This window comes from Myodes glareolus, chromosome 5 (genome assembly GCF_982192425.1).
Source record: "Myodes glareolus chromosome 5, mMyoGla1.1, whole genome shotgun sequence".
Classification (NCBI taxonomy): domain Eukaryota; kingdom Metazoa; phylum Chordata; class Mammalia; order Rodentia; family Cricetidae; genus Myodes; species Myodes glareolus.
Genome location: NC_142030.1, coordinates 25,280,115 through 25,352,203, shown reverse-complemented (window position 1 = coordinate 25,352,203; position 72,089 = coordinate 25,280,115). Strand labels below are relative to the sequence as shown.

At 42.7% G+C, this 72,089-nt stretch overlaps 1 protein-coding gene across 1 annotated transcript; it reads left to right on the top strand.

Moving 5' to 3' along the window:
* The first annotated feature begins 25,000 nt into the window (after nt 1–25,000).
* LOC125412279 (regulator of G protein signaling 5) lies at nt 25,001–65,928 on the top strand. Its single transcript, XM_048452949.3, has 5 exons — nt 25,001–25,159; nt 47,026–47,136; nt 52,299–52,360; nt 60,364–60,530; nt 62,283–65,928. The coding sequence occupies exons 1-5, from the start codon at nt 25,116–25,118 to the stop codon at nt 62,442–62,444; spliced, it is 546 nt and encodes a 181-aa protein (XP_048308906.1). The 5' UTR covers nt 25,001–25,115; the 3' UTR covers nt 62,445–65,928.
* Nucleotides 65,929–72,089: the final 6,161 nt, after the last annotated feature.

The following is a 72,089-nucleotide window of genomic DNA, read 5'->3' as shown; positions in this document are numbered from 1 at the left end:
ATTGGATGCTGAAAAAGCATTTGACAAAATTCAACACCCATTTATGATAAAGGTGTTGGAGAGACTGGGGATACAAGGATCATACCTAAATATAATAAAAGCAATATACAGCAAGCCGACAGCTAACATCAAATTGAATGGAGAGAAACTCAAAGCCTTTCCACTAAAATCAGGAACACGACAAGGCTGTCCACTCTCTCCATACCTCTTCAATATAGTGCTTGAACTTCTAGCAATAGCAATAAAACAACATAAGGGTATCAAGGGGATTCGAATTGGAAAGGAAGAAGTTAAACTCTCGTTATTTGCAGACGATATGATAGTGTACATAAGCGACCCCGAAAACTCTACCAAAGAACTCCTACAGCTGATAAACACCTTTAGTAATGTGGCAGGATACAAGATCAACTCCAAAAAATCAGTTGCCCTCCTATACACAAAGGATAAATAAGCAGAGAGGGAATCAGAGAAACATCACCTTTCACGATAGCCACAAATAGCATAAAATATCTTGGGGTAACTCTAACCAAGGAAGTGAAAGACCTATTTGACAAAAGCTTTAAGTCTTTGAAGAAAGAAATTGAGGAGGATACCAGAAAATGCAAAGACCTTCCCTGCTCTTGGATTGGGAGAATCAACATAGTAAAAATGACAATTCTACCAAAAGCAATCTATAGATTCAATGCAATCCCCATTAAAATCCCATCAAACTTCTTCACAGACCTTGAGAGAACAATAATCAAGTTTATACGGCAAAACAAAAAACCCAGGATAGCCAAAACAATCTTATACAATAAAGGAACTTCTGGAGGCATTACCATCCCTGACTTCAAACTCTATTACAGAACTACAGTATTGAAAACAGCTTGGTATGGGCATAAGAACAGAGAAATCGACCTATGGAATGGAATAGAAGACCCGGATATTAACCCACAAACCTATGAATACCTAATTTTCGACAAGGGAGCTAAAGGTATACAATGGAAGAAGGAAAGCATCTTTAACAAATGGTGCTGGCATAACTGGATGTCAACCTGTAGAAGAATGAAAGTAGACCCATATCTATCACCATGCACAAAACTCAAGTCCAAATGGATCAAAGACATCAACATTAATCTGTCCACTTTGAACCTGATAGAAGAGAAAGTGGGAAGTAGTCTACAAGATATAGGCACAGGAGACTACTTCCTAGGTAGAACCCCAGTAGCACAGACAATAAGAGAATCAATGAATAAATGGGACCTCCTGAAACTGAGAAGCTTCTGTAAAGCAAAGGACACCGTCAGTAAGACAAAAAGGCTACCTTCGGACTGGGAGAAGATCTTCACCAATCCCTCATCAGACAAAGGTCTGATCTCCAAAATATACAAAGAACTCAAGAAACTAGACACTAAAACTCTAATTAACCCAATTAAAAAATGGGGTACTGAACTGAACAGAGAATTCACAACAGATGAACTTCTCATGGCCAAAAGACACTTAAGGTCATGCTCAATCTCCTTAGCGATCAGGGAAATGCAAATCAAAACAACTTTGAGATATCATCTTACACCGGTCAGAATAGCTAAACTCAAAAACACCAATGATAGCCTATGCTGGAGAGGATGTGGAGTGAGGGGAACACTCATCCATTGTTGGTGGGAATGCAAACTTGTGCAGCCACTGTGGAAATCAGTGTGGTGGTTTCTCAGGAAACTGGGAGTCAACCTCCCTCAGGACCCAGCAATTCCACTCTTGGGAATATACCCAAGAGAAGCCCTATCATACTACAAAAGTATTTGTTCAGCTATGTTCATAGCTGCACTATTTGTAATAGCCAGAACATGGAAACAACCTAGGTGCCCCTCAATAGAAGAATGGCTAAAAGAAGGTGTGGAACATATACACATTAGAGTTCTACTCAGCGGTAAAAAACAATGACATCTTGAATTTTGCATGCAAATGGATGGAAATAGAAAACGCTTTACTGAGTGAGGTAACCCAGACCCAAAAAGAGGAATATGGTATGTACTCACTCATAAGTGGATTCTTGCCATAGTTAAAGGTCTTTGAGTCTATAATTCGTGATCCTAGAGAAGCTAAATAAGAAGGTGAACATGAAGAAAATCATATAGTTATCATCCTGGATATTGGAAGTAGACAAGATTGCCAGGCAAACTTGGGTGCAGCGGGGGGGGGGGGGTGGAAGTAAGGGGAGTTTGTTAGGGAGAGGGGAGAGGGGGAGGATTGGGGATGGTTTGGGGGAATGGGATGGGGGGAGGGAGGAAGGATGGTTATGGGAGCAGGGAAGTTTATATCTCAACTAAGGGAGCCATTTTAGGGTTTGCAAGAGACTTGATTCTGGAGGGGTTCCCAGTCCCAAGGAGAGGTCCCCAGATTGTTCCCTGGGCAGCAGAGGAGAGGGTGCCTGAACTAGCCTTGGCCCATAACCATACTGATGACTATTTTGCATGTCACCACAGAACCTTCATATGGCGAAGGATGGAAATAGAGACAGAGACACATATTGGAACACTGGACTTAACTCCCTAGGTCCAAATGAGAAGCAGAGGGAGGGAGAACGTGAGCAAGTAAGGCCGAACCAGAGGGAACCTTCATCGGACGATGGATGGAGATAGAGACGGAGACCCACATTGGAGCACTGGACTGAGCCCCTAAGGTCCAAATGAAGAACAGAAGGAAGGAGAACATGAAGAAGGAAGTCAGGACCGCGAAGGGTGTGTTCACCCACTGATACAAGGGGACTGATCGAATGAGAGCTCACCAAGGCCAGCTGGACTGGGACTGAACAAGATGTGATCAAACTGGACTCTGAATGTGGCTGACGTGGGGTCTGACTGAGAAGCCATTGACAATGGCACTGGGTCTTGTTTCATCTGCATGAACTGGCTTTTTGGGATCCTGGTCTGTTTGGATACTCACCTTCCTGGACCTGGAGGGAGGGGGGAGGAACTTGGATTTCCCACAGGGCAGGAAACCCTGACTGCTCTTGGGAATGGTGAGGGAGGAAGAGAGGGAGTGGGGGGAGCGGGAGGGTATTGGGAGGAGGAGAGGAAGTGGAAATTCTTTAAATAAATAAATAAGGAAAAAAGTATTAATAAAAAACAAAAAACAAAACAAAACAAAACAACAACAACAAAAAAGAAATGAAAAAGTCCTGGTTCTATAAAACTTAAATGTAAGGAGGAGGTAAGAGATACTCAAACAAGAAGTCAGAAGGAAAGCATGTCCATGTATATATTGAAATCTTAATTAGAATAAGAGAAAGGTATTGCTGAACAGAGTGAGAAAAACATAAACGAGAAAGTCGTGAAGCTGTGTGTGCTAGGGATAGCATTCCAGATAGAGAGGGCCCACAAAGGGAAATCCCCTAAGGTCTAAGTCTGTGTTCTTGTTTGGAGATATAGCAAGAAAGCCAGTGTGTTATAGGACACAGTGAGTTGGGGAGAAGAGGAGGAGATGAGTCAGAAGGGAATCAGTCACTGGGCCCAGGAAGCCGAGAACAAATGTAACGTGTCTGAGACATCGAATGAGGAAGCAATTAAATTGCTTTGAGTAGAAAAGTGACAAAATTTAGCTTTTAAAATGATAACTCTGTGGATATTTAAGAATAGGCCAGAAAAGATAAACTTGTATGGATATAGAATATGTAGGTGGCTTAATCACCAGCTTTGTGAGAGAGGATGGTGGTTTGGACCAGGCAACCCACATAGGAGGGAGAGAGCTTTCTTCTGGCTGTCACACAGGACCAGTATTCCAGTTCTCTCCCAAGATCACTGTCATGAGCTATAAATGGCCAATGGTTAGAGTGTTGGCAGAGACTTGGAAGCTGTTTTTCTGTTTTGTCTTTGTTGCTAGGCTGACCTTAACCTTACAGTCTTACTGTTTCTTTCTCTAAGTATTGGCATCGCAAGAGGACATCAATGCCATGCCTATCCAATAGTAGTTTTTAAACTCTGAAAGGGCTGAGAAAGGCAAAACAACCTATGGTAGCTTGAGTGAGAGTGGCTCCCAGAGGCTCATCTATTTGAATGCTTGGTCACCAGGGAGTGGAACTGTTTGAAATGATTAGAAAGACTAGGAGGTGTGGAGTAGGTGTGGTCTTGTTGGAAGAAGTGTATCACTGTGGGTGGGTGCTGAGGTTTCAAAAGCCCATGAAATACCCAGTCCTCCCTCTTACTCTTGCTCTCTGCCTTCATATCAGAATTATGTGGAACCTTGTTAGCCAATCATCTTTAAGAGGTAGGTCTTAGTTAAGGCATGGCTTCGCTGGTACCCAGTGTAAAATGTGTACACCTTCAGCTGCTCTCTCTCTCTCTCTCTCTCTCTCTCTCTCTCTCTCTCTCTGCCCATGGATCAGGATATATCTCTTAAATACCGCTCCAGCAGCTGTCTGCATGTTGCCACGCTCCCCACCACGGTGACAATGGGCTAAACCTCTGAAACCGTAAGCCAACCTGCACATCAATGCTTTTTGTAATAGTAGCTGTGGTCATGGTGTCTTTTCGCAGCAGCATAACAGTGACTAAGACACCCTTCCTGGAGTGTGAGGCAAGGTTTTAAACCTAGGAGACAGTTACTGCGTTATGTGAGGAAATACACTTACTAAAAGCAATCTAGAAGAACTGTAGAGAAGGACTTAGAACCTATTTGAAGTTACTGGACACCAGCTTCATGTAAAACCTGTTCTCAGCGTGAAAAATCTGAGAGAGGTTCTTCAAAAACACTCACTCTGTTGGGGAAATTAGACAGTGGTGTCTAAAGAATAAGTGGGAGGGAGCAGGAGGGGGTGACTGGTGTTCACAAAAGAGCCAACATTCATCTCATGTCATCCAACTGCTAAACAGGGAGGTGTGGATGGACTTTTAGGCCAAGAAGAAGGTCAGAGTTCATTGTATTCATGCCTGATGACGTCAACGGATCATCTTAGTGAGATTACTAGATCAAGTAATTTTGAGAAATAAGAGGTGGTTTCAGAAAAATGAACAATTTAGATTTAAGGTTTGAAGCTGGGTCGGCTTCTGGAAATGGTGCATTCATGGTATGTCCTTGGTGAAATGAAGCAGTGTTGATGACGAATGAACTTTCAAAATGATTCAGTCTGAGTAACTGTTCCCAGTGTTGGAACAAAGCACCCCAACAGAACATCTTAGGGAAAGAAGAGTTTACTACAATTTAAGGGAACAGCCTATCAGTGGGAAATCAGACGGGCAGGAACCTGAAGAATCTGGACGCACGGTCCTGAGTGCTGACGCCTGCTGCCCCTCAGATGTCTTTCTCCTGTTTATTCAGCCTAGGGAGTGGCGCTGTCCACTGTTAGGACGGGTTTTCCTGTATCAGTTAACCTAGTCAAGACCGTCCCTCAATGGCACGGCAGAAGTTGACATAAAGTAATTCTTCATATGTGTGCGTAGAGGCTTTTCTCTTAGGTGATCCCTGAGCCTGTCAAATTGATCATCAGTATTAAACAGCACTGGTCCATACATATTGATTGTGGCTTCCTTTTGGATACCAGTGTCATAACGAATGAAAGGTTGAGACCTGCAGTTGAAGCGTTTGCAAAATCCAAAGTCAGGAGTGAGAAGCTAGCTTTGGCTCATTAGTTTGCGCTAGAAAAACAGCGCCTTTCGATTTCCTTATGTGATGAGACTTCTGGCTGCAGCCTTTCCATGCAGCTGCCAGACTTCTTCAGGTCTTTTGTATAAACAAAACTGCATTTCACATGTGGCTTTTGAGATCATAGTTGCTGTCCCATGGGTACTAAGACCAGGCATCGTGTTAGCACTGCATTCAGGGACGGAGAAGAGGTAAAGTGGAGGAGGCTGAGTTTTCCTCTCACCTCACCCCTTTCAAATGAGCTCCGCCAAATTCTATCCAGGACTTTCTGCCTATCTCTTATTAGCTATTTCTGTCTAGTACACTTTAGCTAGAAACATTTGACTTGGCCAATCTCAGTAACAATAAATGTTTATTTTTGTGTAGGGTTATCCATGTTACTATATGGAAAATTAGTTTTGTCTTTTGAGGAGAAAAACAGAAGAGGCGACGCCCAGGTATTTGATAGGACTTGTCTACCTAATACCTACAGGATGTGACCTGAGGATGAACTGATTGAACTGAGTCTGAGAAAGCAAGGAAGCTTACAAAGCCGAGTGTAACGGCTTAGAGGGAGGGGAGAGCCCTTTGATCCTGTGATCTACAGCATACGTGCTACAGGACAAACAACAGAAGAGGCAAGAACTGAGGCACAGTTCAACTTCTGTTTTGTCCAGGAAGTGGGAGGAATGATAAGAGAGGACCAGAAGAAGAGGAAAGGAGGAGACGGCAAGGGCAGGCACAGAAGAGCTGGTGGGAGGATGGGGGCGGGGCTTGTGAAGAGCTGCTGGAGAGTCCAGCTCTCTAATCTGCCCTCCATTGCTGTCATAAACTACCTGAGACTGGGAGCCGTATAAATATAAGAGGAGTTGATCTGGGCTTTCAGAGACTGGGAAGTCCGAGTTTAGAAAGCAGCATCTGGTGAGGTCTTGCTCACCTTCAACTCTGCTAAAAAACAGAAGAGCAAGCAAGGATGTGTGGAGAGTACATTATAAGGTGCAGCTCCCCTGAGAACTCAGATGAGAAAGATGCTGTTCTGTTCGTGAGGGCTCCACTGACAGGAGCCCAACACCCTGAACTGGACCACATCCTCCCTGTTCTGTCTGTCACTTTGGTCTTCACTGCAGTTTCATTGGTGACAAGCCATTAGAAACCGTAACAAAAGCACAATGCATAACACTATTAACCATTAATGATATCATGGTTAGTGACCCCCAGGACAGCTGTTCCTTCCTGCTACATGGAGGCTAATCAGGGATCTAGAACACAGCCTGTACTTCACGTGTCTCCGGAGGTAAGATGTGATATGCTCAGCCCATCTCTGGAAGATGTAGTCTACATAGGAACTCAAGACCACAATCGGAACTAGGAAAAAAAATAAAGCTGGTATTCCACGGATCGATTGATGTCCACAAAGCTAAAATCTATCCACTAACAACAAATTCACAAGGTACTGTGGTAACAACTCACAGAATAGTCCCACTCTCCTTTATAGCCAGCCATGGCACATAGAGGTTCTTTATTCCAATAGTAATTACTAATATTAACTTGCAGCTCACACATTATGCACCATGGAGTAATCATCCATCTCTATCTATCTATCTATCTATCTATCTATCTATCTATCTATCTAATATATATCATCTAGGTTATAGGCTACCTAGGGATAAAGAGATCACAGAAGAGTCCAGAGAGTTTCAAGAAGGATTTAGAAGCAGATAGAAAAGCAAAAATAATCTCAATGTGATGGGAGTGGAGGGTGGGAGGGGGGTCAGATGAAGAACCCCATTGGAGATCTGCTGAAGATGCAGTTGTACAGTTGGGCTGCTGTGAAGTCCTAGGTTGGACTTGAGCCTGGGTAGGGAGGTGTGAGAGTCCAGAGGCTTCAGAACAGAATGGCAGGACCAGGTATAAGCTCACCAACAGAGCGGCAGATGCATAATGAACCCACGTAGATAAAGTTTCTGAGGGTCGGGTGGGCTGATTTCAGCAGACACTATCGTCAGGTGGGGAATGACCGGAGTTCATAGGACGGTTGCAAGTTCTCTTCCCCCCACCCTTGATCTTAGCTTCCACACTGAGTAGTCAGATGATAGGATGAGTGGAGTCATTTCCATTGCAATAGATGTCTTCTTTATGAGGTCCCAGTGGGGAAATACTCCATTTCCTCAGTCTGGTGTGTCCAATAAATTCTCAGGTCTGGTTTTCCTGATATGATTTTCATACACTCCTGTGCTCCTATGGTCCCAGTTTACTTGGGTTGTTTAAAGGGTAGTGCTCTCGCTCCTCTTTGGAATAAGTTACTTATCTATTTGTGTCTGGGAGATGTGTGGGGGCAGATCACGCTGTTTGTGTGTCCATTGAGGTGCAGAATCGTCTTTCATTCTTAAATTGGAGTTGATTGCTACATGAAGGTGCCTCTCCGGACAAGGCACAGCCTGAGAAAGCACTGTTTACATGACTAATAGCTCAGGACACACTTGCATTTCCAGTAACAGCGTCTGGGTGATAAAGGCATCGAGAAGTAAACCCAGTCCTGTACCAACTCAAGCAGAAACTAAGAAATAAGGAGACCGATCTCTGTGGTGACCCATATTCAAAGGAGTCTATGATGTTGGAAATGGAAGGGAACTTGGAGGCCATGTATCCAAAGCCCTCATTCTCACAGCAGAATAAAACCCTTACAAAAAATATCAAGAATGTGGAGACTAAAGGTGGAAACACTAGCCTGAGATGCAAAGATCCTTATTACTTTGTGGGAATTGAGTCCCAGCCATTTTGGCGTAGAAAAATCAAGAAGGGTTTGTTTTGACAAATGTCCCCCAGTGCTAAGTTGGATAATACTGTGTGGCGAGAACACGGACTGACAGAATGTTCCTGCTGCAAGAATTGTTTGTCAGGGAACAATGTTGTTCTCCAGGGACAGGCTTTTTGACAGCCACGGCTGACCTCGAAGATAAATACTGCATTAGGGTAATCATGCCGGCAGAATGGCTCTCACAAAATTCTGACGTCCGTCTCTTCGCTTTAGAGATGAAGTGAGAGGCCTTGTTTTGGTATCTCCTGGAGGCAGGAGAGGGCCAGCAGCATCCGACTTCTGACTTAGTGTATGTAGAGAACAAGTCCTGGAATTCCGACCACAGTCATCTTGGGCAGCTGACTGGTGTATAGACACAGCGAGTCCGTTCCCAGAAGAGGATTCTAGTCATCAAAAGGCTAAAGCAGAGTCAAGTCTGCAGCTCTGGCTCAGTTAATAGAGTGCTTGTGTAGTATGCACCAAGTGCTGGGTTCTATCCTTGCCCCCCCACCCACCCAGCATCACTCAGGAGGTGGAGACAGGGGCATCTTTCATTTGCATTTTGATCCTTTAGTCCTTGTTTTTAAATCCTTTTCATTTTCTTCATTTGAGATAGGATCTCACTGTGAGATTGTCCATGCTGAGCAGGGACATACTATTCTCCTGCCTGATTTTCTCATGAGCTTGGATTACAGGCATGTACCATTGTGCCAGGCTCTGCTATCAACATTTTAAACAATGTATTATATCTTAAGGAAAATTAATCACTTGCCTGTAAATTTTCTAGAAATCTTTCACTTCTCGTTTTGATTTTGTGTAGACTTTAGTCTTTACCTATTAATAATGTAGTCAAATTTGGCAATACCTTCCCTTTTGTCTTTAAATTTTGAGTCTTAGCTAGGAGGTCTAGTAGGGCTCCTGTCTACACATTTTGAAGCTCAACTCATTTGAAATACATTTTTTGATATAAAAACTTTTCTTTACAAATTTTAATCTAATGAGCATAACTGCTTTCTTTGAAACAAGGACATTTACAACCAACAGATTCTGTTTCTTTAAAAACTTCTGCAAGCAAGGCATGGTCACTAAATTTAAAATAATATAATGGCAAAGAGTGAATATTTGATGAAAGAGTCTTCTGTCTACAGACAGCTCTGATCTATTGCTAATTCATTTTTTAAATAACTTTATTTTTTTAAAATTTTATATACATGAGTGCACGAATGTGCCTCATTGCACTTAACCACTGAGTGATCTCTCAGACTTTAATTCATTTTTGCAGTTATACTAAATATTTCTTTTAATTGAAGACTCGGTAACTCCCATTACATACCCCTCTACAGTCTGTGGAAGCCTGGGGAGGGTGTTCAATGCCCCTGAACTGTAGTTACATGGTTGTGAACCAGCTGACTGTGGGTACTGGAAACTGAATGTGGAGTCCTCTACAGGAGTAACAAGTGCTCTTAGCCACTGCCCCATCTCTCCAATCCCATCCTTTGTCAGCGTAACTGTATCTTTTCTATACATTTACTATGTTAAGGGATTCTTAGAAAGCAAAAGTAGACAAAAATAGTTCACTTTAATTTTAAAATGCTTCAAATTAATTTACAATGAGTAAGCTCTCTTTTTCTAGTGTGATTAAGACACATAGGATCTCTCACTAAATCATTCAGTGTGCTGTACAGTAGAGTTGGCAGCTGTAAGCACAATGCTTCCAGCAGGTCTCTAGAGGGTTTCCATCTTCCAGAACTGAAACTCTACATCTGTTGAGTAGCACATCCTCAGTTCCCCTTTCCTGCCCCTGACCACACCTTCCTACTGATACAATAACACATGCTAGTTTTTAGGATTAAAGGGTTCCCTATTTCTTCTCTAAAATTAATGTACAGTGTCTTGAATTTCATATTTTGTGTTCTAATCTGTCTTTTAGTAAATTTGATTTTGGGACTTTGGAAAAACAGTTAGGAACCTATTTTTTTATCCCTCACAGAGAGAGTATCCTCCATTCTCTGCACTCCCTCCCTCCCTCCTTGTACACATTCTCACACCTCAAGGTACTTTGCCCATCAATAAGCAAGCCAAACATTTGACAAAGAGTGGCCTCTGCATGTCTCCTATTCAGTGTTAAACTCAGTGGTCAACAGTGGTCTCACATTGCTGCAAAACAAGCAAAGTAGGGACCAATTGATTTGCTACTGTTTATTCAATGGTGAGTCGAAGAACTTGGAAAGTCCGTTTCATTCAAGCAGTATTTATAAACATCGATGAGCCTGCGAGTGTCCCTGTGTGCTCTGAAATAGAGGAATGAAAGTGACTATGTAAAGCTCCTTTCTGAGATGTATAATTGTGTGCATATACTGGAGTGGACAGAAAGAGAGAGAGAGAGAGAGAGAGAGAGAGAGAGAGAGAGAGAGAGAGAGAACTAGTTGTTAAAAAGCCACTCTGATTACGACCCACAGAAAGAAGGTGCACCTGTTAACAAGCATTCCCAGGGAGAATCTGTACCTTCAAGCTGAAGTCCTGGACAGGGCTGTCAAATTGATTGTGAAGAGGCTGGAATGTTGCAGGGCCAGGGGCGACTTAGAACTTAGCATGGGCTATCTTTAGGCTCCTAATTAGCCGTTCTTTACACACCTTTGTTTTAGAGTTGGCATCCTGTGACTGGATGCTGACAAACATCATTTAAAGGCTTATGACAGTGTTCTACTCATTTTTTTCTATTTTCTGCCTACCCAATGCACCCGCTCATGTATTTAAAAAGGTGTCTTCATTTATGGCTTTCTGTTGTTGTTGTTCTGTTACTATATAAAAACTTCATGAAATTGCTATCTTATTTTCACATGGTATCTATGGATATCCAAGTCTATGTTTTCAGGACACTCATATTTGTCTCCTGAATAAGTCATCTCCCACTTGAGGTGAGAACTGTGTTTTGGGTTGAGTGCACCTGGCAACCCTGTGCTCACATATATGACGATAATTTATACACATTTATTTGAGAAAAGAATGTATGACTATGCACTTGAGCATTTGCTTTCTTCATTTCTTCTTCTTCTTCTTCTTCTTCTTCTTCTTCTTCTTCTTCTTCTTCTTCTTCTTCTTCTCTCTCTCTCTCTCTCTCTCTCTCTCTCTCTCTCTCTCTCTCTCTCCCTCTCTCTCTCTCTGTTCTGCCCCACTTCTTTTTCTGTATTTTCTGTACCCTCTATCCCCTCTCTCTCACAGACAGCCCTCGTCAGGTTCTGTCCGCTGGCCGTATCCAGTCTACTTCTTTTTCTCCCTGCTCTGGACTCTTCTGGATTCCTTTAGCTGTTCTCTCTCCCAAATCTACAATAAAAACCTTCTCAACCATGGAGCGGTCATGTGGTCAGTTTATAGACAGAGGTTTGAAAAAAAACTGCACGAGAAAGACATGATTTAATAGAAATAATTTCAGGGGAAAAATGGAGTCATGAGAATGAAACTTAATACCAGATTCAGAGTTTTTCTTGGGGATTATGAAATGGCACTCATTCGTGGCTTGCATTCAAGTCTACTTTAGGCATCTGCATTTATAGATATTTACATATTAATTCCTCTGCATATTGACCCTCAAGAATACAAAGGACAACTAAAGTAAATTTTGGTCTAAATACTCCTAGAGTGACAAAGACAGGGAAAGGTTGGAGAGGGAGGAAGAAAGACCTAGTAAAGAGGAACTATATTTGGTCGGTCCCAAGGAAGAACCTACCTACTCACCAAGGTAACAGTAACACTGATTTAGAAGCATTGGGGGAAATATCTGGTGGATAGAAAAGTCCATTCTCTCCCGCTTGTGTCTCACTCCAACCCTGTTGAGATTTTGTTATGTCGCCGTCCACCCATTTCAAAATGTTTTTAAGTTCATATGAATTCATAAATAGCAGCGATATATGATTTGATTTATATAGATGATCATTTTGTTTCCTCTGCCACTGAGCTCCAGAAAGATCTTCCCTGATGTGATAATGGACCTATCTGTCAGGAACCAAGATGTTCTAAGGAGACACCTTTGTTCCCTTCTTTTGCAGTCAGACAGTTGAAATGAACTCCAATAAATTAAAATCTTTCCAGGTGTCTGCTGCTGGGACAGGAAATGGCTGAAGCCCTGGGGGCGTCCAGAGCAGGATCTTGTCTCCAGGAGACTAACATCTTATCAGATGATCTTGCAGTAGACAATTGGGCAGGAAAGACTTACAGCTGAGACAGTCATAGACAGGGAACCACACGTTGCCTGAGTGTCTAGTGACGTGCATCTCCTGCTTTCGTTTAAGATCTCACATCGGGACCCCAGAAGACAGTGTTGGGGTAGTCACCATGTCACTTCATGCCTTTTCTCTGGGACACATTGAATAAATCTCTCTTGTTTGCTATTCACTATTAATTCGGCTCCCATAGTTGACTTATTGAGGATTGGTAACTGAAACTGTCTTGTGAAGGGCACAGGCTGGGACCCCTAAGTCCAGTGACAATAAGGGGAAAATGAAGGAACAGAAGACACAGTTGGGATTCTGCTGCCCATAGCTAGTTGATCCCAGATGGAGAGGAGAGATGGGTGCTCCCAGCAGCTACAAAAATCCTTTTAGTCCAGAGACGTTTTCTTGTCTTTCTGCTTCAGTAGGCACCAGCAGGAAAATGAGTGTCTGGACTTTGGTTTGAATTCTCAGAAAGGCAAACCCTTGTGAAATTTCTCCTCAATTGATGTACCTCAGACTTTGCCTTTCTATTTATTTGGAGGATCTTTTGAGCAATTTTGGGTTCTTTCTAACTATTTTGGCAGCTATTCGATGATTGGGTTTGTCTTTTGAGGTTCTTGTGTTGAACGCTTTGGGATATTATTTAGTAGAGAAATGCAGTGGCTACAGTGGTGAAGGAGAGAGAAAGTGTTCTCAGAGGCCCAGGGGGCTGCAGAGATGGGGAGCACTCCTCTACCACCCGTGCGACCAGTGGCTAAAGGAGAGGCAAGGCTAAGTCTCCTTTACCTTGAGTTTGCTTTTTGCGCTGCCAAGACCTGTGTTTTAACAGCTGGAAACCTTAACTATTAGCTGTTTTCTGAAGAAGAAGAAGAAGAAGAAGAAGAAGAAGAAGAAGAAGAAGAAGAAGAAGAAGAAGAAGAAGAAGAAGAAGAAGAAGAAAACTTTTTATCTCTCCCACCCTCCTTGCAAGACTTATATAAAAATGTGTTGCTACCCACTCCCACCAGTCAAACTTTTATTTACCCAAAGATCTCCCTGCCCTCTCAGAACTTTAGTGAGTTAAGTGGACAACCCTTTCCTAGGTTTTCTTCCGTCCCCTTGTGTCATTTTTTATTCTTTTATAACTAGCCAGTCAAGAAAGGCTGTGAAGTTGGAGAAAAGGAGACAAAGGCACAGTCATGACCTGAGTTAGAAGAGAAGTCAAGTAGACTTCCTGTGAAAGACCCCAACCTTAGTCTCCATCTTAAGATGTTTTGATCAAACAGACCAGGGCAAAATGGCAGAAGCAGTCCTAAGAAAAACACCCAGTCCTTTGTGTATAGAAAACCAAGGGGGCAGAAACTGGCTGAAACTAGCTTAATTTAGACTTGTTTTTGTGGACTTGTTTTTGTCCTGATGTTGATCCACCCCATATGTTAATTTAAGTTGAGTTGACCAATGATGTTGCAGTTGCTATGCTTCCCCGTTATGTAACCCTGAGACCCTATAAATACTAGGTGGAAAAATACAAGGGGGCTCAGTCTCACTTGGAGTACTGAGTCTCCTGTTGGCACCTTTGACAATAAAGAATCCTCTTGCTGTTTGCATCCATTGGCGTGGCTTATTGAGTCTGAGGGATTCTTCCATGGACCCTAGAAATTAGGGTCTTTCACCTGCTCCTGTGCACATGCCCCTCTGCTTTGGGGAGGAGCACATCTTTGTGGTGAAGTAGTTTTGCTATTTGACCCACGTTAGTTGGCGTGGTGTCCTCTTTCTTTGTCACCCGAGCTTATTTCTAACAAAATGATCACAGTAGAGGCAGGCCAAAAGGAAAGATGACTTGCTTCTTGGAATATGAAGTCTGACTTTCTTGGGTGAAAAAAATGTCTAAAGGAATCAGCCAGTAATCAAATAATAGTGTGCTTTGGAGGTCAGGCCTTGTCCATTCAGAAACTCATTTCAACAAATTTTGAGTTCTTCTGAACTTACCGATTGGGGCATCTGGCACATGACAGGAAAGGTTTCAGGTTCTGTTGACCATTTGAGACAGAGAAATAAGGATATTAAGATTTGTCTGACCAGGAAAATAGTAAAACTTAATATCCTGGTACCCCTTAGGATAGAGATTGTAACTGACTGGTCTTGTATAAATCTCGGAGGTTTTGTAAATCAACATTGGAGCTAAACTTATAATCTTTGCCCCTACAGTAAGAAACCTGTTATTCCTTTGCGGTCACTTTAAGGACTAGCCCCGCCCACCCCCAGCCACTTCTGACCTCCCTCGTCGCCATCTTTTCTCTCTCTTGTGTTTGTCTCTTGTCGTGTGTACATGTGTCTTTATTTTTCTCTATGTTTCTCTTATGTCTCTCTGTTTTCCTCTTCTTTAAGCAATAAATGTCTCCCTCTTCTTTAAATAATACTATGTCCTATGAGCCTTTTATCCGCCATGACCGCCTGCCTGACTCCCCCGGCCGCATGGCGCTGCCACCCTGGAGATCTTGCAGGGACCCACAGCCATCCTTGTTGGACTAGCAGCTGCTCTGCGAGCCGCCCGGGGCACCCATCATCATATTCTTTTTAAAGAACAATAAAACCTGTGCCTACCTTTCTTGTATCCCTTTCTTTAAAAACAAACAAAAACTTACTGTGTACTAAAAATTACAGCTGGCATATGTATTTTTTTAAAGTGTATGTGAATGTGTTTGTGATTTAGAAATTATTAAGAACAATTGGTTCCTTTTTTTTCCCTTTGAGGATAACTAAATGCTTGGTATCCAACCCAGGACAAATGGCCCACGGAGGTTCCTATTAGCATACCAAAGCTGGTCACCAGTTCTCCCAGCATTCCTCAGTCCCCACATGTCGCAAGATCCTCCCCTGAACTCCCCAGTCTAAGGAAGGACTGGGCTGCCCTTCCCAAGCTTCTTCTCCATATATAGCACAGCCATGTTGGTTACACCGCTCTGCTCTCTTGGTCTCTTTGCCACAGATGCTTCTCTTGGTTGGTGGTTCCTCTCTTGCTCTCCCTTCCCCTCTCTCTTCTCATGGTCTGGTTTAGTCTGCCAACCATCCCTCTGCCAGCCTTCTCCCTTACATCTATGATAAAAATCTTCTCCATATTTTAGGAGTAGCCATGTTCTCTCCCCACATCCCATTCACTAAAATGTAAAGATTTAGATAAACACTGAATTTAAGGTTTAAAAAAAAAAAGCAGAAGGAGGGAGAACAGGAACAAGAAAGGCAGGACCGTGAGGAGTGCGTTCACCCACTGATACAAGGGGACTGATCTAATGAGAGTTCACCAAGGCCAGTTGGACTGGGACTGAACGAGGACGTGATCCAACCAGATTCTCTGAATGTGGCTGGCCCGGAGCCTTTCTGAAAAGCCATTGACAATGACACTGGGACTTGTTTTCTCTGTATATACTGGATTTTTGGGATCCAGTCTGTTTGGATGCTCACCTTCCTGGACCTGGAGGGAGGGGTGAGGAACTTGAACTTTCCACAGGGCAGGAAACCCTGAATGCTGTTAGGGATGGAGAGGGAGGAGGAGAAGGAGTGTGGGGATTGGGAGGGTGTTGGGAGGAGGGGCGGAAATGGAAACTTTTATAAATTAATAAACTTTTATAAATAATAAAAAAGCTAAGGACTCGCTTTTGCTGAACATTCCCTCTGGCAGGCTTATCTAAAAAACCAGTTAAAAGGTTAATTTTAAGCTTACTTCTATTTTCTTTCTTGTTTGTTTGTTTGCTTGCTTTTTTTAAAGACAATGTTTCTCTGTGTGTAATCCTGGATGTTCTGGAATTCACTCTGTAGACCAGGCTGATCTTGAGCTCACAGAGGTCCATCTGCCTTTGCCTCCAGAGTGCTGGGATTAAACCACTGCCCAGTTTAAGCTTGCTTCTTAGTGGGTTCAGCACATTTAAATGTTAATTTTGGAAAGTGAGGCTGAGTTTTATTGTATGGTTTTAGGAGACAGTTAAAACATAATTTTATTAAATACTCATAAAATTTCTGAGCTGCTTTTGCTAGATAAACTAAACTCTATAATTAAAAGATCAATTTTAGGATTGATTTGCATGTCAGGAAAATTTTGGCTTGGTCCATTTAAAAATTTGTGTATTTTTTTGTCAGTGGTGACATGGACCAATTAAATGACTTTGAGATAACTGTTGGGAGACTACATATTGTGCTGTAAACCGTGTTGTAAAATTATATACTTTAGGATCTGAATATGTTGCTGGGGAATCAGTATCCCATTTTTATGGATTTTTAGTCTTGCTGATGTGGGTCTCACAAGGAAGAGTGAGACTTTACTACTTTGAGAGAAAGGCAGAGTGGAAACATTGGGAATGGAGGTTTGCCAGATGTGGAGGATTGAGAGTCTTCAGAGCTTAAATCAAAATGGCCAGAATCAAGACAGACATGCTTGGCATTTTTTTTTCATGGTCTATGAAGAGATGGAAGAGAAGTTTCCTTTCTGACTTGGAATGGGGAAAGCAGACAAGTGTAACAGTGAAGATCTGCCAATAGCTGCACGGAGGGAGGAGACCACAGTGTGCAAGGCTATGATTCTGGGGACAGATTGGAGTGTGAGGACCAGGACCAGAGATAGAATTCTGGGGCTCCTCTTTTCATCTGGAGAAATTGCTTTTACTTAGTGGTTCTTGGGCAAACTCTGATGCTTCTGTCCTCCTCTCTTCAATGAGGTATTTCGGATCTTCACAAAGGGCAATCCCAGCACTTCACTTTGGGTGTGTGTTACCTGCTGAAATAGTATGAGAAGAGTCCACAGGCACCTGTGAAGGAGTGGGTCCATACTCACTCACCTCTAAGTCAAGTATTGACTCTTTCCCTGCCAGCTTAACTGTTGGGTGTAAGTGTACATTTCAGAATAAGTAAGAAAAGAAATACTGTTCACAAAGGAACAGTGTTAGTGCTTCTACTTTATTTATACTTGACATTCATATTTATAGATAGAATACTTAGGATATATATGATATGCTATATTACTCTGGCAGGTAAAACATGATGAAAATGGTATTAGATATTTTGTTCAGGTATTTTTCTAAAATACGATGACTACAAATGTGCATTTAAGGGTACAGGCATCTCTTGATAGAATTTCAGCATCAAAAACCCATTTGGGAGCTTGCTTTTTCCCTCCAGCTTTGTATGAAACCCAAATCCCCTCTTTGTGACCCAAGGAGTTGGTCCTCCCTTTCTGTTTTCAGTCTTTGTCCATGCGATGCTGTTGCTGTGTTTTCTGGGGAAAATATTCTTCAGTCTGCTGCTGACTGTTCTGCTTTGAGTTTTTAGTCTTCAACAAAGTCCTAATACTTGTGAAGTATAGACTGGACATAATCCTGTCACTGTTTTGAAGGATAGGCAGAAAAGGCACACTTCCTCACCCCTGCCTTCTGCAGCCAAAGTGTTTCTTTAGAGCTGTAGGGACCTTACCTCAGGTCTAGCCAAGATTCCTGGTTTTGATGCTGAAATGAATTTCAAGTAGAGTTGGAAAGATATTTTTAACCTAGACTTACTCTTGCTTGAGATTTTGGGAAAATGTCAGAGACAAGGAATGTGGTCTTGCTCAAGAGCATATGTGTTCAGCTTCGCAGCCCGAGTCACTGTTGTTTGAGCATAAAGCATCTATATCACACCCATTCTCCCAAGCAGAAAGGGAGACAAAAGAGTGTTAGAGTCAGAGGCAGTGGATGACCATAAGAAACTGTGGGGGACATAGCAGGGCAGCTGTGCAAGTGGAATCACAGCAGTTCAGAAAGTGGTCAAAAGACTTGCGCAAACCAGACAAAATCCTAGTGAGGAGCAAGGAGGTAGGCATGAAGTTCTATCTCTCATTAAGGAACTATAGACAATTTTAGCCACGAGGAAAGAGAGCGCCAGCTTTCTTTAAGGCTGCTTTAACCACGCTCCAGCAGAAAGGCCACACAGCCAAGCTTCCATGGGCAGTGCCAATTGAACGTGGTTGGTTGAAACTAAAAGAGAGCACAAAGTTGGATGTGTAGAGAATGGGAGTGGGTTTTGGAGGAGTTTGGGGATGGAGGGAATATAATCTAAATACACCATACAAAATAACATAAATGATGAAAAAATATGTTTGTGACAAGAACTTTAACGTTCTGTGGGAAGTCTTTACAGTAAATATTAATTGTGTTGAAACTCTCGCTTCTCAGTGGCAAGGGGCTTTTGGACTCTGGGATGAAAGGCTTCTTCCCTCTCATGTCTTTAATTTCCCTATCTGAAAATTTAAAATGTAGTTATATTAATTTTTTCCTATTCATCCATGGATTATTTCATTATGGTGGAGGTCATAGGGATGCTGAGAACCATGACTTGGCAGTTGCTTGACTCTTAAACTATGTATTGGGTGGATATGGTGGTTGTTTGTAAAACAATCTGTATGCTTGTCACAGTTGTTGTCTGTTGCAAGGCTGAAAGAAATGCAAGGCAATCCATCTTCTGACATTCCAAAACTGAAATATTAACAGTTAATGCTGTTGAGTCTTTCTGATGTTTTGTTTTTGTTGTTGTTTTTGTTGTACTGGCTAGTTTTATGTCAACTTAATACAAGGTAGATGTAAGGGGCCACCAGGACGTCGCCATGGCGAAATGGTGCCAGCGGTCCTACAGCTTGGAGGTAAACAGATCCTTTTGATGTTGCCACCTTGGGCTTGTATTTTGCATAACTGAGCCTTGGTTCCCTAGCCTATCCCGAAACCCTGGGCTTCAGCGGAAAGGTATTAACCAATCAGTATCCGAGCCTCTCCACCCTAGAAAAGCAGCGGCCTCTGGGCCTTTCGATCTCTCTCGCTTTTTCCCTCTCGCCCTCTCTCGTCCCCCATTCCCCCTTCAACCGAGTGCTCCAATAAAGTTGTGATTTGGGAAGGATTCTCGATTTCGTGGTCGTTCCCGCTTGCTGGTCAAGGGGTGCGTCTCACAGGTAGAGTCATAAGGAGGAGGATGCCTTAGTTGAAAAAGTGCTTCCATAAGATTGGGCTGGGGCACACCTTTAATCCCAGCACTTGGGAATCAGAGCCTGGCAGATCTCTGTGAACTCAAGGCCAACCTGGCCTACGGAGTGAGTTCCAGGTCCAAAGAGAGGCGGAGAAACCTTATCTCGAAAAATAAAAGAAAACAAAACAAACAAATTGGACTGGGGCTGTAGGCAAGCCTGCAGAGTATTTTCTTAATTAGTGATTGATGGGGAGGGCCCAGCCCACTGTGGGTGGGGCTACCCCGAGTTGGTGGTTCTGGGTTGTCTAAGAAGCATGCTGAGTAAGCCAGGAGGAGCAAGCCAGTCAGCAGCACCCCTCCATAGCCTCTGCATCAGTTCCTGCCTCCAGGATCCTGTGTTGTTTGAATCCCTGTCCTGACTTCCTTCTATGAAGAACAGTGATGTGAATTGTGTTTCATCATATCAATAGCAATACTAACTAGAATATTTGGAGAATTTTAAAAATAAGGCTAAGAAGAATTCAAAGAAAAATTAGTATTCCCTCATTACTAAATAAGATTTACCTATTTTTTTTTAAGTTAATGTTCTCTGCTCTTGTGAGAAAAGCTTGTTTCTGTCAAAGGCAAATAGTTCAGCAAGATTCATATTTACTGAAGCTTCTCCTTCCCCTTGGCACACATTAGCCAGTTATGTCAGATTGTAAATCTGAGCTCCAACAAGTGGGATGAGACACAGTTACTGCCCATATCAGGAATAAGAATGGATGTCACCTTGGGTGAGGGTGCCTAGTTTGGGGCTTGGTGTACCCCTTTTACAAAAATAATTTTCTTGCCAAGCTACTTTCTCTTTGTTTGTTTTTGTGTGTGTGTGTGTCTTCCTTAGCATGATACCCACATTATTCATTGTTTCTAACATTAATAACATTTTGTGATTCACTTGAAAGGCAAGATATTTATTATGTTTACATTTCAGCTTTTATCTTCTCACGGAATTGTCTTAACAAAGTCAAGATTCATTGAAGTATCTGTGTTGAAGACTTAAATGACCATCGTCTATGCAACTATTTCAATACATTGAATTCTCTATGCATTTGTAACCAGAAGTATGTAGAGCTGAGTAATTTGAACTTTACATGTGGAAAAAATGTAACAGTGCTAAAGGCATGTAAGTTTATTACATGGAAAAAGAGCATAAAGTGCTGTTGCTTCACACAGGGCTTCCTCGCATCTGTGTACGCCTAGAGGAAGGACACTGACAGCAGCTGCAGCCAGAGACAGCCTGAGCAATGGTCACGGAAGGCTGGAGCACAGTGACCTAACTTCTTTACCCTGGACGAGGCTAACTAACTTGTGCCTGGGGACCATGGATAAATGCCATGCAAACCCATAAATGCCTGGCAGTACCCTGGATGAGAAAGAAGAACAAGTCACTGAGCTTGTGACTCACGGGTAGCTAGTAAGGAAACTCCTCCTATCCACAAAGTTGTACTTAACGGTGATTGTTTAGCAACGACTGATACAAATGAAGGAATCTTTTCACGCTGTACTGGGACTTCTTACAATTTTTGTTTAGTTCCAATAACAACTGACTCCAGAAAGCAACTGGAACCTGCTTAAAATGGGTAACGCTGGCTCTTCAGAGGGCCTGGCCACCTTCCAGAGCAGGGTTTCCCTACATGTGTGGTATAATGCTGACCTCTTAGAGTCTTCAAGACTTTTAGGCTTGAAAAGCTTTCTGGGAAAACTGTCATCTAGACCATATGAAAAGCTGGTATAATCCTGTGTGACTTTTTGTTAATGCATAAGCTCCACTTGTACATAATGGTTTTTATAACAAACATGGGTCCTGCACTTGGAAGAGATTTAACATTTTTGTCGCCAGTGATGTAGACTTATTCTACTAAGCCAGAAACTCTAGATTTTCCTTTAGAAGTAGAAGTTAAATTAATACATAATAGGCTTCTATCTAGTTCTTCTGTGGAACGAGGCTAGTTGTTTCTGGATCTTGTCTATGTATAGATGCTTCTTGTACTGTGCAAGCCTTGTATGGATTGGTAGACATTGACTTTTTATAAGTCTGTGAGTCACTGTTGGAAACATAACTGAAGCATAATGTTAAAAACATAAGCAAAATCATTCTGTGTAACTTAAAAACTATTTTGTAAGACGTGTAATAATGTCATGCCTGTAAGATAAGAGCTTGTTGCTAGGTAGCTATGATAAGAGATAGGCCTCAGAGGCAAGATCTGATGTGTTCAGGGATGGTCACAAGACAGCTCAGACAAAAGCTAAGACCAAGACAGGCTTTTATTTGTAGTTCGAAGTTTCTGTCCCCACAGCAGCTCCTTTATAAACACTCTGAGGTTTATATTAATTACAAATGCTTGGCCGATAACTCAGGCTTGTTACTAGCTAACTCTTACATTTCAACTTAACTTACATTCCTGATTTACTCTCATCCATGTGGTGGTGCCTTTATTAATATGGCATGTTCATCTCCTGGTCTCTCTGCATCTGGCTGGCGACTCTTCTCTCTGCCCTTCTCCTTCTCATCATTCTTAGATTGGTCACCCCACCTATACTTCCTGCCCGGCTACTGGCCAATCAACATTTTATTAAATCAATTTGAGTGTCAAATCTTTACAGTGTACAAGAGGATTATTCCATAGCAGATATGCTGTAAGTAACTAACCCCAAGGTGACATTGATAGGCTAATGAACCAGCCCCAAGATTTGGACCCCGATAGCACAAAGCTACTGCTCAGTGACATATACAGAAAGTGAAACTTTGAAAATGGTCTCTAGGATTGCCCCACTCTGATCACAAGACATGGCTTCTGCAGCCTCAGTGTTGATTCTCAGTGGCAAAAGGACTCTGTGTGTTTTTAATGGCCTCTGTGCCTCCCTGATTTCAGTGACCTTGGAACTTCCAGCACCATCACTGGGCACACACATGCCTGCCTGGAGTGCTAGCTGCTGGCTGGACACTCTCAAGGACCTTCTGGACCTCCACCATGCTATCTTCCTGGCCTCTCATAGAACTTCATGGCAGACATGGGTTGAGCTTGCAAGCTTCTGAGGCATTCCCCAGTGAAACCTGCAGCAGCACTTTCTGCCCAACCACTATTCCCGGCTTGCTTGGTGTGATGTCTGTTTAACTTGTATATTAGCATCGAATTATTAGGAATGTTTGTGTGAATAAACCGAGCACTTTCCAAAGTCAACTCTTGTGTGGTCTTTCTCACTGTGGAGCTCCTCATCACCCACAGGCCATGCTTTCTACACTTCATTTTTGAATTACTATCATTCTTGTTGGTTATGTTTTTGTGAAGCTTTATAGCTGTCAGAATTCTACAGTAGTTCTCTGAAGAGAGAGAACTCAAACAACATGTTTAGGGTACTAAGATATTACCCACAGAATGAGGAGAAAGGACCCCAGGTATCCCTAATCTAAGAGCTACTCCTTCTATATGTCTTGGAGATCAATTAAAATTGTGCCTAAAGGGTTTACTGACACTAACCCTTTATTATCTATCATTCCTCCTGTTCAACATAGGATCAAATGAGACCCTGGCTACTATCAGGTCCTAAGGAAACTTCATTTCCCTCAATTCCAAAAAGCAGAAGGGACAAACAGCTGTCTGCGATACCAATTAGCTCATGCTGGCCTCCAGGCTTTCTTGGTGTCACAAAAACATGTCTCACATTTTGAAACCCATTGCTAGCATCCTAGCTCTTCTTACCTCCTCCCTTACCTTAACACCCTCCCCCCAGGTCTCCCCCCACCCCAGCTACTCATTCTCCTTTTAACACTGCTATTTGTGATGTGCTGGCTCTGTCCGTCCACCCCCTCAGGCTCTCCCTCTTTTTTCTCCCTCTCCTTCTCTCTGCTCTCCAGCATTCTTCCACATGGATGTCTCTCTCTCTCTCTCTCTCTCTCTCTCTCTCTCTCTCTCTCTCTCTGATCTGTGCCGCCTTCTCTCGTGGCCAGGTGAAACCTGCTGGCCACATTTAGTCTACTTTTTATCCCCCTGTTCTGGACTGTTCCAGATGCCCCTGCCTGTTCTCTCTCTCCTATCTACAATGAAAGCCTCCCCCTCAACTGCTCATACCATAGAGCAGTTACCAGGGTCAGTAGAAAACAAACCATCAGGGGCTTAATCATGTCCTCAGAGAACATTGTACAGAGACAAGGTTGAAAACTGTCAGGATTGAAATGGAGTCACACTGGGCAGAGTTGCGGCTGTTTGTAATCCCATGGTTTGGGAGGCTGAAACAAGAGGAACAACAGTTTGAGGTCAGCCTAGGTTTCACAGCCAGGCCCTTTCTCAAACCAACAGGATCGAGCTCTAGCCTTCGGAAAGAAACTAAACCCAAGAGTTGTGCAGAAATGGTTCCTGGCATGGAACCTGGCACTACGGGAGTGTATTTTGACCTTGAGTCCTGCTTGTATTCTCTTCCCGATTTTGTTTTCAGTCACAGGCATATTTCATCTCAAGACTGAGGAGTTAAGGCAAAGAGTGGGAGAATGTAACCCGTCGACCTCCCAGGAACAGACATTTCAAGGAGAGGCTTGTTGGTGGTCAAACTGTTGAAACAAAGGGCTCTAAGCAATTAGACCCCCTCTGGCTTCTCCTGCAGGGAGAGGAAACAGCTGAAGCCCTGGGGGCATCCGGAACAGGAATTTGTCTCCAGGAGAAAGATTTTTGCAGCTTGCACAATGACCTTAACCTCACGGCAGACTGACCTGGGAGCTGTACACAGGTGGGCGGGGAATCACTCTGCGTGACTGTTTAGTTATGTGAATCCCCTGCTCTGTGTTTGCACCCTACCCTCTTTGTCAGTCTTTCCAGGGCCACAGTGAACAAACCTTCCTTCTCTGCTTTTCACTATTAGTTTGGCTCTGCAACCCCTGAATCTGGCAACAATGTACCTAGACAGCTCACAGCAGCCTGGGCAGGCCTGCCTCTGTTGCTCACACCTGCTGCACCAACATCCGTGCCATTAGAGCCTGGGCTGGTCGTTTTAGCTTCGAATTCCTAGCATCCATCCAAGTGCCCAGCACATGGGATCCTCAGGTACATGTACTCTCCACCATGAAAAAGAAGCACCGTTTCTTCCGTTGTGAGAGAAAGGTGGGTTCAGTGATGTATCCCCCCACCCGTGACAGCTGGGAAGTGGTTCCACATCACCGTTGTGGCTGGCCTGGGATTGCAGACTTCGTGCACTAATGGTCTTATCACAAGTTAGGGTCTAATTTAGCCCTGACTAAACAAGCAACAGACTGTAGTAACAGAAGCAGTCAGAAGCCGGCCCCAGCAGTGCCTGAAGCCAGGGAGGCCTCCCAGCTCCCACCTCAGGCAACTTGCGTCTGGACTCCAGCCCACAATTTCTCCGGAGCTCCGGATTGGTCCTCAGAGGCACAGAGCTGTGTGAGAGCCTGTATAAATTCCTCAGAGGGAAAGGCTGCACCAGACAGTGTTGAAGTTTCCAGAGACCTGTACAGCTGTTGAGAAGTTCGCGTCCAAGACTGAGGACCTAAGCCGCTTGCCAAAATGTGTAAGGGACTGGCAGCGCTGCCGCACTCCTGCCTGGAAAGGTGAGACCCGAACTTCTTCGGTGTAAGAGATAAAGATGTGGTGAGCCTTTACTCAAGGGTGGATCCCCGGAGGCACCGTGGGATGAGGTCACAGGATTGAAATAGCTGTTTGGTGATAGACTTGGCATCGTCACATCTGTAGCAGTACAGAGATTTGGGGGGAAAAAAAACTGCCCTGGGGATCCAACAGGAGAGAATTAATGTGTCATTTAGTTAGCACACAATGTCATTTCCTCCCAGAAGATTCTGTAGGGGTGTGTGTGTGTGTGTTTAAAAGGTAGCTTCCAACATTGAAGCATAAAATTATCTGAGTTTGAATTTTGGCTCCCCTAATTATGACTTGTGTAACTTTGAGCCGTTTCTTTAACCTCTTGCTTTGCTTATCTGTAAAGTAGAGGGTAGGCAGCATATCTACCTCACAGGCTGATGTGGGGAACCCAGTAAGCGCTCATGTGTGCAGTGCTCAGAAAAAAGTCAGACACAATAGAACTGTGGGAAGAATGACCTTTATTCCTGGCTAGAGATCAGAACTGCAGCCTCTGCAGGGTTTACAGTGGGACAGAGGGAGCTTCTCATTTTCCTCAACTTCATTAGCTAGAAGTAGTTGGATTGCTGGGCAAAAGACAAATTCCTGGGATGCAAGGTTTGCTTTTTATCTAGAGTTCTCGGACACATAGTTGTCCTGGACTGTACTATCTAGTCTGCAAAGAATCCTACATCCAGAATAAACATCTTACTAAAAATGACATCGTAGCCCTGTGATCTGGGTGGGTAGCCGGGTTCTGCTCTTTTAGGAAATGGGTCTGGTTAGATGTATATTGACCCTCAATCATTAAAGGAAGTAAAAATGACTCTCATACAGCCTACTTCAGTTCCTAAGGGCAGTGGTGATTTTTGTCTGAGACGGTCATATTGTTTCATGGTCCATCAAGGATGTTTGCCTTTTTAAAACTTCACGTTTCTCTTGGTGCTTTCCATCATAGCAATACATTTGAAGTGACTGGAAAATAAGATAAGGCATTACAGCATATTCCCCGGAGTCAGAAGCACACTAGTTTTAAACTGGTGAACACAGGAGAAACCTGTAGCAGTGGAGTGTGTAGTAGCTGGCTGGTAACTCAGTAGTCCATTATTCATTGGGCAGGGGTGGGGGTGTGGATTGGGAGGGGTGGAGGTGGCTGGGGGTAGGCTGGGGGGTGGAGAGTGGGACGTAGAGCTGTGAAGCAGCCCAACTTCTTTGAAGAGCAGGTGATGCATCTTGCTTTTCTCTTTAGCTGTGAGAGTCGCACATTGACTGTGCACAGTGTGGATAGATGCCTTTAGGCCGCTTGGTATCGGCAGTTGAGCTATCTTCCTTGATCACAACGGTGAACAGGTGATGCCGCTACTGTGACGGCCTGCAGGAGTCTGGCCATCTGGACATTGCTACTCGCCTTGCCCTGTGTTTTTATGCAATGCACAAGATTCACAGAGATACAGTGATGGGATTTTTGCAGTTATTTCTATTACTGTCGTGTATTAGATTCATTATCAACTTTAGAATTTATTTATATTCACATTTGTTATTTATCCACTTTATTTCTAGCTGGGGGTTAGTGTTGGTCTTACTGGAAATGTATACGTTCGAAGCCCACTGTGGTGGATAGGCTAGTGACATAATTGAGCATTTTGCAGAATTCGTAATGTTAAGAATACAGTAAGCTAATAATGTTGGAGGAGGTTACCCAGAAATTGTGGATTCTTCCTGATGAAGCAATCTCAGGTATTTCAAGCCTGTATACACTCCTTAGATGATGACAAGCCATACCCTGCACACAGGACAGTGTCCCCATCCATGTAGGAAGGCAAATGAGGATGCGTATTACTGAGTGCTATAGTCCAGTGGAGAGAAATAAAATATCAAGTACTAGAAGTACAAAATGGGGACCCGGTTGGGCCTCAGAGCTTTCAATCGTTGGAGAGGACTTCACAGGGAGTTAAGAAAATGATGCTTAAACTAATCTTACAGGGCAGAAGAGCCAGGCACATATGAGTAGGAGGAAGGGATCTGAGGAAAGTCTTCAAGGCCAAGGCGACAGCTGCCTGTGCAGACGTGAATGTAACCGAAAGTTTGGTCAGTGTTAATGCAATCTGTACCAAGTCTCAGGCAAGAAAGGAAGGAAACCTCCAAGTTTTCACTCATCTTTGGCACAGCCTCCTAGGTAGCGCACTTCACTCACCATTCTGTAATTTGGATTTGGTTTGTCCCCCGCGGAGGAGTATGTTGGAGACTGTCTAATAGTATCATATGATATTTAAGAGCTTTGGTGGTGTGTGTGTGGGGGGGGTAGTTTTCTATCACTATAACAAACCACCTGAGAAGATCAGCTTACAAATAGAAAAGGTTTCCTTTGGCTCCTGATTTTGGAAGTTCCATTCATAATCAGCTAGCTACACTGCTTTTGGAGTTGCAAAATAGAGTGCATGTCAGAGCAAAACTGCTCACCTTGTTCCCATATAACAAAGAAAAGATGGAAGGGTGGAGGTCTCTCACCTCAATGAGAGGACACACCACCACTGAATCTCTAGATCCTTCCTCTTAGAGAGTCCACCACCTCCCATTAGCACCTCCTACAGACCAAGCTTTGGATCTTTGGATCTTTGTGGAGACATTCAAGATACAAGCCATAGTAGGGCTTGGTGGGTATTTCTTATGGGAGCCCTCCACTCACTACGTGGGTTCTTCCTCTTAGAACATTACACCATCTGTAATGAGGTCCTTACTAGGTCCAAGTTGATACAAGGACCATGCTCCAAAACCTGTAGATCCTACAGAACTGGAAGCCACAGGTATTTTGTTATGGTATCAGAGAACAGATTAAAAACGCTGGGCTCATCCAAACTTCTTGACTCTGAGAACTGAAGATGTTTGCTTGAAACAAGATTCTTTTTCTTTCTTTGCCTAGAAGAATTCAAAACAGTCAGCATTTGGTACGTAGTAGGCTCTTGATAAATATTTTCCTGAAAAGATTCTTGAATAATCGAGAGTCTCTGGAGACAGGTCTGCCCATAGTCAACCTGGTGCTTTTCTCTGCTTTCCATGGGGATGGGGAAGAGCAGACATTGGCAGTGACATGTTAGGTCACAATAGGAGAAAAGGACATGCTTCTAAATAATGAGGTAATGAGGGTTTCCTGTAGGGGTGAGGGAAGGGGGTGGAAAAGGCAAGGTGAAAAGAAACCTAGCATTTCTATAATAGAGGCAGAAACCACTTGGTAAGCAGTGGGTGTTTGTCTTCAAGGATGGCAAACCTTTTTCTCTTGGCCATTAAGGAACTCCCCAGCTTGGGGTGCTTCTCCTGAAGCCACTGTCGCAGCTCCGTCAGTGGCTTCTCTTCCCTCTGTTAACAAGACACTTCCCCCTTTTCCTCATTTAGTCTGGGTTATGCTGAATCACAGGCTCTCAGGGCCCAGAAGCTTAGTCAGGAAGGGTCCTTGGAAGGTTGTCAAATCTCTTTCTCCTTTTCAAGTAAGAACTCAGAGTATAGTGGATAGATGATAATAAAATAAAGTTTGTTTCTCGGGCCAGTGTTAATGGCTTGTCTTGCTGACCAGAGAGAAAAGGAGTGAAACTTTAATTAATTCAGGCAGGATCAACCATTAGCAACAGGAAACAGGATGTGAATGGAGGCCAGTCAATAATGGGCTCCTGTCTCTCTTTTTCCTTTAAAGTTTCAATCAGTTCTCAGATAACGTGGGATCTGGACCATATTTTAAAGACAGAGTCCAGTTGCCCCAGGATAAAGACAGCAAACGCCTGACCCTCTGATTGTCCCAGAAAGTGGCTGGGGAGACACAGTAGCAGCACAAAGGGGAAAGGCAGATGCAGCGCAAGAGGGATGGCTTTGCAGTCTCTCTGCCTATGCTTTAGCACTGGAATGGGACATGGAAAGACCAGAGACCACAGCTGTCCTCTTAATTCCTTTCTGTAGGAGCTGGAAAGCACTGGCTGTCTTTGAGCCTCATTCCTCCTCCGAAAACAAATAACTATATTGTTGGAAAGAAATGGCACAAGAAAGAAAAGAAACAAAATTCACAAGGTGGCAGGCATCATGGGTAGACCCTACAGAGACTGTCCGGAGGCAGCCTGGAAAACACTGTATTAGTCAGTCATGTGTCAGAGTCTTTGATAAACATTTATTTCTTGCATCATTGTTCACCTTCCTGAAGTATTCTTCATGTTCCTCCTTTTTAAAAAACACACTGTGAGCCCTGTATAAGACATTAGAAAACACATTAAAAACTACGATTCTTATTCAGGAATCAACGGTAGAACTCCTTAACACTTGTAACTACCCAGTAAACATGCGAACAGTTAGTGACCATTTTGCAGTTGTTCTGTTTGAATTAGGATCCAAAACTTGACACATTTGAGATTAAGGTTCTTAGATCTCATAAACAACCCCCCTCCATTACCTAACACAATATTTGCAGGTACAGTTTAGGAAGCTTTGTTATACTCTAAAAAGAGTTTCTGGATGGGGACCAGGCAGAGATCCTGAACTATAATCTCGAAGTTTAAGAGACACAGGGCAGTTCTGGGCTCCCTCTAGGAATCACTCTTGCAAGACTTGATCATGCGTGTTCCTGTATTCTCCTTCTCACCCTGATCATGCATGTTCCTCTATAATTCTTCTTACCCTGGTTATTCATGTTCTTGTCCATTTCTTCTCACCCTGATCATGCATGTTCCTCTACACTCCTTCTCGCCCTGGTCATTCATGTTCTTGTCCATTTCTTCTCATCCTGATCATGCATGTTCCTCTATAATTCTTTTCACCCTGACCAAGCATGTTCCTCTATATGCCTTCTCCCCCAACTACCTTGCTATTCTGAATTCAGACTTCACGTGTTACTAATTTTTTCATTTTAATTTAATTATTTTCTGTACCTAAATCCAGTCATATATTTAAAAGTTGTAGCAATTATATTGTACTAGATGTGCTCCTGTTCATTGAGATATGTATAGCCTAGAATTTAAAAAAAGGGTATCCTAAGTGTATATTATGTGTATTGATTATAGTCCCTCTGTTACCCTCTCTCATCTTCTTCCCAATCTGATTGAACCTTGTGTTCTACCCAACGAGTCTCATTCTTATTTTCCTATAGGTTCTTTGTTTGTTTTGTGTGTATGCATGTGTGTCAGCGTGACCCATGTAGTTTAATTAATATTTATTGCATGAGCATTGATGGGGTTATTTACTGGAGGTGCACTTGTACCTGCACACACACATCTGTGTACACACACCTGCACACACAGACACACACACCTGACCACACACACATTTACATACACAGATGCGCACGTGCACACATACCCACACCCACACACACAGAGGACTGTGGAGGGGGGTTGGGTCTTTTCTGGATCATCAGTGGATCTAATCAGCCTAACGGCCGGAAGCATGCATAGTTAACACCGCAGCTTTGCGTGCAGCTTTGGCCTATTCACCTGGCCCTAGAGCTCCTAGAACATCCACAGGGTGTTTGCTGGCAAGGTATTCTACTGCTGCTGTACCCAGGTAAGGCAACCTAAATAGGCACTTTTCCTTTATAAAGGAAATGCTTCAGGGCGTAAGGGATTGTGTCAAACAGCTTTGGAAGCCTCCAGACAGCAGCTCCGTGAGCAGGTTCACTTCAGGAATAGCGAATGAGACTGAGACTAGTGTCCTGTCAGCTCCAATGGACTCTCCAGACACTTCTCAAGCAGCATGGAGTTCATCCGGATCGGTTCTCACGTATAGCCCTTCAGCTCCATATTCTAGACAGCCATGGGAACTGTCCCTTAGAGTCACAGGAGGAGATAGAGCATCAAGTAAACTGCATGTGGCAGCATGAAGCACCCTGCTCCCCAAGCGTTTATTATTAGTAGTGAAGTGTGGACAGCTATTTTGGTCAAACTGTGACTTTTGTTGATTTGTGTGTGTGCAGAACATCTGTTTCTTGATGAGGCACTTGTCTACAGGATTCAAGAAGTTTGGGAAAACTCAAGATGTTCTGTCTAAAAAGTGGCTTCCTGTATCCTGGCAGCTTGTTTCAAGTGGTAGTTTACAAGGGACACTTGGGTCTGTGGAAGTGTGAGACCTAACCACATGCCTTTTGGGGATTGTCTACTCTGGTGATCTGGCCCTTTCTGTGTTACAGATTTCTAGAATCTTACATCTGCTTCTGAATCCCCCACGTATAGCACAAGTATGCCACTCCAACACCTAGATGAATACATACATCCTTGTACGGTATTCTCATGGCTTTGATAAAAGACATCTTTTGTTGCAGTCGGGGATTTACTTGGATTTATACTTAGTAAAAGCAACTTTCTCTTACTGCATTTATTTGTGTGTACATGTATGTTTATATATGTTGTTTGGTGTGTGTGTGTGTGCGCACGCGCGTGCACACACGTGTGTGCTACAGTGCTCATATAAAGGCCAGAGGACAACTTGAGGGATCCTGTACTCTCTATCACATGGGCCCTGAAGATAAAGGTCAGGCTTACAGTTATGTGGGCAAGTGCCATTATCTACTGTGTAATGTAGCCATCTCCAGGGAAAAACTTCTTTGTCAAAGATGATTATAAATTGATAAACTATTTTCTAATCTTAGACAAATAGATGTTTCATTTCATAATTTTATTTTACATCATTTCAGGCACCACCTGTGTGGGCCACACTAAGAAATTCATTTTCTGTGGGCAGTAATTGGGTGTCTTGGCCAAGAGTTTGGTGCTATCACAGAATGTCTGAGACTGGGTGGCTCGTGAGAGAAGGACATTTATTTAGATGCATGGTTCTGTAGGCTGAATTGTCATGGAGCAGACCGGTAGCTTCTCATGCTGAATCACAGTCTGATGACAGAGCAAATGTCAAGTAAGCGCCTGTGGAAGAGTCAATGGGAGCCTGGGTGGCGGTGGCCCTGCTGTGTTCAGCTTGTGCTCAGAGTCACTAATCCAGCCCTGGAGAGAGCTGTGTTAATCCCACTAATGACTTGGCCTCCCACTCAAGGCCTCATCACCTCCCATGCTGTTATTCTGGGTGATAAATTGCACTTTATAGTTTGGAAAGGAGAAACTATATTTAATTCACAGCTGTGCCCTGCAATTTAATGCAATTTTGACGCTATCTGCCTGGAGTTAATGTCAACTTCCACGGGATAAGGTCTCTATCCCATAAGAGTTTTCCCATGTCATCTATCCCGTAGACCCCAGAAACACACATTAAACTTGGCAGCAGTTGCCTTGACCCAGTAAGCTGTCTTTCAGGCTCAGAGCTAGAGGGTTATTTTCACCGCCACGTTTACTGTTGACCCCAGTTCTGCTAGATAGGATGAAGAAGGTCTCTATCAAGTCTTTGGAAATCAATCGTAAATACCCAACACTTGCTGCTGTATAGTGCTGGTCTCATGGGGGTGGGGAGTGGTGGTGAGGTGATCTAGCAAAAGAGAAAAAGGGTACTGATGTAGCCTTCTCCCTTGCCTCCTCTTCCTTGGATCCATCATCAGAACAGGGCTACGCAGCAGGGGCATCCAGTCTGTCTCATGCTGACCAGAGAAGGTGCCTGAGCCCCCTTCCCTGCCTTTTTCTCACCCTGCCCTGCTTTAGTAAACCAGTGTTTCAATTTGCCAGTTCCGCTTCCCTCGTCCCTCTGCCCATTCCATGCTGAGCACCATGCATTGGAGAGTGTGCTCCTTAGCCTTCCAATCGAGTGCTAAGGTTTCTACTCCAGTTCTTCTGTGAACTCAGAGTGTCACGCCTAACTCCTGTCAAGAGAAGTCCAGGTAGGACTCGGCATCCCCCCTTATCAAGGCCTGTCTGCAACCTTCAAGGCCACCGGCTTCAGTCTCCCTGGCCAGCTCCATTCCAAGGTTCCAGCCAGGAAATCTGCCACAGAGCCATAGGTAATCTCTCCACTCAACACATGCTTTGACTCTGGGCTGTCCCAGCAGAGACAACCATATTGGTTCCCGTTGAACATACTCAGCATTGCTTAGAGATCAGATTTAAATACCTATTTTACAATCCCAGGAAGGAGAGCCATTTCTCTGTCAGATACAGTGTTCGTAAATGGAAGAGAAACACAGAAGCCCCTCACAGAGGTCAACTTTAGTTATTTAACTAACCCTTAGATGTCTATGTTCTTCATCCAGCTGAAAGGGTCATCACCAGGGAGATTGGGCACCAGGGTGCAAGAAGTTCCCATATGAAGGAGTCCTGGAAGCATATCTTTATGATAATTTTTATCTAGTAATGTTAAAACCAAAGCAAAACTTGGGTCCTCAGCAAAGACTTGGGCCTAGGGACCTTTTATTGGTCTTTATTTTGACTTTTGTTTCAAGCAACTATAATGAGGGTTTCACTAAGCTGCTGTCCCATAAATTTCTCTAAACTTAGGTAAACATGAACAGGGCTTTTATCCATCCAACCCCTGGTGGTGCCACCTTGGAGCCTTTTAACCCTCTTAATGTCTCTTTCATCCATTTAATTTCTTCCTTTAAAGTTTTAAATTCTCACCCCACCCTGTGTGTGTGTGTGTGTGTGTGTGTGTGTGTGTGTGTGTGTGTATGTGTTGGCTGCGAGTAGGGGGCAGACTATGTGCGTGTGCCCTTAAAGACCCAAGACATCAGATCTCTTGGGATCTGAGAACACTCAGATTGGCTTTTAAACTTTCCTTTATGTACAGCTAACCATACCTGAAAAGCAAAAGGGAGAGGATGGATTCATTTCCTTTGCCGGTGTAACAGTTGCCACAAGTTTGTTTGAGGGTCTCGAAACAATGCACATTTATTCTCACACAGTTCTAGAAGTCAGATGTCTGAGATGGATCCCATTTCTTCGTCTTTTATAGCATTAGGAGGCAACCTGCATTCTTTGGCATATGGCCTGACCTTCATCTTTAAAACCAGCAATTTTACAGTAGCTCCGCCCATTATCACATCACCTTAAGAACCTGATCCTCTTGCTTTCTTTGTACAATGACCACTCTACAATGAGCCCACCGTAGCTTTATCACTTCTGCCCCATAAGGTATCCACAGGTCCTGCAAGCTGAGATGGGCTCCTTGAAAAGCCACTCTTTAGCCTGCATACAGGAGATATGGGAATGAAATTTAGTGTGACTCAGTCTACCCTCATGCTTGTGCCTATTTCTTCCTGGCTGTTGTCCATCGTTGTCAGTGGAAATATCTCAGTCACAGGCTATGTCTTCTCAAGGGTTTACACAGATGTTTTTCCAACCAGAAGATGCTGCTCATACTTTCCGTGGGATGCTCAGAGGCCCTCTGGCAGCGTTCCTCCAAATCTCTAGACTTTTTTTTTCTTATGTGTGTTTTGTATCAATCTTGACTTACATTTGCAATACATGTTAGATTTCTATCATTCTGGTTCAAGTCCCCCATTTTGAGCAAGGCTCTCAGCCTGAAGGCTGATGTTATATTTGCCCATGTTTGTCAACATTGTGTCTCCTGGCTTGTGGCAGCCTGTCTGGTTCCTGGACCCTGTTTTCATAACAAGCCCAAATCTAAAAGTTAGCAACAACTTCAGGGAGTTCCTAGTCTTCTGTCTTCAGTGTGTGGATGCTACAGTGCAGAATGCACTGATTGCTTTGAAAGCTTTAAGAAGTATTTTTAGGAAAATGCAAGCTTTCACATGAAAGGTTGGGAAGAATCTCTGAAGAGTTAATACATGGAAAAAAAAGAGATTGAGATCTCTGGGGACCAAAAACCAAAACAAAACATACCACCTTCCCCCTGGCATGCAGTCTCTGCCAAATCATGTACCCTCAAACACTGGTCCTTCTGGAAGAATGCTCCCCAGCCAAGGAAAAGCCATTCTGCTTCTTTGAACTCCCACACAACAATGCTTTGCCTTCCATTGCTCATACCACTTCTTAGGGGTAGGAGGTGGGACAGGGTGATTTCACACCTGTGATCCAATTGCCTTGACCTCTCTTGTGCTGAGGTCACAGATATGAACCACCATGCCTGGAGAACCTCACATCTTACTCTGCATTGAGGATTCACCTCCAGTTGGCATCAAATGTTCAAAACAATGATATGATGTAGACAGTCATCACGCCTCTATTTTACTAACAAATAAATGCCTGCTCAGAGTCAGAAAGTAAATCACACAAACTTCAGCTCTGCCGCATGGTATGCTAGCTCCAAATTAAGGATTTTAGCACATATCAAGGCTGAATTTCAATAGCTCACCCAGTCCTTGTCTCCATGTAAAGGGGAAGCTATCAGAAGGCAGAAATGTTTATTAATATCAAAAAGTATTCCCACGGTATCTATTACAATCCACGACAAACAGCCCTTGTTCCACTAAAGCCAGGCAAGTAAACTATTACAGAAATGAACTTATGAAACAATAGATAATTCTTGAAAATGGAAATCCAAGAAATTATAAGCTTCTGTTTCAACATTTTCTTTTCCAGGGAAAGAGAAAAGATGATTTGAAATCTAATTGCAGCAATAGAAACCGTCCTCTGGTTCTCATTGCTGTGCCATTATTTTCTCAACAATCCATTTTTAGTCATTAGGCAAAGAGAAACACTGAATAAGACCTCTGATTTCCCAGGTAATTTTTCTGACAATGCATCGTGAGAGAAGACACCATATAATCAAAGTGATGGAACGCATATTGGTGTTTAGTAAGATCTCGGTCTTGGTTTTCTCCGTTTCTTCTCTTTTCTTTTCTCCTTCTTTAATACTCCTTATTTATTCTTTCATCTTTTCTTTAGGATATGCTAAATGAGTTTAAAGTAGGAGCCACATGCAGTAGCAAGTGTTTAGTCTGCGGAGCCTCTCTGTAATTGAACATAAAAGAATGCTTGGCGGTTGTGGGTACCACCACTGTCCACAGAAGCTCTCGTGGGAACTTTGCTGACCCTTCCACCTTTGGAACTCAAAATTTCCACAAATATCTGTCTTCCTCAACTGGAGGGCCATTTCCCACTCTTCATTATCTAGCTTCCAAACTGAATTACCAAAAGTCCAGCGTTCCTGCCAGCGCTATTTTGAATAAGATGGGGAATTGAAGGTCAAAGGGAAATGAACTGTTTCTGGCCTGTCCGCCTTGTCCCTACACTGTCTCTTTATTACCTCCAGTAACCTACCCAGAGTAATAAGTATATCAGAGACAGACGATAAAATCTTGGGAAATGTCCCAATTTCCATGAGAATCATTTAGTAGGGAGTGAACAGAGCTTGGGAAAAACAATGCTATTGTAAAAATACAAATAAAAACATCTCAAGAAGAGAGATGTCTCAGCATGGCTGCAGTGTGCTGGGCAGCCCCCGAGGTCTTAGAAAAAGCAGCATCAATGAAGACAATATCACCTCATCCTCCATGCTTTCGGGGTTGAGCATGTGACGAGGTAGAGACTGAAAGAAGCTAACCTGTTGTCAAATACACATAGCCACTGGGCCTATTCCATCTCCCTGTTCAATGTGTGTTGATCAGCCCACACAGACCATGACAGACAGCCTTTGTTCTGCTGAAGTCTGACATATAGATTAGTACAGAATGAATGTATGGATTCTGTGTACACAATGCTATGGTAGGGGCAGCACTCGTACTAACACACATGTTTATCAGATAGTCACTCTGCACCAAAAAGCTGCTGTCGGCACCTCATGGATAGTTTATCATCCTCATCACTGGTCTCCATCACCATTTTGTTACGCGAAGTGAGTTGTGTTCCTTAGTAACGTGGGAAGGGATGCTGCTGGGTGGTGGAAAGTAGAAGATACAGCCATGGGCTATGACTCCACTTCCTTTTTCCCAGTCTGTGGATAGGCTCAAGGGGTAGCAGAGTTTGGAGGAAGGAATGAAATCAGAAGGATTTTAAACTGATGTGTGGTAGAGGATTTGTGGGGAATGCTTGCGAGCTGTCAAGGAGGTGCTTGGTGTGCAAAAAATTGTGGGGGATAGCAGGAAACAAGGCTGGTAACAAGAGACATGGATAGCCAGAAACCAATGTTTTGAGTTTGGGATAGACCAAGCAGGGCTTGGGAAGGGGTGGCGTGGAAAGGGGAGGGTAAGGTTATTGAGGCAGATGTCACAGTAGTTCAGTTCTTCAGAACTGGTAAATTGAATGTGGAGGAGGGAAGACACATTGAAAGAATTTTCTGGAAAAAAGAGCAACACATGTAGCCAATCAGCTATTGAAATGAGGAAGACAGTCCATAAGGATCGGGGGTACAGGATAGAAGAATGAAGTGGTTGTACTTACAGCTGAGATGGGTCATTGGGAATGCGTGCAAGGATGGGTAGTGATGGCACCACTCTCAGCCCATGAAGATCATGGGTCTTTGCTTTTCTCACTTATGTGCCAAAGATGTTGAATGTTACAACTGTAAAATCTTACTATTGCGAGAGGATTAGCAGGAGTCTTATCACCTGTTTCCTTTATTCCTTCCTGCCCTTCCCTACTCTTTCTTTGGGTTAGAGCAAAGAACTCAAATCCCGTTTAAGCTTACCCAGCAAAGTGACTAGCTTGGCTGGAGGATTTAGTCAGAGGCACACTGTCATGGTGGCCAAGGGCACACTGTCACCATGCGGTCCCTTTATGGCTTTTTGTTCTGGGACTATACTACGTATGTTCCTTTCTTAGCATAGGACTTTCTATACTAACATGAAAAATTATAAACCCTGGGGCTTATGGTGTGCTATGGTCAGTGTGCCAGGCACTGAGAGAAATGCCTCACGTACAGTAGCTCATCTCACCACCACAAAAGATACTTAGGTAGGTACCATTGCTCTTGTTGGCAATGAGAAAGCAAGCAAATAGGGTTCAGAAAGTACCCAAAGCCCGGTGGGTGGGCTGAGAAGTCTGAGGTGGCCATGCCTGACCTTGGTCACTAGGCTATCCCATTTTTTCCTTTAAGGAAAAGGAGCTTTTGGGGACTTGAAGCTTTCTGGAAAATCATTCAGTGTTCCACTTGGCTTCTCTCAAGGAACAATCCTTCCAACATGTAGACGGTTGCTTCCAGTCCTGTAATCTGAGATGGGGTTTGCATCAGTTAAAGGCAGACACCTCTTTTCTGCCAAGTGCAGGGCAGAGATTAAACAGGGGTCGGAGTATTATTTGTGAGCGTGAAACGGACTGGAGATCTGGAAAGTATCTTATGATGTCACAGGGATGGATCCAGGTGGTCACATGACGCGGTTATCCAAAGCAACTGGCTGCTACTCTTGCCTTGATGGCTTTTCTTGGTAATGGAAACTTCTCCACATTTATTGTTACTATTTCCATGGTTTCACCACAGTTATGGTTCATAAATTCTCCCAAACGTCTCCTGTTTGAATATGAGCAATCTCTCTCTCCTTCGCAGGAGCATTTTTCTACTTATAAAAATCTGACTTTTGAATCATTTTAGGTGGACACTGTTGTTTTAAACTGTCCTGTTTGGAGCTCCAGAGGCTCCGGCAGTCGGTCCAGGGTCTGCTGCTTGGGTGGAGGTGTCATCTTAGGTTGAACTTCAAGCTCTGCTGCTCTGGGTTCAGAATCACTATGGACACCGTTCTATCCCTCCTCCCATCTCCGCAGTCCCCCGTTTGCCCTGGTATGGGTGACAATAGGCAGACACGTGCAGCTACGGTGGGGTGGGACAGACTAGTTCTAGAGCCTTAAATGGAAGTATTGTGGCAGCATACAGGGGAGTTCCCCCCATCCCCTTCTTCCTTCTCTCTCTTCTCTATTTTTTGTTTCCTTCTGTGTCTCAAAAGCTATCTTCAACACTACCAGGAAGAAGCTAGATAGTGCCTTCTCAATGATTTATGGAGAAGAGATATGATTTATGGAATGATTTATGAAAGTAACATACAGTTCTCCATCATCACTGACTTTTAAGCTCAGGGTTACAAGTCCCCAAGTCAAAGAGTATTGGGAGTGAGAACTCGTCCTGGGTGCACAGATGTTAAATAAGTAGAGATGCTGATGGCGAAGATGATGACGACAGTGGTCGCAATGGCAGTAATAGCAATAGCTGGCATGTGCAACATACTATTTATGTACCCGGGACTGGGCCAACCTCTACTGTCATTATCTCTCTTACATACTCACAGGAACGTCTTCTACCATCTCCTAATTCATCCTCATTTCACTGGTCAAGTTGTTGAGCCCCAAGGTTACACAGCTTGTGTAAAGTTGCTCAGATAGTAAGTGACTATTGGAAAATAAGGTGATCTACTTGAGACCAATTCTAGGTTGTTTTTGGTAAGTAACCAACTATATTAATTGTTAGTTGTGGGTGGTCGTTTCTCAATAACCTGGCAAGCAAGACTACTGTAGCTACACTGTCTACCAAACACTTAACAAGCTGATGAAAAGTGTTTATATAGTTTATTTCACAGTATCAATAAAGTTCCAGGTGTTTGTGTTTAGCTTACACCCTGTATGAAAGATTCACTAGCCCACAACAGGGTAGGAGAGTTGAGATTCTGATGCCCTTGTGGTTGATATTAGACAACGAAAAGCCTCAGAGTCAATGACGGGACCTGGGGCAAAGCAGGTGTCAAGCCGCAGGTGCCATCCATTGGAGTAAAGGGTGACGTGCGTCTTTACAGACTTGGTTTACCATGAACAAAGGATTCACAATAGGCTTACCAGTCCGAACGAGCCTCACTCCTGTGACCAGAGAGAGACCATTATTTGTAGCAAACATTCTGTCCACAGTGATCTTGATCGGATCAGCGGGAACTATTATAGATGGCCCCACAGGAGCTGAACTTTCTTAAAAAAAACTTGCTGATCATCACTGAGAAGTAAATCGCTAACTGGAGCAAGTACCCAGTGACCTACACCCATCTCGCACTGTTACAGTCGGAAGCAGGTAAAAGTGTAATGAGCTAACACACTTCATTGTTAAAAAGCATTGTTAAAGAGCATTGTAAAAACATGCTCTTTTGTTTTTGCCTTTTGCTCTCTAGGAGACTTCCACACAAGTAGTAGTGTGTGGCCTCAGAGGCACCCAGCAAAGATACTGCTCATTAGTCTGTTAAAGAAGCAAGCGAGCAGAAGAAGAAACTGCATATGGCCCTGGTTTTTAATTGGCACTCTGATGTTATGAAAAAGTTAGCTTATTTAAACAAGTGTCCTATTGACTACCTACATGCGTGTATGTGTGTGTTTGTGTATGTACATTTGCACAGATGCCAGAGGACAACCTTGGCTGTCATCCCTCAGAGGTTTATTTATTTTTTGAGACAGGATCTCTCTCTGGTCTGTAACCCACAAAATAGGCTGGGCCAACTGGCCAGTGAGGACCTAAGGACCTACTTGTCTCCCACTGTCCCGAAGTGGGATTATAAATACACGCCACAGTTCCTACATTGTCTTAAAACCTAGTTTCTGGATTCTTCATGCTTGCAAGCTGAGTACTTTGTCCACTGGACCCCTCCCCAGCGCTTTGTTGCCTTTGCCTATGAGGGCATCCAGATGACAGCTGAGGTAAGAGCTTGCACACAAAATGGCAATAATTGTTATTAGGTCTGACAGGAAATGGTTGAACATAACAAGAGCTTGAAGGCTGTACGAGATAAATGTGTTTTCTATAAATATGCCATATTTGACAACTGGCATTGTCAATTCCATGTTTCCAACTGTCTTATAGTTCAGAGTGTCATATACTGTAGCCAGTCACACGAGCCTTGGGAAACAGTTGTCATGGCTGCAGTCACAGCTCAGTTCCTTAGCAATGATGGCACCGTATATCTCTTGCTGTCCTTCTCCATCTTTCGCCCACTTCTGTCACTGAGGGTTATTTTATGCAAATTAACCCTAAGGTCATTCACCTAAGGTGCCAAATAGAAATTACATAAATCAGGTAGAAGATGGGCATATATTTTAATGTACCACTCTGTATTAGATGGCTTAAATAGAGGCAATGGGTGGTTTCCTTTTAGCCAGATGGAAGTAGTAGATGCCAGAGTGATGGAGTCTTTCCCTATTCGAATGGCCCGGCCCTGCCTTCTCCCAAACCTTGAGTGTCGATCATGATTTTTAAGTAGTCATGTTCAGAAGAACTCTGGGAGGGGTGGGGGGTAAGCGACGATGGTAGATAACAAACATGGTGTGTGTGTGTGTGTGTGTACGCATTTCCATAGGTATTTATCGCTTTTTGAGGAAGCAAGAAACATATAGTTTTCCACTTTTGTGGAAAGGAGCCTGCAGGGTTTCCTTAGCTAGATCCAGAGTTCTTTAACCCACAGCCGTTGTGATGCACGCCTCTTCATGGCCAGCAGGGGGCATCTGCAACGCAGATTTGGGTTGCATTGAGTTTAACCATCCAATAATAGATCAAGGCTTTTGGAAACCTGAGTTGAAAATGCTGCTCTACACATCCCAAGCTTCCAGCAGAGTGTCTTTCTTTGTGGATGTACTTGAAATGTGTCTAGAGTCCAGGATTAAACCTGCCTGTGATTGCCAGATGCATTTTAAGCACAGGCCCCCTAAAGGCCCCTCTGTGTCTTTAACATAGTCAGATGTCACCTTGCATTGTTTTCAGCTTTCTGGTCTCCTTAAAATAATAGCCTGTGTGAGTGATGTGCATAACTGAATCTGTGACCCACTTAAGCCCTGTTTGCCGGTTTTCTTCTCTCTCTCCATTTTCTTGTTCTTATTTATGGGACTGGAAAGCTATGCAGGGCCTTGCCCATGCTAGGCAAGCACACTCACCACGCTTCCACCTCAGCCTCACACCTCTCTATCGCCAGTGACTTTATAGGGAGAAACCGAACTCAGTCATTTTATGGTCCTTGCAGTTGTCTGGTGGCTTTATGTCTCCCCAGTCAAATTAGTCGACTATGATTTGAAATAGTCATATCCAGAAGATCACAGGAAGTTGGGGCGGAGGCATAGCTGAAGTTGGTCGCTAACAAACATTGGGGTGTGTCTGTGCATTTCCATGGGTATTTATTGCTTTTTTTTTTTTTTGAATCAAGAAGGCACATAGACTTTTCCCCTTATATCCCATCATCGTTTTCAATGATGGAAAAAAAAACATCTACAACATAGTTTGCACGGTGTACAATTGTGCCCTTTGGTGTTGTTCCAAACATCACCCGGGCCAGAAACGCCATCTTAATCCTTGAAACATCTAGAATCCGAGCTTCTCTATACATTCTCAATCACATTGTCTCCAGTGCAGTTCTATTTCTAAAGAGGCTGAGTGGTTTCTGTTTGTAGGGAGTCCTGGTGCTAGCCTTGCACACACATGCATCTGGAGGTTAGAACTTGGAATTCCAACTCCCTGGCCAGCGTACCCACACGGGAGCAGACTGAGCCTTGCACAAGGCTATGACTGTTCAGACCAATGCAGCTTGAAGTCGCTGGTGTGACTCATCTCTAGAACTATCTTCCCCCGAGCCTGCAATTAAACTCTCAGCCAGGCGTTTCCAATTGATTTTATTTCAGAACAAGTTTTTGTTTTTGTTTTCCCCCACTTGTAACACAAAAAAATAACAAGAGAAGGGGGGGAGATAGACCAAAGAAGATACAAATCATTCCTTGTTAATCAGCATTAATGTAATTTAACCCGGGAAAAATGCCTAGTGTGCAGTCAAAGAAAGCTAGAGATTGTGGTTGGCGAGGTAAACAAATTAGAGTTTTCCTCTCCAGATAGAGATGCTTATGAAACCAAATTAATGTCAGATGCATTCAAGTTTATCATTAAAGGGGAGGGGGAGCTAAGTCGGCAAGGTTGAGCTTATTTGGTTTTCCTGTGGATTTGTGCTATTCACACACTTGTGTGAGACTCCCTACGGGAAGGAAGGCAACCGAGGTGAAGCCGTTTTCCAGGAACTCTCAAGCCGTGTAGCAGCTCTGTGTTCTTTCTGTTTGTTTTGTTGTTCTAAGATGTTTAGTATTCAGAGTGGCTAGGACTCCACCATTTGTCAGCTTTGAACGGTTACCGCTTGATGAGCATAAATGCGATAATAATCATGCTTTTCTGTGTGGCTGCAAATGGATAATTAGGTCAGGTGACTTCCCGCTAACCTTCCAATGTCCTCTCCTTCAGCCTGTGTACTAAGGCAGGAATGAAGTGCTTCACAAACAGTACTTTCGCGTGCGCACACGCACACACACACACACACACACACACACACACACTGAGGCAAACAAGAGGAAAAGAGTACCTGGTATTCCGGTATAGTTGCCAGGTCTGAGAAGGGAAAACACACACGAACATGTACACACGTGTATATAGTGAGTATCGTACATCTCAGGGTGGCTATGAAGGGCAACCCTAAACTTCTCCTCTACCTGCCTTTGCCTCCTAAGTGGTGGGGTTACCTTTGCCACCACACGCAGTTTAACTGGCTCCGCGGGTCAAACCCAGGGCTTCTCACATGGGAGGTGAACATCCAGCCAACTGAGATTCATCCCCTGCCTCAAAATGGGATTTTTTAAAAATAGGTGATGTAAACAGCCCTTCTCTAGATCACTCCACACACAAAACCAAACCCACCGAACAAATGATATAGAGAAAATCTTCCTGGGGTTTTGGGGACGCCTTTGAATTGCCTTTTCTCTACCTTTAACTCTTTCTTGCACTCGTGCCCAATATGCGACAGGCTAGGTGCAGCACGGTGTCCCTTGTCACCCTTCCATTGGGTGACATGATAGCCTCGTTTAATTCAGCAATCTGATCTCTATCACATTTCATGAGCCAGCAATTCATTCACGGCCTTCTCTCTGCTCTGCAAGACCAGTCAGGTGAATATCGCCAGTTTGTGAGGAACACAAAAGGTCTCGCTCATTTGGGTGATGACTGGCCATTCTCCAACTCTACCTCTGCTTCCTCTGAGAAGTCCCCTGGACTGTCCTTAATGGGGACTGGGACTTCCTCTGCAGGGCCTGTTCCCTTCTGGAAAGCCCAATGTAAGATCTCAATAGGCTATAGGCACCTAGACAGCAAAGATCACAAGGCCTATGGGTGTTCGTCTGTTTACTATGTTCTACCTAATACAATAAACATAGTAAGTTTGTAAAATTAGTAAGACACGTATGCATGAATGGATATTTTAAAAATGCCCAATTGCTTTGTTCTAACTACCCTCTAATACATGACTATTACTCGTGCATAGGAGACTATAAATCAGTATCTTTCTGCCTTATGAAAGAAAATGACTCAGATAAAGCAAAAGAGAAAAGGTCAAAGATATAGAAGTGGGGGGGGGGAGGGAGAGCAGGAAGCCCCCAAACTTGAGTGCTTATCACTAGTGTTTATGTAAGTGTTGGTGGGTGTAATGTTGTGTTGAGGTCAGTGTTTGGTAATAGCTCTCCTTAGGTGTGCAAAGGAAGAGGTATGTGGAGGCCAAGAGGTGGGGACTCTGTTTACCAGATAATGTAGAGAGAAGATAAACCTTGTATCTCTGACCGTAATGCTACATATTGACCAGCAGAGGGCAGCTCCAAGTGCTGCCTACATTTCCCAACCAACTCCCAACAATAATTTTATTCCAATTAATGTAATATGGATAGTCTTACTTCCTGAGTTAGAATGCTCGAGGAAGCTTTCGTGATTTAGAAAATAGCCTATGTAATTTTTGACCCCTCTATTTGGTGCTCTAGGTAGGAAGCAGGTTAAACCTGGCTGAAAACAGCGATGATGCAGCTGAAGCTAACTTTGCAGAAGCAGAAATGTGTCCAAATGCTGTGCCTAGTGACTCACACATGTTAGCACCTTTAATCATCACAAAAGTCTGAGAACTGACCATTTCATCAGTACCGATTTCCAAGCCAGAGAAACTTAACATGAGATAATTTAAGTAACTTGTAGAGCCTGGAATCAAGGGAGAGGTATCTTATCCAATGTGTTATATAAGACCCACCCATCAGAACACTTCCAATTTCAACCACAATGCTTTGTTCCACTGAGCTCTACTTGATGTTACAGAGTGCTAGGGCTAGCTTTGCTCACCGAGAAGCTTCTAGAAAAAGAATGGAAGTGAAGAGAGATAGGAATGAAAAATATCACAGAGTTAACTATTTCTAAGTCAGTTGCAGCATCGTATCTTGATCTCAAAGGAAGTTCGATGTAGCAATTGGAGATCTGTGGGGTTTGTAAGTAGTTACAAGACCGGGCTTTTTAAACTTTGGCTTTAATATATGCATAGTTATTCATCTTGGCCATGTGTTTCACCTCTTTGTCATCTCTGTGCATTAATTAAAGTATGTTTGCACTATCAAAATCCCGCCTGGTTACAGCGTGACCCCACATAGCTCTTTAAGGCTTTGCTGATGTTTGACACGGGCTTGGAGACAAACGTTAACAGATTGGTAAGAAACAAAATCAGGATAATTTTAGTTCACCATGACAAACACTATTGAATATTTGCCAGGTTGCCAAGCAACAGTACAGGCACAAAGATTAAAAGGCACTTAAGACTCAACTCCTACCTTTAAAGGGTTCGTCTATACAGCTTGGAAAACAGGAGCAGATCAATAACCATAATGCAGTACAATGACTCAATAAACCCTATCTTAAAAATGCATGTGGGATGCCCCCGTGACAAAGGAAGGGCAATCTGTGGTGTCCTGGGAACTCATATCTGAGATTAGGATTTTAGGGCTGACGAGATGTCTCGGCTGGTAAACACGCTTTCAAGACAGCCCAATAACCCGAGTTCTATCCCTAGGAACCACAACAAGCCTGAAGCTGTGGCTCACATCCGCAACTCTGGCACTTCTACGATGATGGGAGGTGGAAACAGGAGAGTTACCTTGAATCTCCCAGAGCATTGGGGTACTCAGAGTAGCAGAAACGGAAGACTTTCCTAAACAAGGTGACAAGGTGGCAGGAGAGAACTAACTCCCAAAAGTTGTCCTCTGAACTCCACAAATGTGTTTTGGCAAATGTGAACACACACACACACACACACACACACACACACACACACACACACACTATAGGTACATATATGTATGTAAAGAGATAGATGATAGCTAGATTGATAGATAGATAGATAGATAGATAGATTAGATAGATGTATATACAATTTCCATGGTCTGTTTAAAGTATAAAAATAAAGTATAAAATGAAGGTGGTTTTCTGCAAAAATTGGCTTTAAAACTAGGTGAGAATCTTCACATCCTGTCCTATGATGGAAGATCATCTGGAATTCTGACCATATCTGCTCACTAAAATGCTGACATTAAAGGACTATTAAATCTGTAGCCCAACTACTGGAGATTCTTCTCCTCTATGAAGGCTGCTGCAAGGAGGATACTACAGCAGCTATAATGGGACAGTGAGCAAGAATTTTTAGCACAGTTCAGCCAAAAGTAGTTTAGTTTTAGGATTGGAAATGGCTTACAAAGACATCTAGCATTGCTCTGTCATTTCATAGAAAGGGAACAGAGATCTGTCAGTAAAAATAAAATCAAACTTAGTTGATGGCCAAAGCCAGAGTCTTCAGGAGATGGCTAGGCAGTTCAATTAGTAATTACATATTTGAGAATTCTGGAGACAGACTGATCAGACTTCGCCACAAACTGACTGGTTGAGATATTTAAACTTCCTGTCATTCAGTTTTCTCCTCTGTAAAATGGGAATAAGACTGGATTACTAATCATATGGAAATTAGAAAATATGAATAGAACATTAAGATTGGAATGAGATAATACAAATTAGTTGGTGTCTTCTAAACACTACTGTTGGAACTTGGGCGTCCTATTTTCTACCCTGATGTTCATTTTGTTGTAATAGGAGTGGAAGGAGCAAATGAGGTTCTCTCAATTTTCCTTCCTCAGATGCAGAAAGAAATCACTGTCTTAGATTTGTGAGCTCATGTGTCATTCTTGTTCCCTGACATCTTTCCTTTCAGGGCCAAGGAGATCAAGATTAAGTTGGGAATTCTACTCCAGAAGCCAGACTCTGCTGTTGACCTTGTCATTCCATATAATGAGAAGCCGGAGAAGCCAGCCAAGACCCACAAGTGAGTCATGAATATGGATTCCTCATCTTTTCCTCCAGACAATGGCTGTTTTTCCGTGTACTACACTGTCATTCATCTCAGAGAGTCAGTTCATAAATATTTTATTTTTTTTAACTCCTCCATGTATAGACCATAACATTAAATATTTGCAGAATGAAAAGAAATAGAACCTTGCCTCATCTTTGAAAAGATGAACTACACTTTATAAAGTGGCACCAGCCCCTCAGTTATTGACTGTAAGGGCAAAGCATCTGATAGTTTATTGGCTGGAGTCAAGTAACCCTGATCCATTAATTATGAGCCCTGCACACTCACCAAAAAGTAATAGCCAAGCTTTTTCCTTGGAAGGGAAATGCGAGCAAGATCACACTAACAAAAAGGCAGACAATTTAGGACTCAACAGTTTCTTCTTGAATCTATAAGGTTCCCTTCCAGGTTCAGCAGAAGAGAAGACCCACAACTTCAGGGCAGGTTGAAGATTTGCCTAGCTGCTCCCACTTAATGCACACCGAACATTGTTTTCCCAACTCATAAAAAACATACTCCCAACAGGGATTTTACAGCCCTCTGAGTCTCAACTTCAGCTGTGTATATCCTCCCCACCCGCGCCCTTCCATCAGTGTAGGCATGGCAGGAAAGCTTGATTCTACACTCATGAATCCGCTTACTTTAACTCAGTAACGCCATCCATACCATCACATGGTCCATCATCTTCCATTAGCTCCCTAGACCCTTACTGTTCAGACAGATGCTCTCAGTCTTCCCTTTATAGTAGAGGTACCCATAGAAAGGAAGAAGAAGGGAAGCCAGAAAGCTAAAAGGATGCCAACTCCTTCATTATGCCACCTAAAAGCGTCAAGATCACAGACGTGTGGGAAAAGTACAGGAGTTCTTTTTAACTTCCATTTCTCTTCCTTAATTTAATATTTGTATAAATTGGCCAACCCATCCTTTGTCCAAATGACCTTCAACTAAATATGGTTGATTGACTGGAAGATGCAGAACTGGGTTATTCTGTTTTAAAGTCATTTTCCATCATCCTAAGTGGATATTTCCATTTTCCTCCTTTTATTACTTCAAAGTGTTCCCAAACCGGAAGTGAGGCATAATTGAATTTTCTACATTTAAAAAGGAGAAGCTAATTGAATGTGAAGCCCGAAGCCGCAGGCTGCCTGTACTAGTAGACAGCAAGAACCACACTGCATAGCCAGCGGGTCAAAAAGTCTATTTTGAGGCAAATAATGTGGTAATTATTGATCTGTTGGGATTAACATTTCAAATGTAGCTCTCTATTTCCTGCTTTGATCTGTTCTCTAGAACACCACATAGACACCTGAACCACTTGGATCTTACGGAGTCAAGAGAGCTATGGTTGGAGAAACCCAGGGCTGACATTCATTGACCTATTTGTTCTTCTTGACTTCTCTTCCCTCTCTTCTTCCAAAAATATTGTTTGTCTTTGAGAAAAAGAACAACCCCTCTCATCCCCAGGGGCTGCTGTGTGTGACTGCTGCCTTCCTCCGTGAACTGAACAAGTGCCTTTTGCAAGGGCGCATGCTCTGCTCTGCCTCTTTACGAGGGCAAATTTCTGGGCTTTTAGCCTTCAGGGAATGGCCTTGCTCTTCATGAGCTCAGCCAAACTCATATCTTCACTTACATATTGCTCTGTATTTTTTTAACCTGATTTATTTTCTGAGGAGAAAATAAATCTCTTGATTGAACGTATGATTAGCTTCTCTCATCTTCTTTGGGCAATGACTTTGAGGAAGTACTTTCTATTTTGTAATATATTTTAACTTTTCATCTGACTTTAAAAAAATGAGACCCTGGAAAACAGCAGAAAATAAGCTGTCCATAGTGTTATGCCAAATTCCAGATTCTATTATTACTTGAGGATTCCAAAACTGGTCCTGGGTCTTCGTCCATTAGGAGAAAACAAGTATTACTTCATGTTGGAAAAAATTCTCTCCCTCATCCTTTTGGCTCTTACACATTTCTCTCTCTTTGCTCTCATTGGATGATGTTTGCAGACTTTTGTCTGCTCTGTCAGGCCTACATCCTTGATGACGGGGCTGTTCTTCAGGCTGGGTGTCTGACTTAGCACAGACTTGACCTGTTTTGTCTTGGCTCCCTCTTTATCAGGACTCTCTTCCTTGACTCCTGGCCCTGTCTTCCCCTTCTCCCTTCCTTCCTTTGCCCACTCTCTGCCTTTCCAAAGGCTCTGCTGCAGGGCCTCAGAATGAATAATAACCAAAATTTGTAAGCTACATACATTGAGGTTATAATAGCATTATGGTTTGTAATATGCGGAATTACAAAATGTCAGGGGCAGACACTCTTTCAAGCAGGCTTTTATACTCTAAATGTCCTTCTTTGACATCTGTTATCAATTTTTAGCTGAAAGTATTGATATTATTGTGTTTACTTTAAACTTTAAAACCCCAGAATGACCTCCACAAATGGCTTGTCCAAACCCTGGCTAGTGACAAACAGTCGCAGCGTGGTATCCTGTGTGTTCCTGTACCTGGTTAACTGTAGAGTGAGCCTTCAGAGGGAATGTGAGCAAATTTATGGATACAAAGAAAAGGCATTTCAAAAGTATGTAACATATTCACGGTGCCAAAAGGCCATGGGAGAAAGGACACAAGAAATGGGCATGGACTTGAGCCTTTTTGTGCTCTCTAGGACAGTAAGGAAGAAGAAAGCAGGCGCTCACAAATGACATCAATGAACTCAAGGTTTGTTCTCTTTGTCAAAAGCAAGAACCCGGGAAAACATGATCAAGCATAATCAAGCATGTACCAGACACTGTATAGATCACCAACTAAACCAAAACAAAAAGGAAACCAAAACTATAAAATCCAGCCATTGGTGCTGCCAAGTTAAATTCTTCCCCAAGGCTAATATTGACCTATGTTGCCAAAAGGTGTAGCTCATGTCTCTGTTCTTTCAAATCTAAATAGTGAGTCATCTGTGGTTTTCAACAAAGCTCCCTCTGGGTAAACGGAGCCAGATTTTGGTTACCTATCAATTTGGCCCCTGTTTATTGAAAGAAGTCCTTCACAGTATATTTTGCTCATGACCAATCATGAATTGAGTCTTTATCCAATGGCCAACAGATGGGAACTCTAGATGAGTTACTTGCCTTGTTTTGATGTCCATATGTAGGCCCCAAATTGAACATATTTTCTTCGTGTTTGCAGCCAACCTCACTTATTCCTTCAGACTGATGCTGTAGGAATAAGAAAGAATGGAAAGTTCTCTAGGAAGGATACCCGACCTTGGGAGGGGTTGTGTGTCCTGTTAGCATATGAATTGCCCAGCAAGTGAAAAGCGGTTAGGAGTGGAAAAAGCTGTTGTTTCCAAACTGATGTGGTCACTTCCTGAATCAGGTGGTATTTGCACTGAACATTATAAAACACATAGTCAATCACTCCTATAAATGTTTATCTTGTTTGCCATCTGAGCTAGCTTCCTCTTTGTCACTCACACCCACACAGGGAGAGCTCTGTACTCACCCTCCGTGGTCAGCAATGACCTTGCCAACCGGGATGCTCATTGGTCATTTAGATCTGCATCTCTCTTGTTTCCAAAGAAGTCACGCTTAATGAGGGCTGGTAAATTCTGAGAATCAGGACAGGATGAACCTGTTACCTCCTCGACTGATAATCAGAACACTGGGCTACATGCCGTGGGGGGACCTGTCCTACTCAACTATGTCCTTAAATCAATTTGGCCTAATTTCACCCCCAAGCAGGCTCGGCACATGTCCCTTTCAGGAATTTAATCTTGGTCGTGATGTGCTGCTGATATTGACCATTACTTGGCTTTATAATGAGACCGTTTGGGACAAATTGCATCTGGTAACATGTGTAAGTCAGGGCACCTGCTCGTGGCATTGCTTCTTCCTGTATGCCTTTATGCTAACCAAAGAACAAGGGCAGGAAGAGCTATTTCATTTTATAAAACTGTTTGTAAAATCAGGAGGCTCAGGAAGCCCAGGCCTTCCCTTTGCTCTGAGTTAGTTTCTATTGTCTCATTGTATAACAGTCTCTTGATTCTAAGAACATCTGGACTTGATGGTTGTCTGCTATGTGTAATGTACTAAACACATTGTAAACATGTACATGCAAAATAATATATATTATTCCTATATGTAATATATATAATTCCTATATAGAATATAGGTTACAGACACACACATACACAATACACATACAAGTGTGAATTGTCTCAGTCACTAAACAACCTAAGACCTTGGGGATAAAAACACGTCTTCAACTTCGTCTCATAATAAATGTTTTGCCAGTCTGCTTTAATTGGATGAGAAAGACCAAATGTAGTCATTCAAGGGTTCAAACTCGGTGAACACAGGAAGATAAAGTCAGCTCTTTGCCCTCAGACAACAGCAGCTCACCTTTGTGCATTCTGATGAAAGAAGAGAATTGGTGGTTAACAAAGTACGGCTGTGGGGTTTCTGTGGATGCAGATGTTCAAGGAAAAGCAGTCAAGGCATAAGTTATATCTTGGCGACTAAACCTTTTGAGTCAGTGTCTCCAGCATTTAAGCTTGATATTCTGACTTAGGAGATACTATTGCTTTTCTTTTGGAAAAAAAAAAACTTCGATAAAGTGTCTCTCTATATTAATTGTAAGGAGAACAATAAATAAATATAGATTTTATGTTTCAACCATACTTCTAATATGGGACAAAATCAAGCTGACTGGCTTCTATTAGTCTTAGTGAGATGACTTTGGCATTGGGGTGTAGAATCAAATACCATGTCTATTAAGTCAGTAGTGAAACTTCAGATTAGTTTACCTTCTGTGATGGGATGGTTGGATTTCATTAACACATATTTGAAATAAAGATCGTCTTTGGACTCACTCCTATGGAATATATAAGACTGTTAGACATGACCACAGAACAAATAGACTCCAAAAAAGACCTGTCTGGTCAGATTGTTCAAAAAGCAATAAAAATGCACTGTAGATACCAGATAGCCAACAGCTCATCAGACCCAACGGCAGAAAATAATCCTTCTGCCCTCTCCTGACTGTTGTCTCGTTTCCATCTGAGAAACCAGGATGGAGTCATTGTCATGCATGTGGTTAGCTTCCTTCTTACGCTGTCACCCTTCTCTGTCCTTATCATTGATTTAGGCCCTCGCTGGACGAGGCCCTGCAGTGGCGCCATTCCCTGGACAAGCTTCTCCACAACAACTGTAAGTTCACGTGGTTCTCATGAGGGTCAGAATGGGGACAGACACAGAGTGCCTTCATTCTGCTCATGTCCTTCTCCAAGTGGTGGTCTGAACACGGAGAGGGCATCCTGAGGCTGGAGTTGTCCAGTTGGCCAGTAGGGAAAGTGTTGCGGGAATACTAATAGGTCTTCCTAATAAAAACCCAGAGTCAGATATTGGGGTAAATGCTGAAAGATCAGAGAAACAGAACAGCCAGCCACCAGTGAGACTTTTTACCTCTACTGAATCCTCAGACTGAAGCGGGCAAGATCCTGTGCCCACAAATTCTCAGAATGAGTGCCCTGAGCTCCTGTCTCCTCCCGCCTTATTATAATCCTCTCTCCACCCAGTCATATCACTCCTGTCTCCACCTCCCAAGTGCTGGGATTAAAGGCCTGTGATCCCAAGTGCTGGGATCAAAGGTATGAACTCTGTTTCTCTTTTAGACTGATTCAATCTTGAGTAGCCTAGGATGGCCTTGAACTCACAGAGAGTGAGTTCTGTCCGCCTCTGTCTCCCGAGTGTTGGGATTAAAGGTGTGTGCCACCACTGCCTAGCTTCTATGGTTAAGTAGTTTAGCTCTGCACTCTGATCTTCAGTCAAGCTTTCTTTGCTAAATCACAAACAACGTATCACTACAAGAGAGCCACCATAGGAGCATGTGAGGACAGGTGTTTGGGTTTTTGTTCCTGTCTGTCCCAGTTTTCTTATGTAAGCCACATGACATGGATTCCTGGTTGAGATAGGTTCTCCTCCAGTCCAGGCTGACCCTCAAATTCACTGTGTGTCTGAGGATGACCTTGGACTCCTGATCTTCTCCCTCCAACTCCAAAGCACTGGGATTGCTAATAGGCATCACCCTCCCTGTTTCTGTAGCTTCCCCATGTTCTTGTAAGTGAGACAGATAAACCTCTCTTGCTTTGCCTCATAGATTGAGAAGAGCTAGAGTTAGTCTTTGAACAAGCTCAACCTACTATCTACTGCTCTCGTGACCTAAAAGTGCTATCTCCATCCTTGGCCAACTATCTTCTCAATCAGCTTCCTCTTTTATTAGCCTGCCTTTGAGAGCTTTATTTGAGATGCAACAAAGATACACAATCTCTTTAAGATGAAATACATTGTTCTTAGGTCTTTATCTACTGATGTTGTCTTTCCCGAAGAGCTAACCCCAATGGCAAATACCTAGTCTTCCTTGGACATTTAGAAGGAATCGTTTGCTCTAAAGTCCACAGCCATTCATCAGAACACCTTTCCTGATGCCTGGTACTTTCTGTCTTGTTGTTTTCCTTCCGGGATAGGCCACAAGCCCATCGACAGTCAGGGTCTGGTCTTTTTCTTCTGGGCAATTTTCAAAGATGAAGTGAACAGTCTGTGGGTAAATACATATCTGTTGGCTGATTCACCCTAAGTTTGTGACCAACTTATAATATCCAACTTACTTCTTTGCATCAAAAGAACGGAATATGAAATTCTGTTCGATGCTTAGAAAAAGAAATGGGGATTTAAGGAGTATTTCTTATTAGTGCTATCAGGAATAAGAAGAGTCCAGTAGATGACAATGACTGCATGGTAGATTGTATTTCAATATCTTAAAACAAATTTCTATTTTTATCTTATGTGTGTAAGGGTTTTTCCTATATGTACTTATGTGCACAATATTTATGCCTAGTGCTGGTGGAAGCCAAGAGAGGGTGTCAGATCCCCTAGAACTGGAATTATAGATGGTTATGAGTTGCCTTGTATGGGCAAACTCAGGTCTTTTGCAAGAGTAGTAAGTGTTCTTAACTACTGAACCACCTCTTACATGAATATTTTCACAGTTTGTTGATGTTGGAGTAACTTCGGCTTACAAGCAATAAACCCAGCGGCCTCTAATTTTTGAAGCAGAGACCAAGAGTCTCAACTTGAAAAATCTGAATCACATTCACTTCTGATTCTCTTTTGAAGGCTTTTTTTTGCCTTATGTTAAAGAGAGTACCGTGTTCTGATACATAACATAAAGGTATTCAGTAAATATTGTTTTGAATGAATGAGCAAATTGAGTTTGCATCTCGGGACCTAGAAATTCCATGAATGTAGAATAGCCACATATTGCTTCTCTAGGCTGATGATGCTGAAATGTCTAGATGCTGGCATAGAACTATCTGGGCATACCTGGCCTTCTAGGCTTCTTCCTTAGAAATAACTGGAGATTATTATTTCTAAAAAAAAAAATATTTGTATTTGTTTTTTTCTTCAGTTATTCTGGGGCCAACCACATTTTGACATGGTAAGCTGATAAATTATATAGCCTAGATAGTGGTATTTGCTGCTGTTATAAAGAAATAAGAGTTAATGGAACTATATTTTCAGAATTCTTTAGGGGAAGATAAATATCAATGTGTCTGTCTACAATTCTTTACACTCGCACTAATTCTTAGGGCCACATACTCATCCATTTTATTTTAAAGGGATGGTGGTTATCAGAATAAAAAAGACTAAGGTGGGAGCTAAGCCAGAAGGAGATAATGTTAATACTTAACATTGTTGAGGGACCAAAGTCTTTCCAATTGCAGACAAATGGTTATCTTAGCGTGAACTTGAGGTCTGAGGATTTCACATTAATGTTTTCTACTTCTCAGAGGAGAAATTATGCTTATATCTATGCATTTGTTCATATATATATATATATATATATATATATATATATATATATATAATTTCCTCAAAGCAATAAATGGCAAATCATTCAGTATCTATTTTAGCCAATGCTTTCCTTAAATGTCATACCTATCCATTCAAACTAGCCCCATCAGTGAAAGGGCTTAATGTACGGTGTGAAAGATCCAGCGGAAACAAAGAAACTGTGACTTGTAAGGCAAATGAAGCTATGAGTAAGGTTGTCTGTTATTACTGTCTGTCTGCTGCTTCTCCATTATATTTCTATCACTCTCTCCTCTCTGATTCTCCTTTCTCTGTGTCTTTCTTACTGCTCTATCTCTGCTCTTTATATCTCCAGTTATTTCTAAGGAAGAAGCCTAGAAGGCCAGGTATGCCCAGATAGTTCTATGCCAGCATCTAGACATTTCAGCATCATCAGCCTAGAGAAGCAATATGTGGCCTGTTACCTGTATATCTGCCATTATGCTTCATGGATTACTGTAAATCAAGCTATGGCTGTCCAATATCTCTTATGACATGCTCTTTTTTTAATTTACTGAAACTAATAATCATTACCAGAAATAATGATATTAACTGTGATTGATGCAAAAACAAGTAAAAAAAAAGGCAGATACATTGAAAAATGTCTTACTCGAAACATAATGATTCCTTTCTGCAGTCTTGACTTGAGAAATTTAAGTGATTTAAAGTTGAGCATGGTGGCTCATATCTGTAATTCAATCACTTGGATGTGTGAGACAAGAGCATTGATATGAATTTAAGGCTAACTTGGGACACATGGTGAGTTCTGGACACATCAGGACTACAGAATAAGACATTAAACAACAACACTCACCACATACACACATTAAAACTGAAGGGGTAGGGGTAACATTTTTGCTGATTCATAAGGAATATTTGGAAATTTTTGTGTTAATATAGGCCATTGCCTCTCAGGGTTGATAGTGTTACCCAAGCCTTCATTAAATCAAAATTTTCTATAGTAGAAATAAACTCAAGCAGGCTGCTATTCAATCTTTTCTTGTTAACAAGGACCTACTTACTCAGATTTATTTTTCAATTATTTTATGCATTAGTAATGCGTGCACACACATCTGTGTGTGTTTGTTGGGGGGAGGCCAGAGGGCAGCTTCCAGGAGTTGGTGCTCTCTCTTGTCACTGAGGGTTCAGGAATGGAACTAGCTCATCAGGTCTGCCAGCCCATGCTTTCACCAGCTGAGCCTTCTCACTGGCCCTAAAAATGATTTTTAATCATTTGGGGTCTTTGACTTTTTTCTTAAAATACACCACATTCTTAAAGTTTTGTCTTCAGTTCTGAGAGAGAAGCCATCTGTTTCCATTTGTTAGGTCTATAGGGCACATAACAGCATGTTGATCTTTAAGAAAACAAAAATAGATTGCACATGGGAGCTTATATAACTCCCCCCTAGCACTGTCGGGGGTATGGATTCTCCCACATGACCATTTTTAAGAGCAAACAGGGATAAAGTCAGTCTGTGGCAACACAGTTTTTATTTGGGTCCTCTTTTCCCAAGGGTTGTAAAAGGTCAGAGTATTTCCTCAGACACCCCTGTGGGCTGGACTGTCCCTCAAGGCACAAAGCAGCCGGCCCAGGCTCAGCCTTCAGTTTCCATCTTCACAGCCTGCCTTGGCTTCCTCTTCTTTGCCTTCCAGTTTTCTTCCTTCTGTGTCCTGGTCCACCATTCTCATCATCTCACTGATGGACAGCCATGATTTCCACTTGTGACAATGATAATAATGAAAGTGGTATGAAAGATACTTTTATTCATGTATCATGTATGCTTTGTTCATGTGTGTGTGTGTGTGTGTGTGTGTGTGTATAGTTATTATTGTCTGTCCATCACTTCTCCATTATATTTCTCTCTCTCTCTCTCTCTCTCTCTCTCTCTCTCTCTATCTATCTATCTATCTATTTATCTATATCTATACACACACACACACACACACACACACTAAGAAATTTGCATATATTGGTCTATTTAGTGATTGCAATCATCTTGAGACTTAAGTGTAGCAACCATTTCTATTTTTCAGGAAAAGAATTCATTATTCCAAGAGCTAGGTAGCTTGCCTCTGATGTTCAATACTGTAGCAGTAACAAAATTGGGGTATTTACTTTTCTTTAAAGTTCATGCTCTTTGGTCCTGTGGGTTGGAGGGATCTGCTGATTTCATAGTTCCCTGAGATCCACTATTAAGAATTGGGTGCATATATTTGAGGAGGGAGGAAATGAAGATAGGAAGAACTCAAATAAATAACAGCATCATGGAAAAGATGGCTGAGCAGCAGGTAGTTAAAATTGGTGGGGGTGGGTGGGCGGGGGAGAAAGCGATGTCTCCCCTTCATTGACAAAAATCCTCAAGGGTGAGTAGGTGACAGCGGGGGGGGGGGGAGGTGATGTCATGGATGAGGCAACATTTGGGTTGGCCTTGTAATGGTGACAAGTGGTAGTGTTGAATTTGGCACAAATGATGATGAGGAAAGCCAGTGTGTACTGAATTTCATGAAAATTTGCTTGCCACCATATAAAAGCCACGCGTGAGCTATTCAGTTCTCTACCACAGTCCTATAATACAGCTTTAATTATTGTTTGTATTTAACATACAAAGCAACAGAGGCTCTGTGAGGCTAAATGTCCTTTCATGATAAAGGTGTCAAGATTCACCACTAAGCAATCTAGGGTCTGAAGTCTGAGTTTTGAACCAATGAATCATGCCATAGTTTTTATAAATTACCAATGCTATTTCAATGTCTTCCTTTAATTCATCTCTGCTGAAGTATTTGTTCTAATTTTAATATTTTTAATATTTTATAACAATCTGATTTAGAGTCTTGGATTTGTTTAATGCTCCTACTAGCCTTAAAGGGGTTTTATAGGTGGTTCCCCTCTTATATAAGGCTGTTTCTTTGATTTCCCTAATGTCAAAAATTTCTATCACTCATTAAGGCCAGCTCTGAATTATAATGTTTCAGTGCCATATGATGTATGGGTACCATATCCACAGAATGCTTATGGCCAATCATCAGATAGATACCCAGACATCCCACTAATCAGAGTCCTGGTTAATGGGATGCCTGGGTATGCTGAGAGGTAACTTTAGGCTCTGTGCTGGTTCATATAGGCCCTGACGTGCTTTCTTGGGGTTGTGTGCTCGAGTTCTTACGGTGAAGCCCCCAGGTAAAAGAAGTGGGGTAAGAAAGATACGTGTACCTTGTAAAACAGAGCTATTACCTGGAATCAGAAAAACTCTGACTCAAAAAGGATATGTCCAGGGGTAACAGGAATTCAACAAAAAAAGCCTCCGAGGAAAAAAACCAATAGAAAACCAGAGTGCAGAAAGCTGACGAGGAGTGACTGCAGGCGAGTCTGCTAAGAGAATCCCTAGATACTGAAAAGCTAGTTGGGAGAAGGGGTCGCTTTAAATGCCCCCCAGCTCAGTGAGGCATAAAGCTATCTTATGTGTTTGGGTTTAAAGCACACACATTGACAAAAAACCTTACTATTGTATTGTGGAATTCACCAGAGCGATGAAGTCAGTATTCAGGGCACAGGTCTCTGTGATGGGAAGTTAGTTCCCCAGTTCACTTCCTGTTGTGAACCAAATGCTAAGATCACTGTTAGGTTTTGGTTTAGATAGTTTTATGTATGATGTGCAAAATGCACATGTACAATGCCCATTTTCAATCTAAAAATAAGTTTAGATTTACTTTTCTTTATTATTCATCTCCACTACCTTGTTAAGTACTCTTCATGAGCTCTCTGATCTACCACTTGGGAGGTTAGCACTGAAGGGTGGGAAGGAAACAGGAAAGTGAAGAGCCCGTGATTATCACATGTACACAAATAGCATGTACAGCTCTTCACAGACTCACAGTTGCTCTGTTACATTCAATAGCTTCTACACGCTGACATAAACCCAACTGGTGGACACAGTAATGACCTCTATGTGACAGCTTCACCTGGCCCCTTCATCCAGATGTTAATCTGTACATTTCTATTTCACCTTCCTTCCATCTGAACTGAACTTAGGCTCCTTCTGGGACTCTGTTGCTATGCTCCAATGGCTTCTGTTGTACAGATGATCAATGAGTCTTCCTTGTTTTTTCTTTCTTCTTTCTGTGGTATCTCTAAAGTCTTCTAGGGAACCAAGCTTGTTTCATTTACCAGAGTGACGTATTGCACTCACTCAAAAGTCACCTGCAAAAAGAGGAAACAGGATAATAGTTTCGGGCAGTTGTTCATTATAAATATTGCTTATTTTAGCAAACCAAGTTTTAAATATGTTTTGGGGGGGCTAGAAATATAGATTTGTGGTAGAGTGCTTGTGTAGTATGCACGAGGCTCTTCATTCAGCTCCCACTACTAACAATAAAGGTTTTCTTCAGAATTGATGTGTGTCCTGAATGTCATCAGTATTGACGGCAAAACCTCAGTGTCATAGACATTTGCCACCTGAATGCATTCGCTTGTGTAAAAGACAGGGAGGTAAAGGCCTCTGTCCAGTGTCAGAGTGGATGACAAGCAGAGCTCCTCTCCACGGCCTCTGCATCTCTGTCCCAGCCTGTCTCCCTTTGGATGAAGGGGTAAAAGCAGAGAAACTAAAAGTCAGCGCATGGGACAGCATGATGGAGCCTTCCCATGTCATCTCAGCATCTTTGTTCCGCCTTATGTTTTTCTCTCAGTTCAAGTGCAGGTGAGAATAGGAAACTCCTAATGGAAGGTTCTTGTTCCAAGAAACAGAATCACACATCTTTGGACAAGTGGTTTAGAATAATAGACAAATGTGTGTGGCTACAGAATCAGAACCTGGTTTTAAGTTCCAACCCTGATGTTACTTGCTGGGTATTCTGGAGCAGTTGCTTGACTTCTGTGACCTCATTTGTAAAGCAGGACACTTACAGCTCCTGCTCTTTGTGTGTATAATAAAAATTAAATGAGTTTCCATTTGTAAGATTTTTTTTTACATCAATGACAGAATGTACTGGAAGTAAAATTGGGGTTTTTAGCTGAAGGGCATGGTCAACCGGCAGTTAGAATTAACCAGACCAGCTCAAAAACAAGGAATATAATTTTAATAATTGGGATAAAGAGAGACTCACATGACTGAGGTCCAGTGAGAATCGTGCGCAGCGGAGAAAGAGAGAAAACAAGGGGTGGGCACCCAATCCCCAGGTGCTTCTTCCTTTGCCCCAGGCGACCATATCTTAGCCAAATGTGATTGGCTGAGCTTCCACATCATCTAGCTAGATATAGTTTGTCAAATCAATTAATGAAATCTCCCTACTTACTTTTCACTCCCTAGATGGACTTGCCAGCTTCAAAGGTTTCCTGAGATCTGAGTTCAGTGAGGAGAACCTTGAGTTCTGGGTTGCTTGTGAGGATTACAAGAAGATAAAATCCCCAGTCAAAATGGCGGAGAAGGCAAAGCAAATTTATGAAGAATTCATCCAGACAGAGGCCCCTAAAGAGGTTGGTACTGGTGGGTAGGTGGCTGAGTAAATCCATTTAAGAGCCGGATCAACACATTCCCAAGCACAACTTCATGAGCTGCTGGCACAGCATTGGGAGCTGAAGGTTACCTGTGCTTGTGATTAGAGTGCCCCGTATGTAGCTACTGAACACAAGGGCAGTGTGATAGCATCAAGCAAGTCCTTCCTAAATGCTGTACAGACCACTGTACAGCAATGGCTCTTCAGTACCATACAACCAACCTTAAGGACGAAGGAACCCAATGTAAGATTTGGGATAAAATGTGGGGTCTGTTTTCTTCCCTTTGGAATGTAAGACTGACTACAACTGTTTTGTAAAGTTATAAGAATTAAATTAAACAAACAATAGATGTGGAAAAAAGTGCATGAATATTCCAACTAATTGATGCCGGTGAGTCCCCTGTTTCAAGCCTTTGACATTCATCCTTTATTGAGACAGCAGGATCTACTATTCATGGGAACCAAAATAAAATCATGTAACAGTGCAAAAGGTATTTAAAGCCAATATACCACTAATTGACTGATGAAGATCAGATACGTTCAGGTTTCAAGGAAGCTTTGAGGAAGTCTGTCTATTCTTTTCTTTGCTATCGATGAAACCAAACCAGAAAGCTTGTTGAAAAATCCAAGATGGCCACAGCCAGACCTGTTCATTTGGTCAGGTCCTGTTGTAGTCCATGGTTCTCTTGAATTCAATGTGGACACTGAATTGTCATCAAGGTTTGAAGTCCAGCACATCGGTGACTGAGTGAGGTATTACAGATGATTTGTAAAGGGAAAGATTCCTGTCATCTCTTTTCCTATGCATATGTAACAAATATTACAGAGACAACATGAAATACTTATTCCTTTGGCTGTGTAGCATCCCTAGCTGGTCCTTTCAAGAGACGGATGTGGGTGCGGAGATGTAGATCAGTTGGTAAAGCACTTACTTGGTTAGTGTGTATGCAGCAGATCCCAGATTCAACCCCCCAGCACAAACTAACCACTCTATAGACAAAGCACTGGTTCATCACTGTGCTTGTTATCTGGTCAGAACTGCTGCCTCCTTGTTTGTTTCCAGGGAAGACTGGTTCTAAAGCTATGCCAAGGGTCCCTGGTCACCAATTCTTCCTCACTGTCATCAGAAGGCAGGATGCCTAATGGGTAGAAAGTCTGTGAAATCAAGTATTAGTTCATTTGCATTCAAATCTGTTTCATAAAATCACTTACTAGAGCCAGGTGGTAGTAGGCACGCCTTTAATCCCAGCACTGGGAAGGCAGAGGCAGATGGTTCTCTGTGAGTTCAAGACCAGCCTGGTCTACAGGGGTGAGTTCTAGGACAGCTAGGGCTGTTTTACAAAGAAACCCTGTCTTGAAAAACCAAAAAAAAAAAAGAAAAAAGAAAAGAAAAAAAGACCAAAACCCCTCTTATCAGAGATATGATCTTGAGCCTCTTAACTTGTATATATATTCTTAAAGTATTGAAGGATGAAACAGCATATGCATAGATTGGCTACAGGTGGTGGATGCCTGGTAGGTTTCTAATGCCAGTTGCCTCCGAATCCGAGTCACGTGCTTGCTGCAGCATCAGCTTCCTCACTCCATGGCTTCTGAAACAGCAGTGGTCTTTCTTCCTTTGCATGGCATCCCTTCTGTCCTGTGTCTTGCTGGTGAGAATCCTGCCGCTCTGGCACCTTCATCCAATCCTGAAGCCTACGCTGACTCAGTGACCCTGTTTCCTGGTCCACAGGTGAACATCGACCATTTCACTAAAGACATCACCATGAAGAACCTGGTGGAACCTTCCCCGAGCAGTTTTGACCTAGCCCAGAAAAGAATCTACGCCCTGATGGAGAAGGATTCGCTGCCCCGCTTTGTGCGCTCCAAGTTTTATAAGGAACTAATCAAGTAGTCAGCTGGTCAATTGTCAGATTATCAGGGTTCAGAAATCACCCTGTGAGTTGACTTCTATCCTCTGTAGTAGCACAGCATTCCCCGGGCACCTGCACATTTTCCCATAGCAGCTTTGCTCCAAGATACCCCAAAAAAGGCAACCCCTAGACTGTTGCTAATTCTTTTGCTCATGTTGGTTCGGATGTGGATTTGTGGTCTACTAAGGGCCTTTGCTTCCATCTCTTCCTTCTGACTGCTTTGTAATGAAGATCTGTTCACCAAGTTTCTGTCAGCCTGAGTCACAGAAAAATATACTGCTTACCATAAAGCCGTCTGTGAAAAGAACAGGTGTTAGATTGCTCTTTGAATCAGGCTGAAAAGAAAAACAGATGCCAGGGTCCCCTTTCAAGGGCATTTGACTGGTCTTGTTTATTGTTTTAGTTCTCATATTCTAACGATTTCTGACTTCAGTTAGTAAAAAGCAGGAAGCTGTTTAAAAGGCAGCCATCATTCGATTTTAAGCAAGTACCTTGTTTCCCACACTGGCCTCTCGTTCCTCGCGTTCATTTATACATTCTAAAGAGGAGCTACAATGCATAGAGTAGGTTTTACAAAGCCTACAATCCATTTCAATTCATCCCTGACACCTCCAAACCAGGAGGGAAAAAGTCAGCCTTTGCCTCTCCCAGTTAGAAATGCTAGTACCCAAGAGTCTGATTGAGCTGTTTGGAAAAAATTTTCTGACTTTAATTATCTTCTTCATATTAATTGAAATATCAAAATGTCTAAAACTGCCCAAAGAGGTAACTCGATGTTTCACACTCACCCAGGTGGCTCCTGTTTTGGAGACCTCAACTGACTCTTCTTACAAACTGTGTGAGTGGCTACGCTTGTTGAAGGAGGGTGTGGTGTGGTGGTGGGGGAACACCTCAAGGGCAGTGCCCTGGGTCTACGAAGGAATGCAGGAAGGCATGCTTCTGCAGTCAGCAGCAGCATCATATATCCATATATCTGCCATATCTCTATATAATTTCAAATTTAAAGCAATATATACACATGTATGTTCTTCTAACATACAAGGCAATAAATGGACGGTAAGTATTCTGGCTCCAAAGGAGAGGCCAAATGTATTAAGATTGGCCTAGAAACATTCTGGAGGAAAAAAAAAAAACCTCTCTGTGTTAACAGCAGTTTCCATGGCAACGAGAAGAAAACACATTCTTTTAAATCTGAGAAATTAGAAGTGGGCTGACCTCTGGAGGAAAAGAATGCATAGCACTTATTTAGCATATCCCCCCCCCACCCCCCGCCTTCTCCCCGCTCTCCAGTTTCCCTTGAGCAAATTGCCTGAGAAAGTAGGAAACTTAGTGTGTGAGCCCCAGAGTGCTAGTGTCTTGTGCTTCTGAGCACAGCCACAGCCGAAAGTGGGTCTGGGATGTAGGAAAGTGTCGGGACTAAATTGTGGTCAGCGCACAGAAGGATTCGCTTCTCGTTCTTGAAGGAAGCCTACGATTAGCCTCAGACCTGACCCGTAATCTGGGCTTCTGTCTGAGCTTGATACAGTTCTGGATTGAGATTGATATTTAAATCAAATCGGCAAAAGGGACCATCCTTCTGAGAGTAATTGAGGAGACTGTGTCTTATGTTTATCTGTTAGAATAGGGCTGTTTGTGTAAACAGACTCACTTGCATACATGTGCACACACACACACACACACACACACACACACACACATACACACTTTCTCCTGTATAGATGATACCTTTTGAAAGACAGAATCAAATGTATGGAATTATTTTTTCTCTTTTCTCATACTCCAAGCACCACCACCCTTAACTGTATAAATTGAACTTTAAGCAGGTTTTCATTTCAAATGCATTAGGTGAACTTAATCAAAAAATGTTTTTATTGTATCCCATTTATGGACTTCACTGGACTGATTGTGTTCTCTGTGTAAAATCCTTTTCAACAAGAAGAATTTGAGTATTTCCTGAAGAGCAGTAGATATCCCTTAGTAAATCAATTAATAAACTAGTAAGAACTCCTGTCTAGGGATTTGCCAAACGATGCCATTATACAAGTGGTGGTTTAAAATTACGTAGGTGGCTAGTTCATTTGTAAGTGACTTTCACTCCCGAAACTGAGTCCCCTACCAGGCATTTCCTTCACTTCCTGGGAACTTAGCAAATTTGGAAGACAGGGACACAAGGAGAAGGAGAATAAAGCAGAAAGAGGGAATAGCAAAGAAGTAAGCACCGGTTGATCCTGTAAAATCAGCCCACTGCTAGGAGACACAGAGGAACAGCCCAGTGTGAAAGATAACCAGCGTGCATCTTGCTGTCTTCCTGTGGGTTTGCAGAGAGGTTTTTCGGGGCTCACAATGAGGCAGGACAAGGGTGTTCATCTTAAGATGCTGCAGGAAATTGATTAGAGAAAAGAACAACTACAGAGGGTGCATTCCCCTTGAACTTGTGGGTGCCAGAGAGCAGGGAGTGGAGAGGTCCGTCTGGAGCATCCAAACATCCAAGCCTCAGAGCTAGGGAACTCTAGGTAGGTTTGGGATATAAAGTCTTGGTGTATAGGCTCCCCAGCGTTGAGTCTCTCTATCCTACCCACATTCTAGCATCCATTTAACGTTCTCTTAGTACAAAGCCCAATGGTGAATGTTTAAAAGCTACTTCTGGTGTTAAAGACACTTTTTCTAAGTAAATCCAGTGGCTAAGGAGAGGACTTGATAGCCAAAGAAGAGCTTCTTGTAGCCCCAGGAAACCATCTTGGAACCGAAAAGGTTGACTTTTCCCACCGGGAAGATATCCGGGACACTAAATGAAAGCGTATAGGACTGAGTGATTAATACAGCACACATTCAGAATCTTTGGGGTTTTAACCTTGTTTAATTGCTTAATAATAATCATATTCATCAAGTAGAGAAGCTATGTAGCCATCTGACTCCTATCCACTTTAACACGTTTCATACCTATTCCCTTGTCTGACATACATGCCTTTTCCGTCTTTGCTCACTTCCCCTACTCCCCTCCCTGTCTGAAATGCTGTGTCTCACTGTACTTACATAATAATCAATGTGTTAAGAGCACCTGAGTTCCTACCTAGGAAGAGGTACAGGCGAAAGCATAGACAAAAGCAAGGACAATGCTGAGGAAAACGCCACAGGATCCAAGAATCTGGATATTGTTTGGCAAATATTCTGTCCTGAAGTCGTCAGAATATAAGGAAACTTGGCTTGGTTTTGTTTTTTAATTCTACTACTTGGGAAGTCTTTTTTTAGGGTAAAATGGAATAGAAATGAGAGGTTTGTCAAGTCCTGTGCCAGCACTTTTCTCAGAAGTTTTAAATTCTGGACCAATTACGTTTGTTTTCTGATTATTGTATCCAATACTTTGAGTAATATGTAACTCACTCTTACTGATAATAGAATAATTATTAACCTGTAACAGAAATCACATATTGTATCAAATATATATCTATGTAATGGTCTCACATATTCTCTTGGCGTCTGAGCATTCTTTCAAGAAGTCATTTTTTTCCTAGGAAAGAATCATTTCTTCCCCACATGGCGTACAACAGGTGAAGCCTTGATCCATGGAAGAGACTCACCAGGAGTCAATCCCAAAAGAGGCTGCTAAACAAAACTCAGAAAATAAAATAAAATATACAAAGTGTTAAACCTTCTAATGACCTCCTTCTCCTAAGGTAGGGGTAGCAATCACCGGTTGCCCCAACTGTGGTCCCTGTTAGAAGCGGGTTGAGTATGTGGAAGTGTAGTATAGTTTGGGCCCTGTAATAGTCAATGCACATAGCAACCCTTTTCTTTCCACAAACCCAGAGCCACGAGCTTCAAAATGCGGCTAAGACAATTTTCCCAGCTCCCCAGCTACTGGCATTAACAAGCCACTCCTCTGAGTAGACTACCCCATTGCAAAGTTGTCAGCCAGAGTGCTTTAATGTAAGCTGCTCTAATTGGATTGTGCACATTACTTCTTTCTTAACACACAAATAAGTATTTTTAAACATCTTTCTCGAGACAGCCATAGGATTAGGGGACTCTGATGGGCAGATTGCTTTGACTGAGGGATGAAAGGTCCTGACCAATGTTGCTAATCCATACATTCTCTACACGGCCCCATTATTTTGCAGTGCCAGGTGACAAATATAAATTCCAGGGCAGAGAGCGCTCTTTTAGACTGTTCCTCTAGCCGTTACTGTGCTTTACTTCGCTATCTGGAGATGAAGAATTGGATCCGTTCTCACGCTGTTCCTCACATATAGGTCTCAAGCTGCCATTTGTAACCCACTGCCCACCGCTCAGATTTCTCCATTATGCACAAATTCTCACAGGAAGAATAGCACTTTTTGAGACAAGGCAGAAGACAATCGAGAGTATTGGATCAGACTGTTCTGGACTTTAGATAGCTCCCTGTGCTCTGTAGCTTTCCTTAGACACCAGGCACAAAAGACAGCGGATCTGGCAGAGTGGAGCCTGCAGACCCATTGGGCGGCTTCCCTGCTCATTGACTGAATGACACCCCCCCCCCATATCCATTCATTTAAAACTCTCTCAGGGGTTGTGGGTGTAGCTCAGTGGGAAGAGTGCATTCCAGGAATACACAGAGTTCTGTATTCAATCCCCAGAACAACATATACTGGGCTTGGTGGTACATGCCTGGAATCCCAGAACCCAGGGGTAGAATCAGGAGGACAAGAAGTTCAAGATCATCCTCAGATAAATAGCAAATCTAAGTCCAACCTTCCTATATGAGACCCTGTCTCAAAAAGAGAAAAGTGAAAACCTAGGCATTGTTGTTAAAAGCAAAGTACAAACTCACTTCAAAAATCCTTAAGTATTGACTGCCTGCCATTTTAGATAATTTAAAGCAATGTACAGTGGCATTACAGATAGTCTCACATGGATTCCCTCAGAGGTCACTTGTATACTGAACAGGTTATTCTAACTAAAAATTTGACTGCTGTCATTTCAGTGGCTGCCATCCTAAGTCTTCAGCTGTCACGCATGGTTCTCCAATCTGGCAAGTCCACCTGCTACCTAAGGCTCTGAAAGCTCCCACCATGCCAGAGTCTCTCTCCTAGTCAAGGCCCTTCGTTATGTTCCACTGACTTCACCCAATTCACACAGAGACATTTCTGGAGAATTTAGCAAACAAATGTCACCTTCTCCAGAGACACTGTCTTAATCCCATCCAGACCATAGCTAAGCACCAAGGATGACATCCCTCCAGAACAGTCAGGAAATCCTCTTGGAGGAATGTTAGCAAAATGAAGGTTTTAATTTATGAAAAAGGCATGCAGAAAAATATTCAGATACCATCTCCTGAATTCCTAGGAAGGGGGATGAATAAAGAATATTAGAATTAGTATGGCTTCTACCCTCAGGAAACAATGGTCCTCAGGCACAGACATCCAAGGTGAGAAATACTGACTCATAGAGGAGCAGCAAATGCTGGAACCAAAGAAGAAGGGAGACTGTGAGACCATCAATAACCATGGAATCCTCTGGGGCCAGCCCCTGCTCTGTTTCCTTCAAGATGTCTGCATCGCACTCCCTGGGCTCTGACACTGGCACCTTTTCTAAATAAGTAGGTCAGGCATCCATCACGTTCTTTGTTTCCATGCATCTCTAGCCAATTTTCTAAGCAGGAACTGGAAAACAAGAAAAGTTAATGAATTGTCCAGATTCTTTTCTCTGGCAGGTAACTACTGCGTGACTTTTCATTCAGACACCAGTTCTGCCTCGCAGTCAGGGGTAAACATGGAGGGAAGACTAATCTCACTCATTTGAAGCCCTGCTTGCTTTCTTCAAAAAGGCTTAATGGCATTGGGGATTTGTTTCTTCCCAATGTACTCTCTTAGGATGACTAACTGTAAGGAAAAGAAATAAAACAGCCTATATTTTTAGCTTGTTTGTAGGGGTCTTTTATTTTATTAATTGGCATCCAATAAAATTGGCATATGAGGATCAAGGGAGTTGAAAGCCAAATGAAAACATTTATTTAGATTCTAATCCCTCAAACCATGCAACAGACTGAAAGAAGACCTCAAAGATCCAGAAAGCAGGGATTGATAAAAACAAAAACAAAACCAACCATGTCCCTTTGAACTGTAAGTGCAGGCATCAGAAGGCGACCTTAAGGCTGGGAGAGTGGCTTTCTAGTCATACTGTTGTCTCCCTCTGATTGACTCAGTCTCCTGTTGCTTGGACTCACATGATTTGAGCTGGAGACTGCATTCTTCCTCTCTAGGACCGAAGACAGCACAAATAATTCCTGAGCTGAATCATTTTACCCTTCTGTATTCTGTAGCACAGAGAAGTGATCTGAAGTAAATGATGTTAGTTAGCTGCTACACAAGAGGTTTGTAACCTGTGAGACAAAACTGCCTCTGAGCTCCCTAATTGGGCCTGTTTGTTTCTCTTGCTTTCTATTCTTGTCTTCTTTCATTTACTGTGATAAACACGGTAACCAAAAGCAACCAAGGGGAAAAACAGGTTTATTTGACTTATACTTCTGGGTCATGGTCCAGTTTTGAGGGAAATCAGGGCAGGAGCTCAAGCAGTTCTTAAAGCAGAAACCATGGAGCACCATTGCTCATCAGCTCACCCATAGACTCAAACATAGCCAGATTCCTTCTGTAGCCAAGGACCACATACACAGGAAATGGTGCTGTCTACAACATGCTGGGCCCTCCTATGTCAATTAACAATCAAGACAACCACCCACAGACATGTCTGTGAGCCAGTCTGATCTGGGTAGTTTCTCAATTTAGACTACCTTCTCAGGCTGTATCAAGTTAACAGTTAAAGCTAACTAAGGCACCTTCTTTCTGGCATGAATCATTAAGGCCCAGTCAGAGAAAGAGGTACTTCGTTAGTTATTATCAGGAGAAAGAAGAAAATACAACATGTCATCATTTCCGTCTTACTACTGGTTCCTAATGGCAAACTACAGTAAGCCTGAAACTGTGTTTTGTTCGTTACACAGAGCTGCAAGCAGATAACTGGTCTACCAGATGTCTGCTGGAGACGCCTCGACTCTTTAGCTGTAACTATCCTATGACTTCATCATAACTACTGCCCGTGCAGTTTTCCCTGACTTTGCTTTACTTGGTCACCACTATAACTTGATGAAGTGAGTGGATAGTATGCAAAATGGTTACTTTACATATATGATAGTCTGAAGCTTAGAAATTTAAAGATTGTGCAAAGCCACATTGGTAATACCAGCAGAATTAACATGGATGACACAAGGGAAATGGGGATAGGCCCTGTGGCCAGAGTGCTCTTTCTATTTCTGTCCCAGTCTCTTTCTCTTTCTCTTTTCTTCCCTGCTTCTCTTTTGTTTCTCTTTTTGAGGCAGATCCTTGCTATATAGTTCAAGCTGTTCTCAAACTGGCTCATTTTCTTATGTCAGATTCTATGTATTGCTGTCAATAAATTCAATATTTACAGTATTGGCCTGGTTATACAGACTGGCAGCTCCTGAATGGTGTCTGAGTGGTGTCTATGTATTGATGATCCATTGTAGACATGAGTAGAAGTATACAATGGTCGATATGCCTTTTTTCTTTAAAAGTCTTTCTCATTTAGGGTACCATCAAGAAAGCTCCACGGAGAAAGGCATTTGACAGTAAATCTGATAACCTGAGCCTTGTCCCTGGAATCCCCGTGGTGGAAGGAGAGGCCGATTCCTAAAATTATCCTCTGACCTTCACAGGTGTAGCTTGGCATATCCATCACCATCAGATAAATGCAATTAAAATGTTTAAATAATGAAAACATTTCTTACTGGAGCTGGGGAGATAGCTCAGTGGATGTCAGATGCCCTGAAGCTGCAGCGTAGAACTCAGATCATTTGCAAGGGTAGCCAGCTATCTCTCCAAAACTTCCAGCCATTTCTCAGACCCACAAAGTGAACTGTGTAAGGATCTTTACTCCATTTTTCTCATGAGGAACGAAGACTCAAAGAAAGTCAGAAGTGACCTCAGACCCACAGCTGGAGGAGAGCAACACACCCAGGGTTCTCTCTTTCTTTTACATTGATTTCTCCCCGCTTTAAACTTCAAAACAGGCCATTTTGCAATGAAGGAAGCTGAGTGTTTTTTAGGTATGCGGTGGCATAGAGCTCTGTGCTCAAACAGCCTCTTCTGCTTCCTGCACTGGAACAACTGTTCTTGGTTCGTACCCCATCCTCTGTAGACCATGCTCACCCATCCTTACAGAGTGTCACCTCTGGGACTCCTAGGAACTCACATATTCTTTGAGCACAAGGAGGCAAGGGCTATGCGGAGAGCAGAGATTTTCCATGAGAGCTGCCCTGTCAAATATGCTCTCGTTCTCCCCCCTAAGTGCACTGGTCTGACGCCATGTTTCTCCCAACTACATTCTGACTTTGCCCAGACACCATGTTTGTATTACTGGAGTAGTGGTAATCAATCAGCAGCTCTAGGAAAACACATTCCTAAGCTCTGGAAGGAAAACGGCTCAATTTTCTGGATCACGAGCGATCACTGGAACAAGTTACATTAAGCCAAAACAAACAAACAAACAAACAAACAAAAAACACTTGTAGGGAATGGCATTCTAGAAGATTAAACACAATGGTCCCAATTTGATTCTAAGTCTTAGAGGATCAAATCCCAGTGCTTTTCTGCATTTTAAACCTTTGCCCTAAACTCAGCTATTTGCAGTTACCCCCTATGTGTGCATGAACCTTACCGTGTTGCAGGCTCTACACTAGCTAGGGATTTAAGAAGACGTCTCAGTCTCTGCTCTCTGGGGAACTGGGAGTGTTGAGAAGATCCATGTACAAATGGAGTGACAAACTGAGGAGATAAAAGACATGCTGAAGCTCACAGGGTGGAGGTCCTAGAGAAGGGAGCCTCCAGGTGACCTCTTTGTGCAGTCAGCCCTGTGAGTGAATTTCAATGAGTTTCCAAGATCATGCTGCCAGTACTGTTTACTTCCCACTTAGAGGAGTTAGACAGGTAACTCTGGAGTGTAGACAGCCACACCCACTCTCCTCACTCCGAGGAATAGTCCTTCCCACGGGGTGCAGGATCTCTCCTTTTCCTTTCCCATCCATATTTAAAGACACAGCCACAGGTTGCTTGTATATTGGAGAGATACTGGCCACACCTCCTCCAAAGATTTCACTTTATGCAGTCACTCTAACGTAACGATATTAATAAGAATAAAATTGTTTATACTATATAGTAGGTATTTTCCTTAGTGTTTGCTGCCTATTGTCAAAGGAGCTTCAAGGAACAGAGATGAGGTAGTATTAGCATTCCCTTTTGAAACTGTAAAAGAGGTTTACCAAGGTCACAGTGTTTCTTTAGCTGTCTCTAGACAGACCCTTCCCCCAGGTCTTAAAGTGATAGTATACTCCAGAGAAATGGTCAGGGCTGCAACTGGGTTGGATTACGTGATTAACGTCTATTTGTTTAGGGAGTCTGTTGAAGGAAGTCTGACACAGGTGCACTCACCTCATCTTGTTAGACAGGAAGAGTGGGTATCATCTCCCCCCACAACTTGAAGAAATTCAGAAGCATAAATAATTTCTCTATGTAAATTCCATAAGCAGAAAGGAGCAGAAAGAATGATTCCTAGTCTATGGCTTATTTACTGCCAGG

Coding starts and splice junctions, on each gene's coding strand:
- LOC125412279 (XM_048452949.3), top strand. CDS start 25,116: ATGTGTAAGGGACTGGCAGCGCTGCCGCACTCCTGCCTGGAAAG. Junction 52,361..60,363: donor CAAGCTTCTCCACAACAACT/GTAAGTTCACGT, acceptor TTCACTCCCTAG/ATGGACTTGCCAGCTTCAAA. Junction 60,531..62,282: donor AGACAGAGGCCCCTAAAGAG/GTTGGTACTGGT, acceptor CCTGGTCCACAG/GTGAACATCGACCATTTCAC.